The sequence below is a fragment of the Lygodium microphyllum genome, chromosome 13 (genome assembly GCF_053477565.2).
Source record: "Lygodium microphyllum isolate KBCC chromosome 13, Lygodium_microphyllum_v1.1.10, whole genome shotgun sequence".
NCBI lineage: Eukaryota > Viridiplantae > Streptophyta > Polypodiopsida > Schizaeales > Lygodiaceae > Lygodium > Lygodium microphyllum.
Genome location: NC_141147.1, coordinates 94,553,957 through 94,626,045, shown reverse-complemented (window position 1 = coordinate 94,626,045; position 72,089 = coordinate 94,553,957).

The following is a 72,089-nucleotide window of genomic DNA, read 5'->3' as shown; positions in this document are numbered from 1 at the left end:
TGGATGGAGCCATGGAGGAGAAATTGAATCTTTTTTGTATAATTCACCATGCATCCATGGAGAAGTGGCTAGGTAGGTATGAGTATGCTACAAGGAAAGTGAAATAATATGATCAAAATCTTGGTGTAGTACATGCCAATGGCTAGTTCAATATCCCAAGGGCATGGAGAAGCTACCATGGTTTATATCTACAATGTGGTTGCATGATACCTAAAAATAGCATCATGCCCAAGGAGAGGAAGTCTTTAGGGAGGAGTGGGAGTTCTCGAGGGGATGCAGTCTAAAGGTAAATGCATGCTTTCTTTATTGTTGTACTTAGCAATTGCATGAGGCAACCAACCTAGGTATTTTAATGTATAGTATAGATTCTACAACATGGTGTAGTCACATGAGTGACATTTTTTAATTGAGTGTATTGACATATTGCACTCCATAATAGATTGTTGTATCATGGCAAAGCTTGAGGAAGAGAGTCGACAATGGGCCATAGACTCAAACATTATAGTGGATGAGATAGAGTATTTTGGCAACCTACAAAGTGTTATTTCAGTAGACTATTGTAGCTTCTCCATGATCATATTTGATGTGTAATGGTTCAAATTGGTGTTGGAAGGAGTAGGACAACTATTTTGACAAGGACTGTCTAGATTCTTGTAAGTACACTTTGAGATAAGATTGAACAATTTACGTGACACATTTGTCTCGCTAGGTCACTGTGTGCAGGGCATGACCTTTTTTTTTAAAATCACATCACAAAAATATCATAAATACTTTTTGTTCATTGTGACATACTCTTAATTGATTTTAAACAAGTAATATTTTACCCAAATCCACAAAACCTCATTGGTGGTATGTTGTGCTTACAACACCTAAAAAAACTTTAGTGTATAATGAAAGCAATGGCCCTAGCATGGATGCAAAGATTATGTAGGTAGAGGAGTTGCTATTGCAAGGGATGGAGAATAAGTAGGGCTTGCAATGTGTCAAGGAGACAAGCACAAGTAATCCAGGGGAAGAGAAAAGAGTACAAGAATTCTTTGAGACTAAAGTAGACTCTTCTTTCTGTGGGGACCTATGCATAAACCTGCTAGTGTATGCTAAGCTATAGCAAGAGCATGTCATGGAACCATAGGATTAGTGGTATTTTCATCCAATTGTTGTCAAATTTGTTGACTATTTGTTTATGCTGGTACTTTATTATATGTTTTTTAACTTACGTCTTTACAAATATATTTCTCATGCTTCACTTTCACCCTTATATTGATTGTGCTAACATCATTTCCCTAGATGTATAGATCACTATATATGATCTAGAGAGCAAGATAAGCCAAGGATACATAGATGAGGAGCTGTAGGAGATCTTTATGTGTACGTCTCTAGATTAGATGGTGTGTTTTAGGGACATGGAAGATAGGGAGTTGTCTCAATCATCATTTGAGCATTCTATGTATTCTGTCTCGGCATGCTCCAATGCATTAGTCTCCAATAGGTAGAGTCGACACTCTAGGATAGCCATAGAGGGAGGCTCAAGGATTCCTGAGTTGACTAGTGGAGGTGGTGGCTATGGTGGATGCCTTGGGAAGCCACAAACTTCCTCTCATCCTCATTCTAGGGGTGGTTATGGGGGGTATTATAGAGATACAAATGTTGTGACTCCATAGCTAGTTGCTACTCCTCATTCCCATACCAATTCTAGAGAGGGTGGCTTTGGTGCAGTTACAGAGGCACCAATGCAGTGTTTCCATCTCATCAATCAAGTGGACACTTATCATCTCTAAGATTTTCTACACCTATAGGCACATCTGCTCCCCACACTCTAGGTTTTGCTCAACCATCCTCCATATACTCCATATAGGAGGTACTCCTATAGGTGCTACTTTGAGAGATACCACCCCTATAGGTACACTAGATATATAGGGGTCTCTTGGTTATGCCTGTAAGCATGGTTGTAGGTGGGAGAGAGTATACCTTAGATATGTTCCACTAGGGTATGGGTACTTAGTGGATAAGAAAATCAGTGTTATGATCATGAACAATAAGGGGAGAAGGATGACTGCATGGATGAGGGAGTTGTGCCAATAAGAATTCATACATCATATTCTAGGTCATTGGTAAAATGCACCAGAGGGGAGTAAGGACTACATCATAGCAACCTTACATGTGGAGTTTTTAATGTCTACATCGACTACTCGATTCTCCATTGGATAGATGGTGGATTGTACACTTGTATGTATGTCATATATATAGTTAGTTGTATGCAAGAAAATCAAGATTGGCAAGCCAAAGCTAGAGTGGTTGGATGCAAAGGATTGGAGGAGACTCAAATAGGAGGCTGTAGACTCTTTAGAGTAATGATGGCATAGTAGTAGAAGGTAGCAAGGGCATGGGAATTATGCACCATCTTGGGAGTGGTGTTCATCAAACTTATTTGGAGGACTTCGTAACTTCTCTATTAGTGATGTTCACTTTCTTATTTTATAATTTTCTTGTGATAATGACCTTATTTCTAACAATGCTACTTTGTTTGTCTTGTAGCACTTGATCACAAACTGCAATCTCACAAGATTGGAGACTTGGTATGCAGAGAGACATAGTTTCACTACACTAATCAACAAAGTATAATATGCACATGGTGGTCCAATAAGTTATGCCTCTTTCATGTTTCTAGTTTCTAGTTTTTGTGATGCATTGTGTGCTCTAGATTAATCTTTGGTTAATTATATCACATAGTCCCTTCAACAATCCATTGCATATCGGGACAAGCTCTTGAATGGTGAGAAGCTATACCAATTGCTTGGATTTGTGGATTGCATATCCCTTTCATTATTGGCCTTATGCTCCATGCAAACACTTTCTATATATCTTTCTTTAGATACATTTCTTATCCTTTGTATGGACTTGCATTTTGCAATATTTATGAATACATTTCTCTATTTTGGTTTCTCCTCCTTATCAATCCATGTAGTGCTTATCATTGATATTGTACTTATTTGAAAATTGAATCAATGGACTTCTTCTTCCTAACGTCTCATGATGTATGTATTTGGATAACAATTGTATATTCAATCTATAAATGATTTATGGAATATTGTTCAAAACATGTGGTTGGAAGGGTAGTAGGGCTATATGACCTGCGAGCCAATTTTTTTTCCTTTCTAATTGTTGTTATTTGTGTTTCAAATAAAACTTGCATGTGTCGCTATTTGTGTTGAAAATATCTTGCAACCATCGCTATATTTGTCTTACAAATCATCACTATATGAGTCATTATGTGCATTTCAAACCATCATTATTTTACAATAACAACATGGATATGTAAAGGATGAAAATATCAACATTTTTGTGATGATGGGGGCATTTTTTTAGATGAATAATTCTGTCACTTTAAATGTCAGTATGTAGCCTATATATTGTAGTGTGAGATCTTACAAGAATTAGAACTTGAGATCAAACATAGACCAAGAAAGGAAATTTTCATTGTAGATTCCCTAAGCCACAAGTGTAAGAGAGGGGGATATAATAATGGGGAAATACTAGCTACACTGGCTAGTATATAAGGTGTTAGTGACTTGATTTTTTACCATCAGATTATAGTACAAGTCTCCTTTCATCTTCATCTCCTTCTCCAAGCTCTCATGGCTTCTTTCTCTCTCTTTTTCTAGTCTTTCTCTCTCCTCATCACTCTCTTTCTCTCTCTTCCTACAGTCTTTCTGTCTCTTTTGCACCTTCTTTCTCTCCTCTCCTTCTCTCTCTCCTGCCTCCTTCATGACAAGTGGTATCAGAGCTCTAGTTCTGATCCATTCAGTTACCTTGCATGCTCAGTTACCATCCTTTTCAGTTTAAAAATCCAAGAACTTCATGTACACAGGTATAGACATGACAGGCAGCACTGAAGTGACTAGTGGACATTTCCAAGAAAAATACTGACAACATTGAAAACTGGGAGGGACAGATATGGTGGTGGATGGTCTAAATACCAGGTATCACTCAATTCTAGGCATTTTGTCAGCCACTTTGGTTAAAGAGGACTTAGTTGGAGCAGAAGAGAGAGACTAGTCCTGTTTGCTTTTGAAAACAAGCTTCTTCTTTCTTCTTCCTTCAAGATTTCATGGTGGATTCATCAACATCTCTCTTCCAGGGAATCCATGGCCGAAATACATGCTCTATTTTGATTCTTCTCATCATTTCAAGCAAGATCATAACTATTCTTGAAGACAAAAGCATCATATCTGATAAAGCTCTTCATGCTGGAAGTGAGCTTGATAGGAAGCGGATGGCCTTTCCATGATGCAAACGAGACCTTAAGGGATAGTGATGGCATGATGGAAGCGAGACCTTAAGGGACAGTGATCTCCTCAATCTTGACATCACTCACACTGGCAAGATCACTGCTGAATACATCTGGATCAGTGGATCAGGTCTTGACATGTGTAGCAAAGCAAGGCAGTCAAAAGCCCAAAGGACCTTCCCAAGTGGAGCTATGATGGATCTAGCACAGGCCAAGCTCTTGGAGAGACAACGATGCCGAGCATGCCAGCACCAGGGGAGATCACAATTTGTGAGCTCCATCACTCCTTCCTTGTTACCACTGGCACCGGCAGAGACACTAAAGCTCAAGATGCCTACAACAAAGTCCTGAAGCTGAAGATGCAAGGGAGGGCGCTCCTTTTACTACCAATGGGATTACAAGCACAAGCGAACGTAGTGAGACATTTGAAGAGAGTGGTTGGAGGGCGCTCCTTTGACTACCAATGGGATTACAAGCACAAGCGAACGCAGTGCGACATTTGAAGAGAGTGACTAGAGGGCGCTCCTTTGACTACCAATGGGATTACAAGCACAAGCGAACACAGTGAGACATTTGAAGAGAGTGGCTGGAGGCTCTTCAAGCATATTTTGGCATTATGGGAGTCATTGTCTCATTATAAGACCAGCCACAATGTGGAAGTCCTCAAGAAGACTTCAGAGATCCTGTGATTTTATCTAGTGAATCTCAAAGATCAGTGTCAGCTATAGCATGGAGGCCAAATGCAGGAATGATGCTTTCGATAGCTTGTAGAGGAGGAGTGTGCTTATGGACAGTGTCATATCCTGGAAACGTAGCTCCTGTAAGGTCAGGCATTGTTTCATTCCTTGGATCTCCCAGTGGGAGCACTGGTGCCCGCTAGGCATTGGTAGATGTGCTTTAGTGTCCTGATCAACAAGTGACTTCCTTGACATGGAACCCTTCTGGAAGATATCCTTACAAAAAGTCATGAAGGTTTCCTAAGCAAGGATAACGAGTTTGAAATGCATTTGGTTGGACATCAGTCTTATATTACTACGTAAATATGGTTGGCCTTGATGGCAATGTAATGTGCTACAAGTGTCTTTTATATTACTGAAGGTTGATTCTTGAAATCCCTATGAGAAGCAGTACACGTGGCTGGATATCAATAGCAGATGCTTCTGATTGATTGTAATCAAAGATGCATATAATCTCATTATAGTATTGAAAATCTAGGATCTTGGAATCCTTAAGAAAGTTACATTGTTAGCATCGGCATCATGGTTTGATTCAGCGTTTACAATCTGGGATGTGGCACAAGGAGCTCCTTTTATTGTCATGATGCATGTGGGAAGTTCATAGAGGGAGGTTTTCGGTAGTTATTCACATGGCAGATTGAGGACTATGCAAACCTTCTAGTCTCCAAGGTTTTACAGAGATTGAGGACTTCTTTGTTGGTCTCTTCATATGAAAAGATAAGGATTACGATCAAGCTAGCAAAACTTCAGCTTCCCTTATTGTACAATGGGGTGCTTAAAACAAGGATTCTTTGAAGGTTAGTTTCATACATTACTTTTGGGCATTGTCCATGTAATGTACCGGGATGGATCATACATAGACCACTTGACATGCTACAAAATCCAGCATTAAATCAATGAGTGCATGCTCAGTACAAGGCAATGCTGAGATCCCCAAATGTGTGGCACAGGTAAACTCTAGTATAAGGACTTAAAACAAGGTTGGTGCGATTGCACTAGTTTGTATAAGAACGCATTCCCAGAAATGTTTGGGCTAAATACTTCATAAATGCTGAAAGATGAGTTATTGACTACTTCAAGATTGTTCTTTGGAAGGATTGTTAGGGTCTGAGCTTTGGCATTGTAATTAGACCACTAATGGCAACAAAGATGAGGCAGCAAGTGTTTGATCATTACTACTAAACTCATATGCTGCATCATGATGCACATGTTGTAACAGCTGAAGAGACTTTCCTGCTGAAAGGATTGAGTTGGCCATTTCAAATGTTCTTCTTTGGGTATCATCAACCAACTTTGGAGATTTGAAATAACGCAGATGAAAACCTTGCTGCTAGAATGTGGAGTACTCAATCTTCTTGGAGTTGGGCATCTCTAGGACACCAATGCATTGTGTGCCTTTTTATTAAGCTATCAAAGTGAGTTTGGTGGTGGTTTAGCAATTATTCGAGGGAAGTACCAGATTTTCTGCATGCTTATTATGGCCTTTATGGGTTCAGCTTTCTTGGAGAACCAGGCTTGAAAAGTTTATGTTGGAGCTAGGTATCTAAATTACAGCACCCCCTCCAGAAATTGTTGTACTTCCATATCTATTTGGATAGCATCAGAGACAAGGATCTCAAGCTGCTCAGATAGTATTGCATGCATTTTAGACTCTGACTGAAAAGATTATCATGTTTAGAGAAAAGACATGCTAATGGCTTCAATGATTCCAAGGAAGAGATGGACTAGCTGCTACTAGAGGCATCAATGCTGATCTTAGCAGTTGACATAGCTTATTGATGCAATTCACCTTGTGGAAGACAAGAACAGAAATAGGGAAGTTATGCAGCCTTGTTGATGCTCATAAAAAAAAGAAGATTTTGAAAGCAACTTGACTACAATGGTAGATGAGATCAATAGCTCCAACTCTAGTGAACAAGGTTGGCTTCAAACACGGGCTAATATTGACAAACTTGGAGCTTTAATTGATCGGTATATTTCTCTTATGAAGGCGGACAGAGAAAAAAGAGAAAGACTTGAATCAAACGCTTATGCTTATGGCCAACATGATATGATGATGGTACACACTATGATCTGCATGCATCTTATGAATATGGACAGTGGGAACATGCAAATGAACATGTGCAGTATGCAAGTACAGCTGGACAACATGTTAATGCTTATAGATATGATGTACCATGTCATAATGTTGAGTATCATTCCGTTGAACCTTGGCAGTAGAATGGCTATTATGGGCAACATGCTTATGCTTATGAGCATCCACCTTCTCAGCAACATAGTCATGATTATACATGGGAACCTTTCTTAATTGAGCAGCCCAATTCTTATGGACATGACAGTAATGGTCATGCTTATCAGTACTCTTCTAGCTTTGATCAGTAGCAAGTCCATAACTACCATGGTACCCCATATCCCAATCAGTTCATACCTCATGATTACCCAAATGTAATGATGAGTTCTTTTCCAAGTATTGATCATGAAGAAGAGAGCAATGAGCAAGCTGAACAGCAAGACTGGGATAATGAGCAACATGATCAACAAGAAGATGAGCAAGAAGACCAAGAAGATGTACAAGAAGGGAACAATGAAGAGCAAGATGTACAAGCTGATGGCATCTTCGTTGATGAATCACATGAGGCACTCACAGATGTAGATGGTTATGCTGAAGGTTTTAAACTCTTGGAGAAACCTCATGATGATATTCTTGAGCATCAGTTTACACTTAATCAAGGTTTACAATAGCCATTGAACATATTTGATAATGAGTACCTTGATCATGGTTATGATGACTAGCACATATCCGATGATGATATAATACATGATTTGGACATACATGAATATGAATATGGCATTGTGCTTCCCTATGATTATGGATGTGATCATGGACTTTATTATAATGGGGATACTTCATTGTATCCATTTGATCCGGGTGGATTGGAGTATGTGGTTGATGGACATTCTCTTCTCTTGGACAATCATTATGATGGAATACCTTTTTGATCCAGGAGGTTAATGGATTGCTTGGGATCTCATTTAGACCAGCATCCATCTTTTTGGTAGACTCTTTTGGCCGAAGATTGGTTATCTCTGGCCATATTTTAGTGCAGGGAAGATTGCAGACAGCTCATTATTTTACACCAGATTTTTCTTTGAACTTTGAACAGCCAAACCCAACCTACATGGGCTGAAATCACTTACCAAGAGCTCCATTTTTATGTGTAGCATGCCTTGATCAGAGTCTCCTATAGAAAGTTATGACAGATTTACTTTAGCAGGGCCCTATAGTAAACAACTTGTTGTCCACTGTCTGCAACTCACATTTACTCAAGATACTTGGGTCAAAATTTATTTTTATAATTTCTCAATAAGGCCCATGTAACGTACATACCCCAATGACCCATCATACGCAATAATACCTCTTCATTCATTTGTATACCCCTGTAATAATGCAGTAGAGTAGTACTCTGATCTACTCCTGCCCAATTATCATAAGTGCCCAAATTGTTTTTGAGGGCAAAAACCTTCGGGTGGGTATGGAATGTAAGAGAGGGGGATTTAATAATGGGAAAATACTAGCTGTACTAGCTAGTATATAAGGTGTTAGGGACTTGATTTTTGACCATTAGATTATAATATAAGTCTCCTTTCATCTTCATCTCCTTCTCCAAGCTCTCATGGCTTCTTTCTCTCTCTTTCTGTCTTTCTCTTTCTTTTCTAGTCTTTCTCTCTCCTTGTCACTCTCTTTCTCTCTCTTCCTGCAATATTTCTCTCTCTTCTGCACCCTCCTCTCCTTCTCTCTCTCTTGCCTCCTTCATGACAACAAGTCATTCCTCAATGCCCTTATCCTAGAGGAACCATCTATGACAAAGTCTCTAGTAGCCATGATGTCAATGCCTAGCAATCTAATCATTGAGATAGTTGTAAAAGAGGAAAGCAAAGATTCAAAATACCAAGAGATACTAAGGGAAACACAAAGTCCAAGTACTTAATCTTGGAATCTAATTCACTTATGTGACAGCCATTGTTTTTTACTATGTCTTCATAAGTTTAGTATTTGTGTTTCAACCTCCATAGCCATGCTCTAGATCCATGTTTTTCAATATGGTATTAGAGCCATGGTGAGCATGGCTCAGCTCTGGAATCTCTTCTCTCAGCTTCTCTTCACCAATGCCTAGCTCAAATCTAGCTCATGATCTCATTCATCTCATTGCTCACTCCATCTCCACTATATGCTTCATGTCTACCATATCCTACACCCTACTTCCTTTGAGCTCCTAGATCTCCTCATACAAGCCATATCTTAGCCAAATCACTTCTAGAGATTTGTTCTCTGACTCAAGACAATTCCCTGTATTATATAACATCACGACATTGATCTCCCAATAGCTTAGCATTGCATATTTTCGCACTCGTTGCCAAAATCTGTGCATGTTTAGTTCGTACAACAGTCTGATCTCTCTCCACGCAACGTGATTGAGACTGTGAGCATAGGGCAATGAAAGGTTGGTCCATGAGCTCTCTACCCATGAAAGGATTCATCAAACAACACCTTGGTAGAAAAGTGATGACAAGGCTCAAGCCATCATAAAGCTTGAGTTGGATGATAGCAATATCCACCATGTGGATACCTATGACACATCCCATGACACTTGGAAAAGTTTGGACACTCTATTTGGTGCACAATCAAAGTCTTCAAAGTATTAATTGAATTTTTTAGACTAAACATGAAACCTAACACATCTCTTGCAACACATCTGAACTACATGGAAAGTCTCTTAACCTAGCTTGCAAGGATTGACATTAAAATGGATGAAGATGCATGTATTGGTGTTTTGTTAAAAAGCTTGCCTCCAGACTATGATAATGTCACCACTACTTTAATAAACATGCCAAATCCTAAACTTTTTGACATTCAAGCCTCTCTATTAAAAGAAGAAAAGAAGATAAAAAATAAAGAAGAGTCAAGTACTTCTAAGGATGAACAAGTGTTGTATGTCACTAACAAGTATAAAGGAAAAAAGGACCAACTAGTTTGTGACTTCTACAAAAGGATCAGATATGTTGAAAAGTTATGTCATGCCAAGAAGAGATCTTAGACACAGACTACCTTGCAGCTATGAAGGAAAAAGAAGATCACAAAGACGAAGTAAAAGAAGAAGAAGAAAACCATTAGGAGTAGAAGGACAAGCCTCACCAGTCCTATTCCCATTATTCTAATCGACTCTCTTAATCCTTGTATGAACTTTCCTTAGTGCTCCTTTCATAAGCATTGTAAAAATTCTCATGTAACTTTTGGCACTACATCCTCTGTACACTTTTTGAAGCCCCTATTATATCCTCTACATGTGCACCATGTTTTTGGGCACAACATTACTTGCAACAACCTCTAGTTGATCACCATGTTTGTAGTGTGCCCACACTTTGTAGGTGGTTATTCACTAAAGACTCTACACACTTTGTGCCCTCTTGGTTGTGATTGAGGAGGGGTACTGAGAGTTTGGCAATCACATCCTTTTTTATGCTTCTTTACATGGAGTAGTGGGCAAGGGAACTGTAAGCATTCTAGGAAGAGGTGCATGAATCCCATAAGCATAGTGAGGAAGAGTGCAACTATCTTGCAACTATAAAGCATTGTACTTAACTATCATTTTCAATTCATGGATGCTATTTTTCTATGTCCTTTCTATCAAGTTTCAATGTCATTGTCCATATACACAATATTGTGTTTATGAGTTTGAGTACTTAATCTTGGAACCTAATTCACTTGTGTGGGAGTCATTGTTCTTGTTTATGTCTTCCTGAGTTTAATTTTTGTGTTTCAACCTCCATAGCCATGCTCTAGATCCATGTTTCTCAATAGAGTAATGTGCTTAAATATGTTATTGGATACCTTAGTTGCTAGTGAGTAAAGGTTGAGCATGTCAAGTTGCTAGGCAAGCTCCAATGACTTGACATTCCTCAAATGAAATGGGAATTTATCAGCATGGATTTTGGGTTGCCTCTTATTCAAGGTAGGTACAATTTAGTCATGGTGATTGTGAATATGATAACTAAGGTCACTCACCTTATTCCACTCAAGACCAACTACATGGCTTGAAATGTTGCAAGACTCTTTGTTAAATAGATCTTCAAGCTTCATGGATTACCCACTAACTACATGGCCCAATAGTAATCTTCATGGCACTCTAAAAGCCCATTTTCTCAAACTTAGAGCAATACAAAACTACTTGCAATGCTCAAATTATTTTCTCAAAATTATTAACTGTCTATCCCCTAGTGGTATGGCTACCTCCAAATCATCATTGAAATCTTTTAGCTCTCCTGGGGAAATGTCATCAAACTTTTTATCAATTGTACATTGCAAAGTACTTGATGCATTACATAATCTAAAGGCCATGACATGATATAGGGTAAGCATCAATTATAACTCATCTAGTATCTTTATAGAGAGGGAAAGAGGCAAACTAGAATGGGAGCCATGAATAAAGAGTATTGTACTCTCTTTTCTTCCATTATCCATTCATTGTGTAACACACAAAAGATACTAAGTCTAAGACACACATATAGTGTATGAAAATAGGTCACTAACAATAACCAAACACCTCTAGCCTGAATTAAGTCTGAGTGACTCATTATTACAACACACAAGACAGCAACAGCTAGCTACAAATGTACAACTAAGTCAATGTAAGTAGTGAGCTTGAATCTCAACACTCCCACTCAAGCTCAAGTTAATTGATGTACTCCAAGTAGCTCCCTGAAGTGAACAAACCTCTCTCTACCAAGTGATTTGGTAAAGATGTCAACTACCCAGTCTTTAATCTTCACATGAAGCATATCTATCTTTCCTAGGTGTAAGTACCATTTCCTTGATGAAATGATAACAAACTTTGATGTGCTTTGATCTAATATGATAGTCTTGGTTGCTAGCCAAAAGCATACTACTCATGTTGTCACAATGCAATGTGACCTTCCTATCCAACTGTATATCCAAATCAATGTAGCAGTTTCACAAGCCAAACTACTTCACATGCACCTAAAGCTACACCTCTATACTCAATCTCTGTGCTAGAGAAGCAACTATAGGCTACTTTTTACTACTCCGGCTAACCATACTATTTCCAAGACTGAAAGCATAACCACTATTTGATTGTCTACTATCATATACACAACCAGCCCAATCAGCATCTGTATAACAACATGTCAACTCAAGTGGCTTTCCAAACTCATAAAATATCCCATAATCAGCATTACCCTTCACATATTGCATAATCATCTTGACTACATCCAAGTGAGGTTTGTGTAGCTTATGCATAAACTAACTAATCATCCCCACTAAATAACTAAGGTGATGATGGGGGATAGTAAGATAATTCACGTTACCTACTATCTGCCTATACATAGTGACATTCTCTATCTCACTTCCAATATCAACTATAAGCTTGACATTCTAATCCAGTGGTGTTTTCATGGACTTATAGTCCATCATCCCATATTTCAGCAACATATCCTCATCATACTATTTTTGTAGTAGCTAGATTTCTTAAGGTGTAGACACAACTCATAATCAAAGTGTATCCTTATCATAAGTGATTGCTAGACAATTGTGTCGCTTAGGCCAATATAACTTGCTAAGATGTTGTGTCTATGAAGTCTTGGCTAAAGTGCATGCACAAATTGAAAGAGGCCATTTTGATGGAGACTCCATAGCTCAAAAGCTCTTACAATCCCAATTGTAGTAGCCAACCCTATTTCGTGATGTTGCAAAGTTTGTGAACCATTGTGATGAATGCCAGCATACAAAAGTTTCCATCAAAAAGAACAAAATGGATCTAACATTGGTGATATCATGATAGCCCTTTCAGAAGTGGGGTATAGATTTTGTTGAGTTAATAAGCCATGCAACTCAATACCATAAGTAAAATACATTATTTTTATTGTTGAATACTTGAGCAAGTGGGCTAAGGCTAGAGCCACAAAAAACAGTGATGCATGAACAACAAAATACTTATGGGAGCAAGTGATCTCATGATTCAGTTGCCAATGTCCAAGGCATGCAATTCATTAATGAGGTGATTGCACACCTATTGTCCACATTCATGATCATGTATAGAAAGTCTTCCCCCTACCAGTTGCAAAAAAATGGACAAGAAAAAGCCACCAATAAAATCTTGATTAATGTGCTAACCAAAATAGTCATGGCTTCTCAAAGCAACTAGGATAATAGGGTCATGGCAGCATTGTCAACATTTAAAATAGCCCATAAGATTAGAACTGGTAAAACTCCCTTCAAAGTGATGTGATTATGCCATTTGAATTCTTTTCCTCTAAGCTTGTGCATAGCCCTACAAAAAAGGTGGGAAGATTAGAAATCTTGGACTAATCAAGTGTGCTTGAATTAGAATGACTATTTGAAACTTGATTATTGGAAATGCACGCTTTGATTTGTGAGAAAGCAAAAACAAGGCCTAGTTTAACAAACATGTCAAACAAAGAAATTTTGAAAAAGGTATCCTTATGTTGCTTTGCTCCATCAAAGGCCATAAGAAGAAGGTCTAATTTAGAGGCCTAGGACCTTTCCAAATGCAATTACTTCTAGTGGTATATATATGCTAGGTTCAGTATGGCTTGGTTTGAAATTTTGCTTGCAAAGGTCATGCCCTAGGATGAAATTCTATGCTAACCCCAACATAGTCTTAGCTCCAAGGATTCTTACTAGATGCTAGATAGGTTTCTTAATAATGTAGTAAGGATTAAATTAGAGGTGTCCCTAGAGCTCTACTTATAGAGTGGTCAATGGTACACGGAAACCAAGCTGATGCAAGGGTCTTTAAGTCATGCAATTTCTTGTGCAAGAAGTACTTTGTGGAACTAGGAACTAGTAATATCAAACAAAAAACACTTGATAGTGAATGCATAGGCTTTTTCAATGGTAGCTATACTAGCATATTTGGTGGGTATGTATGGGAACTAGTTCTAAGACAATGGATAGATATATGGTGTCATGTGCCTACCTAACAATTCTGTGGTAGCACGTTTTAGTGGTCCATCGTGGAACTATCCTAGATGGCTTTGCCCTACTCTCGCGAGAATGCATGGGGTCTATCGTCTAGGTTTCCCAGAGTCCACCCTATAACCGAAGGTATCGGCCATCCCCATGAGGATCAACCTATAAACTCAGGGTCCTAATTTGACAACTGAGGTCTTGATGCATCAGCTAGCTCCATCGGAGGTGTCCCAGAACGGCTTCTCGTCCTATTGGAGTGATTGTAGTTACCCTTGGTTCATGGAGTGCAACACTTTTTTCAAGCAGCTAGTTAGGATTCAGGGAACCTGTAAGAAGCTAAGAATAAGGATTTAGTGTAAATAACATTGACATTATGCCATGTCACACTGACATTGGTATAAAAGGAGAGGACATGTAATTTTACACATCTTTTTGACACATTAATACAATTATAGTCTTTCTCTCCCATCTTGCTCACAGCTTCTATGGCTTCTCCCTCTTCCCTGTCTTTCTCTCTCTAAATCTAGTCTTTCTCTCTCCTTGTCACTCTTCTTCTCTCTCTTCCTACAGTATTTCTCTCTCTTCTGTAGTCTTCTCTCTCCTCTTTCTCTCTCCCTAGTTTTCTCTCTGACAATTGGTATTAGAGCATTGGTCTTTGATCCATTCTTTTCTTCTATTTTCAATCCTATTTTCCTCTATCAAAATCAATTTCAGACAAAAATTGTACAAGGCAGTGACTAGTGGAGTGCTGCAGATCATCTACAATTAGTAAGAGGCTACATCTAGAGATATCCAAGGTCAGATATGGTGGAGAATGGTTTAAATGACAGATCGTCATCAAATTTTATGCAAAATTGGAGGGTTATAGATTTGGAGCACATGTTCATAGTGGTAGCATAACTGAAGAAGAAAGCAACTCAGCATAACTAAAGAAGACATAGAAACAGTTCTTCCACACTTGATGATGATGCCCTCATACTTGCAAGCTATGTCTTGAAATCTGTAGCTAAACCTTTCAGACTTCAAAAGGTCTTATAAAATGCAAGCTTGATACAATTGCAAATCAATCAGTGGATAGAGGTCCTAAAATTCACCAACACAGGCAAGGACAGGAACAACATATCTCTTGTTAGTAAAGTTTGGTAAAGAACCATGAGATATCTCTGCATTCTTGAGGATTTATGATTCATGATATGGCTGTAGCTGACTTCTGTCATGATTTGGAATATTTTCAAAGCAACTTGACTACAATGGCAGTTGAGATCAATAGCTCCAGCTCTAGTGAACAAGGTTGGCTTCAAAAATTGGCTAATATTGACAAACTTGGAGTTTTAGCCGATCGGTGTATTGCTCTTATGAAGGAGGTTATAGAAAAAAGAGCAAGACGTGAATCAAATGCTTATGCTTATGGCCAACATGTATATGCTGATGGTACACTTGAATCAAATGCTTATGCTTATGGACAACATGTATATGCTGATGGTACACACTATGATCTACATGCATCTTATGAATATGAACAACAACATGCAAATGAATATTAGTATGCAAGTACATCTGGACAGCATGTCAATGCTTATAAATATGATGTACCATATCATAATGCAGAGTATCATTCCATTGAACCTTGGCAGCAGAATGGCTATTATGGACAACATGCTTATGCTTATGAGCATCCACCTCTTCAGCAACATAGTTATGATTATACTTGTGAAGCTCTCTTAGTTGAGTAGCCCAGTTCTTATGGATGTGACAGTAATGGTTATGCTTATCAGTACTCTTCTAGCTTTGATCAGCAACAAGTTCATAACTACCATGGTACCCCATATCCCAATCAGTTCATATCTCATGATTACCCAAATGTAATGATGAGTTCTTTTCTAAGTGCTGATGATGAAGAAGAGAACAATGAGCAAGCTGAACAACAAGATTTGGATAATGAACAACATGATCAACAAGAGGATGAGCAAGAAGACCAAGAAGATGTACAAGCCCAAGAAGATGTACAAGAAGGGAACAATGAAGAGCAAGATGTACAAGCTGATGGCATCTTCGTTGATGAATCACATGAGGCACTTGCAGATGAGCAAGATGTACAAGTTGATGGCATCTTCGTTGATGAATCACATGAAGCACTTGCAGATATAGATGGTTATGCTGAAGGTTTTAGACTCTTAAAGAAACCTCATGATGATATTCTTGAGCATCAGTTTATACTTAATCAAGGTTTACAACAGCCATTGAACGCATTTGATAATGAGTACCTTGATCATGGTTATGATGACTGGCATGTGTCTGATGATGATATAATACGTGATTTGGGCATACATGAATATGAAGATGGCATTGTGCTTCCCTATGATTTGGGAGATTATGGATGTGATCATGGACTTGATTATGGGGATACTTCATCGTATCCATTTGATTCGGGTGGATTGGAGTATGTGGTTGATGGGCATTCTATTCTCTTGGACAATCATTATGATGGAATACCTTTTGATCCAGGAGGTTTTGAGTAGGATTTTGCACCTTCATTAGGCCAAGTCCATATTGGGGTTCATAATTTTCATCTTTGAGAGGCTTATTTGGCTGAAAATTAGTCCATTTATCTCTGGTTCTACTACAGACAGTTTCTGGACAGCTTACTGTTTTGGTTTAGCTTCAATTCTAGTTTGATTACAAAAGAAGGATATCTATATGGGTTGCAAGTATGTCTAATGAGTTTTCTTTTGACTCATAGCACACTTGATTTGGATATGCCCATCACAAGATATCTCCATTTTACTACACCAGGTTCTGTAGTAGACAGCAAGCTGTCTATCTCTTGCAGGTGTCCTTTCTTGGAGTTATGATGGTTCAGTTTTCAGCTTTATCATTTCAAAATGGATGTTCACATGGCCTATTCACCTTTTCCACTTATGATCCTCTCCATTACTTAGTACAAACTAGTGATTTTCCTATTTTTGTAGCCCTTGTATCAGAGTAGTACTATGTTTCATCTATCCTTTTCTAGTCTTTCAAGTTTGTTTTTTAGGACAAAAAATTTTGGGAAGGGATGGATTGGAAGAAGTTGAGAATAAGGATTTAGTGTAAATAACATTGACATTATGCCATGTCACAGTGACATTGGTATAAAAGGAGAGGATATGTAATTTTACACATCTTTTTGACACATTAATACAATTACAGTCTTTCTCTCCCATCTTGCTCACAGCTTCTATGGCTTCTCCCTCTTTCCTGTCTTTCTCTCTCTAAATCTAGTCTTTCTCTCTCCTCTTCACTCTTCTTCTCTCTCTTCTTGCAGTCTTTCTCTCTCTTTTGTAGTCTTCTCTCTCCTCTTTCTCTCTCCCTAGTTCTCTCTCTGACAAAACCTTAACAGAGTTCTTGCACCGATGTCTCACCTTTCCCCTTAGATAATTTTTGATCAAGGTTTTAAGACCACCCTAGGTAAATCAATGCTCAGCTCTACCTAATTTTTCCTATTTAACATTTTGTTCAATCTCTTGAGAGAAGCTCCCAACTTACTAGGACCACCCATCCATAGGACACATTCGTCACGGATCTCGCCCACCCGCTTCCAACAAATGGTTTTCTTTAGTTTTCTAATTACCTATCACATTAAGTTATGACATATGAAAGCAGCTTCGTTAATTAACCGGTTATCAAAGATTCCTTTGCGTAATTTTACAGCACAACACAAAGATAAAGAAAATAGTCTTTTGGCAAAACATATTTATTTATTATTTTACAAAGTTATTTACAATGATTTTCCCCTTCTGCCTACACAGAAGATAAAACTCCATTGACCGAAAAATCCCTTCTGTCTGTGCAGAAGAAAAGAAACCCTCTAAGATTTCTATCCCTTCACTAGTACCAAGGACTCCAGGATCCCATCCTGATTCGTGTGAGGTTTAGGCAGTTCTTAGGAGTGATTGAGAGGTTTACGGCCAAAGCCCCCTTGGCACTCCCACCTCTCCTGCCTAATGGATTCCTCACTGAGTGACATCATGCCTTCGGGGTTGGTTTAAAGCTCCTCACAGCAGTACAAAACAATCCCCCTTGGAGCAAGGTTCCATGTCTAACCGTGGGGAAGACATAGTGTGATCTTTCTTCTTATTATCCTATTTCTATATTTACAATTAGATCTAACCACTGCAAGCACAATCAATATTTCCTGTGTAGTCATCAATGCATGCACAAATCAATTCTATTTTAAGATCCCACCTTATTCTTAAGGTTTCACTCGGCCACCAAAATCGAATGGTTGCAACAGTGTTCGATTCCCAAAATCGGATGTTCGATTCTGAGAATCCGACACTCACTACATAGGTATATATTATATTACTTAGGATATTTTCCTAAGCAATGGTTCATATGCATTTTCTTTAGAATGCATTTGTAATCGTTTAAAGCCAAATATAGCAATAAGCTTATAAAACTTTTTTTTTTCCCCAAACTAATGAGATGTTACCTCTCTTAAGTTTCAAACCGATGAGATGTTATTTCTCACAGCTTTGCTATAACGGGAGTTTTGCCAATTCCTATAGCTTCATTTTCTCTATCGACCATGTTCTTTGCTTTCCTTGCTTCAAATTGGCTTTTTGAATTTCTATGACCTCGCGGAGCCACGGATGTCAGGAAAAATTGATGTGATAGTTCAGAGAGAGTTGATGGTTGGCTAGAAAAATTTTGCCACTGTTTTGCTTGGCGATATGGCTGTATGGAATAAAGGCGTAACAGGGGGTAGAGGGAATAGAAATGAGGTAGAGGGGGGTATTTTACTCCTTCAAGGCTCAAGCTACAATGGAAAAGAGAATTAGATAAAATTTTCCATTATTAGGAGGTCTTCCTTCTTGCTTTCTTTGTGAAGGAGAGGGGGTGTATTTATAGGCATGAGGGGGAGTATGCAGTCGACTCATTCTTTTGGCTACTTGTCAAGAGCCAAGTAAGCTTTATAAAAAATGAATTTTGATTGCCTACCTATTGGATGGTGGCATGGGGATGATTTTAAAATGCTTTCTCTCCCTCCAAGCATCAAAAAGTCATGAATTTTGGCCTATTTTTTCAAAAACACCTTTTGCCCTTCAAAAGGACTTCATCTAGTGGTTTTTGGCTAAGTTACCTCATGACATATCTAGTTTATAAAGTTATGTCATACTCTTTGATACTTAACTTACTCAATATCATGCTCATTCTTGTGTGTTCATCTACCGATTAAGGCTTTTGAAATTTGTCTTGTGGTTACAAAATCAATACGATCTTTGAAGCATTTAAATGGAATCGGGAACGCTAAATCAAATATAATGCGGAAAAATTTATGGTCAAATGAGTCGTCATAATATTATTTACAAGGCGTCTTTGCATTTTGTTGGTTGAGATCATTGAGGCATCTTCTTGTGTTGGATTGCAGAATTGCTTTAATGCAAGACTCAATATTAAGAAAATTACGTGCAGTCACTTATGTGATAGATAGACGAGTAAATTTTAAAACATTTGAAGCCCAAATTATTTCTTGATATGAAGTGTTATCGTGGGAATATTACATATGGAGAGATGAAGATGATGAGTTGGAAGGAAAAGAATCTAAGGTGCAAGTCAAACTGGACCTAGTGAAATGTATCCAATGTACACATGTACCTATGTAAAGAGGAAAGCTACTGCCATGAGGAGTATGTGATTTCCCTTGCTTTTCCAAATTCATGTCTATCTTTATCTATAAACCCCTTGAATCTCTTTATCTTTATAGTTGGTATCAGAGGCATTCATACTCTCCTTTCTGTTTTACATTCTGTCCACACTTCAAATATTGGTACACACTGATACACAAGGTTCATATGTCTCATCTGCACACTCACAAATCTCATCATTCAAGCTTTCAATAGTAAATATTTTTAATCCATCTTTGCATCATACTATATCTGCATATTATATCTGACTTGAAGTATCTCTCATCTTCTAAAGAAATGCCACGCAGATTAAAAGCACAAGTTGCAAACTGCATTAGTAAAGCATTGTAAGCTTATCAATGGCAGTGTAATGAGGGGCACGAAAAGGCCAACTTCATTAGATGGATTATAGTGTGATAGAAACATTTGTTCCATTAGTCAGCTGATTATTGTCAATTAGGCTACGTGAATTATATAGAGAAGAATACCTAGTAAGACTCGTCACCATCAAAGTTGCATTCTCAACTTGTGGAAACCTCTCAATTACTCCATGTGTCCCAAAATGATCCAAGTAATGTTCCATCAAGTCATGTATGACATGAAGTGTGTATCAAGCCAAGGCAATGTATATATCCATCTCAAACTCATCAAGCAAAAAATTATGTATATTGTCAATAATGAAGAAAAAGAGTAACTAGCAAAGACAAAGACCAATGAACATAAAAAGAACAAGACAACCAAAATCTAACAAAAAACCAAGTTGACAGTAAAGTCCATGAAGGAAAAAATGTCTAAGAAGACAAATCAAATGAAGTAGAGAAAGGAAATTAAGGAAGCTAGAAGAGTAAAAGACTAGAGACAAAGCCAAGGAGAACTAGATTGACTAAGAGTAAGAGTAAAAGAATGATAAGCACCAAAGATGAAAAACAAAGTTGTAAAGTCCACCATTGGCACCAATGATGTACCCAAGGGAACAAACCTCCCATTCAATCCAATGTCATTTTCGTACATCTTATTTTAGTCACACCGCATACTTATGAGTATGATAAGAGACCCAAAGGGGCAATCTTATTTTGTAATCACATACCTGATGCCAATGGCAAGGGTAATGGCCGACCACACATCAAAGGGGGGATTTTCTAGCATATTTGATGCGTATCTATGGAAACTAGTTCTAAGAGAATGGATAGATATGTGGAGAGATGAGGATGATGAGTTGTAAGGATAAGGATTTGAGGTGGCAAGTCTATTTGGACCTAATGCAATGTATCCAATCTACATATGTGCATATTTAAATAGGCAAGCTAATGCAATGAGGACTATGTGGTTTTCCTTGCTTTTTCAAATTCATGGCTATCTTTATCTATGAACCCCCCTTGAATCTCTTTATATTTTCAAGTCAACTCAAAAAATATTATCCACTTGCATATCATTAGGGGTTACCTAAATCACCCCAACCCAAACACACAAAGCCACAACTCCTTCAAACCCAAACATTCCACACACAATGCTTGTCTTCTAAGCCACAACGATACTCTAGAAAACAAAATACATGGGCTCTAGTATAGCCTAAAAGGTCCCAATCGGTCTACAAGGAAAAAGCAAAATCTTTGACCTCCAACTACAAACAAAAGCCAACACTTAGCAATGAAATTCAAACAATATTGAATATAGACCCTCTCTTTTGCATCAAATCTAGGTAGAATGTTATGGATAGGATTAGCACACTCAAATATAGGAACAACCTTGTCTCACACCATCACTAAAATTCGATGAACAAGAGATAAGTCCCCCTAATGCTATTATTCCTTTGGGTGCTACTCTTCAAGAGGCCTAGGCTCCTCTTGTAAAATGAAACTCAACCCTAATCCCATCCCTATAGTCAATTAGCCAATCACCTCAATGCAATTAGCTAGCCATATGAAAAAAAATCACCCTCATCAAACCAAATCCACCTCTTTCCTTAAGATCCCCTTATAGAAGAACATTTATTTTTTAGTTAGCTATTAATGTGGCCTTGAAAAAAAATGAAGATATCATCATAAGTATTCAAAATCTGGACAACACCTTCACCTTGTTTCCTTGTAGCTATGTGAGGCTAGACCTCGATCTTTTAGATGAAACCACTATGGAAGAGGTAACATCTCTACCATGCTCATGGGAAGAATCCAAATTTATCTTTACAAAAACCTCTTTTATTGCTCAAAGAGCTTATCACAACTCAAATGTCACAAGAGAAATCCCTGCAAAAATGGCTAATCACCTCCTTTAAATGAAGTTGCATAGAAACTACACCTAAGGATCTCATAGAATTGGATAGACTTGCAAAATTTGAATCTCGGTTCTTGCAACAATGGATTGCTCTATATGCATAGTGGGAGCACATTCGTTGTTAGATCATGACCAGTTGAAAACAATGTCATGCGGTTAAATCCTATGAGTATGATCCAACTTATGTCACCCATACATCATTTCAGGTCCTCACATTGATCCATAACATGCCAATTGAGGACAATATTATATCCATCCTAGATAGACTTACTAGTGAGGAAGATCTATAGGTTGTGAGCTGAATAGGTTATGGAAATGTCTTGACAAATATTTTGGCCTATATAATGCATGTTGGCATTCAACTGCATGACATAAATCATTACGCAACTGTTTGTTTATAATCCTTAATTTTATGACTAGCTTCTACAACCCTTATCGTGTGACACATGTTCTTGTCTATAAATAAATTTTTGACCATGCTTGAATTATTATTTGTAAACTATTTAGTTCAAAAAAAAGAAAAGGAGCACACACACACATCATGCATGATTTGTGATTAAATGCACTCATTTAGAGTCTTTTTTTAAGGGCTAATTTGAAAGTATTAAAGCTAGCTCCCTTTTTCAATTTCTTAAGTTCCACTTAACCATAATATCTTCACACTAAGTGGGTTCCCTATGTAGATGGTATCTCACACACCATAACAAGGAGTCGAGGCAGTGGGGGATGCCAAATATGATGAAAAGAATAGTGTCTTCACCTTGGAGTAGCAATAACCATTTGTGTCACTCGCAACAATGGAGAGTAGGGAAGCTAAATTTTCAAATTTTGTGAAATTAAAATAAAGTGATTGAAAGTAGCAACAAGGCTAAGAAACTCATATGAGATTGTGGGCTTGCCTCTTATGTCAAAGCAATGTGTGGACCACCACAATTATTGGGATGCTTTACCTTCATGCAAGCCTTCACACTAGTAGCCAAGATAGGAATGATTAGTATTGGAGAAGAATATGGAAGTAAAATTTGTCCCATAGCCCTTATGCCAAAATTGGTAGAGCTTTCTCTAGGCCTAAAGAAGAGAGAAGAAAAGTATGAGCCATCATATAAAGCAACCTTGGTGACCGGTAGGTGGAATGAATATAGATGGTTGAATAATGATGGATTCTCGTTTAGTGTTATTTAGGATAAAGATTTAAGAGTCACATCCCAAGTATTCCATTCTGTGTTCACTTATTACAAAACCAATGCATCAGCTACTAATAGAATTCCAAATAGACCCATGGAAGACATATTGTCTAGGAGCATCATAAGAAAGAAAAAAGGCCCCATAGAAGACATACTATAGGAGCATCATAAGCAAAATTTGAATCTTTTTTGGCTTGATAATGTGATGGAATCACTTACAAGGGCTAGGATAGCATTGCAAAAGATCCAAGGAACAGTAACAAGTGTAGAGATTAGGTTTTGCAAAATAAACTATTGGTCTACACTCACTTGACTTGTGTGTGCCACCTTGGAAGCTCTTTTTGTATAGATCTTCACAATGGGTCTAGTGGTGAGTGAAAAATTTAGTCCCCCTCAAGGAACTACAACCATCATAACCACAACAACCACTACCACTCAATGTTGATATGACAATAGAAGTCACGATAGAAGAGGCAATGAAAGAGAAAAGGATAAAAGCATGGTAGTCAAGGCAAGAAAAATTTGATCTCACTCCAAGTGTGATTGAAACTTTGATGAATTTCTAAATGAGAGAAAGCAACATACTCAAAGGAACATGAACATTTCCTCACATGCACTCATTTATCTTGTTAAGAAGATCTATGTAGGAGAGAAGAAGAGCTACACAAAAAGGAGGATGATCTACACAAGAGGGAAGAGGAGCTAGCAAGGAAGACTGATGTGGAACTACCAATAGGGAAAAGGAGAAAGTCAGTGAAGGATAGCCAAAGCTACTATTAACGTTGGACTACCCTTCAAACAACGTAAACAGAGTCTTGTAACTAAAGAGAGGGCAATTGGTGGAGGAGGCTACCTCTGAAAAGGATGGGTAGCAACCAAATGACTCCATAGCTGGCTCTCGTGAGCAAGTTGGTCAATTGGTAAATGCAAGAAAAAGCTAGCTAGTGTTAGAGTAACAGTGTGATGAGTTGAAGAATGAGAAGGCTTGAGTACTTAGAGACAACTCTGAATTAGAAGCAAGCCAGGCTAGGCAAAGTACTAGAAACATGCCAAGAGCATTTGAAGCAAACAACAATGCAGCAACAAGACCTTTACACTCAACTAGAGGGTAGAAGAAAAAATTTTGAAGAGCTAAAGCTATAATTCCAATAAATGGAAGAAGTGCAAAAGCAAGATGAGGAGGCTAGAAAAAAATGTGTAGAAACTATAGTGCAAATGGAACAAGAAAGGAACAAGGTAGCAAGACTTACTAGAGAACTTGCAAGTATTCAACAACTCCATACCCAACTATAAATCAAATCTACATGCTTTCAAACCATATTGAAGACCACTCTCACAAAGGCAATAGAAAAAATGATTGAGGATGAAAATCAAGCTTGCTTGGAGACATTGCAGCACTTGGCTTATCTAGGTAGTGCCCTCTTATGAGAAGGTCAATACAAAGAGCAAGTAGTTTTGTGCAAGTATGTCATCTCTACCTAGTTAAAAATTTATTATAGGACAATAATAGCAACTATGAAATTCTAGACAAATAATGCTAAGGATCTTAAGGCCTAGTTGGGAATGGCCACTACAGCATTGGAAAAGTATGACTTTGGAGCAAAATTCAGGTTGTTGACCTACGAGCCTAGAAAGGAAAGATTGATAGCATGTCTTCACATGCAAGGTATAATGAGCATCGATAAGGAAATGGGGTTCTAGGTACCTACCTCTTCATCATCAAGTGAAGGCCATTAACTGTCAATAGAGGAAACATGGGAGCCACCCTCAATAATGACCCCTTCTGAGGATTGGGCAGAATTGTTAGATTACAATACACCACTAGAAGGAACTAGTGATGATGTTCCAAATCCACAACAATCCATATATGCCACCATGGAGTAGAGGGACGCCTATGAAAGGATCATAAAGATATAGAAAGCTTACCATAGAAAGTGATGGATGCCCCTTTAAACATTCAAGTGACAGAAGATAAAGGGGAAGCCCAAAAGAACATGTGCATAGGTATAGTGAGAGGCACAAATAAAGTGCCATAGTTATATTTGATTTTAAAGTGCATAAGTATTCTAAATTTAGGAGACCCCTTCCCTTGAATACAATGCATCTACTTATTAAGACTATGGAAAGATTGGCCCTAGGACTAGTAGGATATGGAAGGCCTCTACAAAAGTTGCAAATTTATAGCCACTCAAAGGAGTAGACGTTGTTGCATTGAACAATAGCATAGATAAGCATTCCTAGGGCAACTAGATGGAGCTACCCTACCATAAAAAATGAGAGCATTTCTTGAAATGCCTATTGCGACACACATGAAGCACAATAAGTTGATCCTATGTATTGTATATACCCTCATAGGCATAGCAGGTATAGTGAGAAAAAGCATGGTGGACACAATTTCTCTAAGATTCTTAATATTTACGCCATGAGTATGAGAAGATGTATCTTTTTTAGCTCTCAGGGACTAGGGTAAAAAGTAGGGGCGAAGCTTAGTCCAAAGGCTATTTTTTGAAGGTCTTCTTAGCCACCGGGATAAATTTTTAGGCTTGAAAACTCAAACAATGTCCCATATATATATATAATTTTCATATTTTGGCCTAAATTTTTCCCCAAAGAACTAAAAATAAGGTTTTCTCTTAATATTTGCCAAATTTTCTAAACTCTTCACCATCTATTAATCAAACATTTGCTCACCTATCTACAAAGCAAAAAACTTGGGGTCCCTTATTTTTTACATTGTTAGGGACCTGATTCCCTCCAATGACATCATTTTAGGAGATTCAATAACTACCTTAATGTGTCATTCATCACTACTTGTAATTACCTTTGGCTACTCATCACACTATTACAACACCCACACATTCCCTATGAGGATGGACTTCCACGCCTTTTCTTTCATGTAAATGTAGGAATTGACGGTGGCCATGCTATGCCTATATCTTCATGCATTGCTTTTGCCTTCTTATTGTATAAGAATTTTGGAAGACATGGTGGATAGCTAGTTCAGAAAATTTACTCATCCATTCTACTTGGAGTCTCGGCTTAGCTTGAGGCTCTTAGTGAAGGCCTAGCTACTTGGCAAGGTTTGCTTAAGGGAGAGCACCTAGGGGTTCTCAAGCTAGATCACTTGGCAGGTTCAGTGTCCCTAGCTCTATCCCTACAACACACACTCAAGGCTCATAAAGGGAAAGACATCTCAGGTCATCCATCAGACCTGTCTCCTTGAGCATTACACTCCACCTTCCTTTGCACCAACTAGACCCTCAAGTGTAAGACAATATTCTAAGTTGACTAGACTTCAACCTAACTCCTAGTTGTGCAAGCATGAGCATTAACCACAATACTTGTAAGGTGCACATACCCCTTAGAAGAAAGCACTAGTATATTTAGAGATACATCAAACATCAAGAAGGATCCCTTAACATTAGTGGCCCTATGTTCTCCACTATCGATGACCTCATCCCACAACCTTCCAATCCTCGTAACGACAAATCAACATTGATATCATCCCTAGCAACCAACATACAACCTTACATCCTAAAGCAAGGAACAACGAGAAAGATTAAATCTTTTTATCTACATTGACAAATGTAAGTTGAATAACGTGATTTATAAAAGTTGAGAGCCACGTTCATTCCCATGTAAATTATAATATTTTTATGAGTAGAGTGCCATATAGCTCCTAATGACACATCCCCAAGGGACCAAAAAGGGTGGAAACCCTCAAAATGATATATAAAAGAAAGGAAAGATAATAGAACAAGTCATTTAATTGTGTGCCAGCTTTGTGTGAGCTTTCTTTTTTCAAGTTTTTGCTTCTACTACTTTGTTAAGAGAGTATGTGTGAAAGAGAGGAAGAGTGAGGGAGAGAGTACAACTTTGAGAACACAAGGGACGTGGCATAAAGAACTTAGTAGGTCTCATCTCTTCTCTTGTCCTTGCATTCTTCCTACATTCTTCTTACAATGATAAACTAAGGCTCATGGTAGTAACTGCACTTGGCCTAAGAGCTTGTAGGACAATATGGTTGCACAAGGATCATATGACACCCTTCATCTTGTGAGAGTCTATAACGATAAGAGATCTTGAGGTGTGTCTACTACAATCTTAGTAGTGTTGGTTATTTTATTACTTGTGAGCGTAGCCAGTGGTTTTGAGAGAGAAGTGAGAGACTAGGTGGTTTTGAGAGAGAAGTGAGAGACTAGGTGAGAGATGGTCTATATCGAATGGTCAAACTCTTGAAACAATAGGATCTCTCTATAGCACTTATCCCATTGTTGAGCAAAGCTATGACCTAATACTAGTGACAAACATTGAAGAAGAATATGATGACTAAAAGGACCAAGAAAGAAGTGTCATGAGTGTGGTGGGATAGGGTACATCCAAAAGAGATGCCCCCCTTGTCGATGATTCCTTTACAAACAATGAGTTGGGACATATCCAAATTGATTGCCTTGAATTGGATCAAGAAGAGGAGGAATAAAAAATAAAGAAAAGCCACATAAGTTCAGGATTTAGCTTTCCTCTATAATCAGATAATGATGAAGGCCTAGAGCCCATTGCAACCTTTGAAGATGATTAGAAATTCTAGAGAGCTCTTCATGAGATGTAATAAGCCCTATACTTGTAACGATCCCCTACTATTGCAATAACAGTTGAACTATAATACTTTTTGAGCGAGTTTTTCTAGGTGACCTCCATTTCTTGTTCCACATAGTCCACTTATTCCACCCCTTGATTTTTTTGACCTCCACCACCACTACCACAACAACTTCCTCCACCACCATTGCCACTGCCATTGTCGCCACTACCACCACCACCATGACAGCTACCACCATCTTTGCCACTGCCAATACTGTTTTCACCTCCACCACCACTGCCATTATCCCCACCACCTCTACGATTTCCACCACTACCTTCACTCACTCACACACACACACACACTCTCTCTCTCTCTCTCTCTCTCTCTCTCTCTCTCTCTCTCTCTCTCAGTTTCTCCCTCTACATGTATACTTTCTTTTTCTCTTTCAAGCACACTCCATCAAATAGCACTCCATCTCTTGTAAATGGTTTCTCTCTCTCTAGCACCCTAGAAGAATGGAACACCAAGGCCCACACATCTCTCTCTCTCTCTCTCTCTCTCTCTCTCTCTCTCTCTCTCTCTCTCTCTCTCTCTCTCTCTCTCTCTCTCTCTCTCTCTCTCTCTCTCTCTCTCTCTCTCTCTCTCTCTCTCTCTCTCTCTCTCTCTCTCTCTCTCTCTCTCTCTCTCTCTCTCTCTCTCTCATAATTTGAATGCTTGGGTAGCCACTCAATGTTTTTATAACTTTAGTTTCAATGCATTGATAGCTCCCTCCCCTCCCCCTCTCTCTCCCTTCCCCCCCTCTCCCCAAAAAATATGATACAAGAAAATTCATACAAGCAATCCAAATGTACATTTATATTGTGTTAACTCTAGAAAACATGCTTTTGCTTGTCAAATTAAAAGAGACAAGGTCACCAAAGGGTTGCCATCCAAATGGATTGTATAACGGTGACTTTGTCAACAAAATAAAATGTGGTTGTGCTAAGAGGTAGTGTTGGCATTGCATTAATAGTCGCTATATAAGTGGTGTTGGAAAAGTTCTTTTACTTCCAAATATACAATGTGCAAGTTTTCTTCTGTGAGTGTTGGTTGGTGTATAAACATGTTGGCATTTGTATCCATCCCGAACACTTGGAGGTACACATAGTATAGGTGCTTGCATGCCAAATGCATTTTTCCTTGTGCGGCATGGTCCATGAAATCCCGGCAATTACATGTTGGATTCTTTTGCAATGTGCACATCATAATACTCATGGATGACACTTGAGCTAGCTATCTCTAGTTTGAAAACCTCATGCTTCAAGGGCTTCACCATTGTGTGGCCCTTCACAGTTGCATCTAGAGCCAACACTGAGTCTATCCTTTTCCCTACAGCATGTGAAACACCTCTTTAATATCTACATGAGCCTTTGTTAGCATTAGCCTCTTGTTTTTCCTTTTGCAAAACAAACCCACCACTCTCCAACATATGGATTTCTTCTACGGTCAAATTAGTGCCTTGTGCCACTGGCCATACTTATGGAACCTTGGGTGGTGCATAATGAATGGAAGAATAAATGTTTATAAAACCACATGAACTAGAGCCACATTCCATGTTGGTTGCTAGCTTCTCCTCTTGAGCTAAACCACTCCACGATGCCCCAAAATGAAGGTGCAGGCACCCCATGTGACGTATTTTTTATAGGTTTTTTGCATTTTCCTCTCTAGCTCCCAATCATCCTTGACATTGTACATGGTTGCAAGCTGGAATCCTTCTTAGAGCCCAAATGGTGTCATGAAGGACCGTCTCCACCACCATTTCCTCTGAACAATTTGGTGATACTGCCCTTGATTGGTCAAAAGGCAAAGGATCCTCAAAGTTTAGTTTTCTTGGACCCTTTCTTCTAGGTATGTTTTCGGTCACATACTAAGGCCTGTGAGAGGCATTGGCTTCTCGAACCCCACTTTCCCATCAACCTTGCATTTTCTTGCTACAGTCACATTGTCCTCTTGAAAATCAAGACGTTTATGCAATTCAGTTCCTCTTGCCACATCCTCAACCATCCTTACAATTGCTCGAGGTGTGGGCCTAAATCCTTGTTGTAGTTGACTCAAAATCTTCTCTACATTGGGTCCTACACTATGGGACTTTCCACCAATGAATGCATGTTGTTTTGTGCTCTGTAGTAGAGCATTGGCCAAATCACTGACACATGCATCATACAAGCTTATAGATCCCTTGAATCCCTCCCCTACCAACAACCAACTTGCATGCATTGTCTCTACCAAGTTCATGGTTGGCATATGAGCAATGTCCTCCACCACCTAGACAAAAATACAGCACAAGAAGGTATGGAGCATGAGAAAAAAAATGCACCACACGTCACATCCTACTATTATGAACTAGTCTTACTCCGACAAAGTGCCACCTCCAACGTGGATATCTGATATGCCACCAACTAAGCCAGCAATCCATTGCTGGTATATTTCTGCAACTTTCCTTGAGGCCCACCAAGCCTGAATGAATAGATATTTCATTGTTACATCATTTTCTTTGATTGCACACCTCCACATGTGGCACAATCACTTATGCTCATCTTGAAAACTCTTGTGCACATACTGTGATGTGTGTATTTGGAGACTTTGTTCCCAATGAAATAAGCAATATCTCTCCCTTCCTTGCATTACGTTGTTTGAACCACCATTGAACAATGTGCGGATGGCCCTCCAATTAGCAGCTGCCTCGTCTGCCATGAGTCCTGAAAAATCAGCCCTTGGGTGTCCACACTTCTCCATCACCTCATTCATCTTTGTCCAAAAAAAATCTTGTGTATTTGTATCCTTTTCCTTCATCTCACATATTTCTAGAGTCATCAACTCTTGTACACTATAGAAAAATAAGAAAGGAATGGGAGAGTAACGAGAATTATGTTACTTAAGTTTGTGTTGTGACAGTAGAATCAGGTAAGAGAAACTACATTGGGTCTTACACATGTGCAACCATGGTGATCCAATCATTAATGCGATGCATGTGGTCAAAGCATACCCAACTATTGCATAGGTCCCCAATTCCATTCCTTTGCGTATGATTCACTAAGTCAACCCCTAAGGCTGACCCATTTGTTGATAGTTTGAATATAAAGCACCTACTATCATTGTTAACGGCTTGCCCAAGAAATAGGTCCTCATATATGTATCGTCTCTCTTTGTCAAACCTATTATGCACTACACAAGTATTCGGTTCCTGATGTTGAAGAAGGAAGACATTTGCAATGGAAATGGCTACTGTGTTCTTGCTATCCCCCATGCAAATGGCCGAATACAAAGCACTCCAATCAATTGTAACAATGACCATGAGGCTGTCTAGGTATATGTTCCTTATACCTTGGTCTTGAAAGACTATCTTGTTGAACAAGGAAATGGGCCTACATTGCAACCTTCACCCACCATAGACCTCACCCAGAGCCTTGTAGCGTTGAGAAAACAACAATCACCGTAGAAGCCTCACCACCCCCCTTGGACATTGAGAAAAACAAAATCATCCCTATCATGCTTGATGTGGAAGAGGAGGGGATGCGACAATCCTCTTATGCTGTAAGTGTGGTTGAGTACATAATGTCTTGGGAGAACTGACACCAAGCCTTATAATATTTGCCTCAGAATACAAACGCTATAGAGAGAGTGGAGGAGATCCCTTTTTTCTATGATGGCAATGTGGCGTATGAGCTTCCACTGCCGGTAGGAGACAATATGCATCCAAAGGAGGGTATGGAGCAAAAGTACATTGGCCATTGCTGGACAAAGCCCATGTCAACATCTATGGCATTCCTCGGTACTGTTCACTGAAAAAAATGTATTGGACAGCTAGAGTGTCCCAATAGAGATTGTACTGGTAGGTCAATTTTTAGCTTCCCAAACAAGGTGGCATGGACAAGTGCAAGATTCTTCATTCGCTCCACTATCATTAAAGTGATTGCAGTAGAGTCACATGGCATGATTCTAGTACCCTATTGCAAGTAAATCGCATTAATCAAGTCCAAATACATGCCATGCAGGTTAACTCAGTACCACCATACCGATTGTTGGAATGTCAACTGTTGGTCTCGAAAGCCATTCTTCTATTGTAAGAACCCCCCCATCCTACTCTCTAAGTGTGAGTGTATAGTGTATTATGTGATGTCTGCAAGGCCAATGTCAAGACTATTTATTCATCAAGGCACACATAATCATGAGGTGCAAAGAGGCACATGTAGAGTGTGATGTAGAGCTAATGTCAAAGAGATGCGAAAGACGGTAGAGGAAATGGTAAGAGGCTTTAGTGCAGCTGGACCTTGACACCTACAAATGACTATGGTTAGAAGGCTAGTGATGGGTGCCTTGGTTCGTGAGCAAGGTGTCCCCATGTCCGACACTGAACTCTTGATAATTCTCAAGGAACTCCAACCACTCATTTAGAGGAACATGTAACATATTATTCCATTCACAACACATTTCAAACTATCTTTAAAAAGCCATGCATATGAAGATCAATATTTTGTGCATGTAGGTTCAAACACATGGTCCGTGTAGCATGCGTTGAGAGTGACCATGGAATGGAATCTCGTCTTCTAAAGTTAAGAAAAAATACATTTTATGTTCATGAACGTATAACAAGGCTAGAGCATGAGGATCAAGCCTTGTTTCTATGTTAGAGTATGTTTTATTGATTTTTCATGAAAAATTACATAAAAATGAACATTACACCTACCTAACCAATGCAAAACCTAAAGGTAAGAGGGAAGAGGGTTTGTGAAAGTGTTTACTTGCTAAAAATGATTCAAACTCTAATCTATTTTTCTATGCATAACATATAGGACAAACTATCGTTTGAGTTGAGGGGACTAGTAGCACGAAGAAATTTGGTGCTACTCTCTGTCAATGTTGCACGTAGTACGATTAGTTGGAAAATCATTGAAAGGTTGTTTTGGAACTTCACCTAGCTAGTTTCTAATGATAAAATTCTTGAGCACAATGGTCATCCACACTTGCATTGAGCATAACATGGTATCAAAACTGGACGCATTGCAATTGTTTTCCAAACATTGACCTACGTGGAGTGTGTAAGGAAACCCGAGTTGTAGGGTAGATGAATGGTTTTTTGGGGCAAGCTTAGTAAGGAAATATCAAATCTCCTAGATCGTTTAAAATATATAAAGAGTGGAGGATTTTCGTATGTTCTTTATGTTAGAGCAGCGCATCTTGGGGCCAATCCTCGAGGTGTAGGAGAGCTACATGGGGCCACGACATTTAGTTGGAGGGGTGCCTCCTTTATGTTTATATCACATTGATCTACTATACAAAGATGTGTGGGATCTCCCTCTGAGGAGCAAGGAAGGGCAATCATTGGACTATGTTCCACTAAAAATGAAATATCTACATTAGCAATTAGGGCAGTGTGTCCCTTAGGCACTCCTGACTGCAAGGCCGTGTGGGGTGTCTTGAGAGTGTTAGAGGTCCAGCTAGTGCCTATAGCTAGCATCGAGTCCATTTTAGGTCCCATTAGCTAGAGCATTTTTTGGGAGCTGCCTAGAAGTGGTGATTTCATACCTTGGTCGATTGGGACCTATTCTTTAGTGTATGTAAAAATTTAGTGAGCTAGACTCACAAGACCGTCAAGTGGAGCTCCAAAAGCAAGAAAGGACTAAACGAGCTAGACGACAGGCCGAGATAAATAAAAGATATTCTTTGTAAAGGAGTGGCCCAATATCATTGCAAGGGTAGGGTCTTAAAAACCTTAGCTCAGTGCATAGTCCATTAGGGGGGGAAGCTCTAGTACTTTCCCCCTCCAGTTAGTCCCTCCACTTCAAGTGGAGCTATAGTTCCAATTTCTTGAACCCTTATAGCGAATATGGTTGTTACCATGGCGGAACAACCTATTGCTATACCTACTAGAATGGCGGATTTGCCAGCTTCAGGATTCCCTCTACCCATCTTTAATAGATTAGCAAAAGAAGACACGTGACTGCACATTAATGAAGTCTAAAAGTTAATGTTCAACTGTCTGATTCAAGATGAAGGACACTTAATGATATTCTTCAATATGACTTTGAAAGGACGCGCCCCAGTGTGGTATCACAGCCTAGATGTTGGAACCATAACCACAATCGATTTATTATTTGCAGCCTTTCAAAGGGATATTGCCCCTGAAAGGGGTAGTCAATATTGGCTACATGTGCTAAATGTGACACGTCAAGAGCCACGTGAGGATATCCAAGCATATGCCAAGAAGTTAAAAGAGGTCTTTTGCAAATTCCAAGCCTCTATCCCTATCCCAGCAATTTCCCAACTGAAATATGTTTTGCATGATTTGGATTTCAACATTCAGGTGCAATTGAGTAGTGTCACTTTTTCGGATGTAGACACTGCCATTAGACAAACACAAGAAGTAGAATCCTAACTACAAGTAGCCTATGTCTCTCAAACCAATCTTAATATGGGTCTAGTTTTGGGAAATAATTTAGCATTGATCAATGGCAATGTAAGTCAAGGGATAGCTATGACTAACCCGAATGTGAGAGAAGTAATGGTCCAAAATATGTCTTTATTTCCAACTCCTCCCAATGTGGCTATGCCTATGGTTAGTCAAATGGCTCCACCAGATGTTGGAGGCCAAGCATCGAACCCTAACGTTGTTCTTGTGAGCCAGCAACCAATGCCCAATCAAATTGTTAGGCCAATGGAACGACGGATAGATGATCACGGCTATGAGTCAAGTGCATCTAATGTCCTTGGCAAAGATAAGGATATGATGAAGCACTACACTAACATGATTTTTGAATAATATCAAAAAATAGTTGTTGATGTCTATTTTCTTTAAAAACAACACAATTTGATAGGAAGTAGATACCCTAAAGAGGGTGCACCCTCAAGATCTAGTTGTAAATGGTGTGGTGGCCAACCCTAGAAATTGTCCAAATGTTGAATGTGATATTTGTGGGAAGTCCATCCATTTGGCTGCCACCTGTTGGAGTAAGATTAGCTCTCTCTAGCAAGGTAGTAGACATCCATGTCATGTTAACCATCATGCGCAAGGGAACAATCTTCAGCAAGATGATGGGCCAAAAAAAAAACTTCAAAGAGGTAAGGCTACTATAGAGGAGCTGCCTAGTGGCAGTGGAGTTAGCCTTATTGAGGCTATACTGGTCCATGGCACTGAAGCTTCTAATCAGTGGGCCATTACAAGAGGTCAAAAGGATAGAGAAGGCGACAAAGATAATGTGAAACCTATTGATGAAAACCCTAAACAGGATGACAAAGGGATGCAAGTCCTTAACCCTAACATGGCCTCTATAACCCATCGAGAGTAAAGCTGACACCAAGAAGGATAAGGAATTGCTAAGGAGAAAGGAAAAAGCTAAGAAGGAAGCACCAAAGATAGTTCAACAACCAAAAGAGAGAATGGTGTGGCAAGAGAAGAGAGCTCTAGCGAATTATCACGAAATAGATTTGGCAAGCTCTCTTTGCGATGTTAAACCAGACGTAAATCTCTCGCAGTTGATTAAGTTGTCTCCAAGAGTGCCCAAGGAATATAAAAAGATCATGTGTACCAGCTATATCATGGAACCTTTGCACATAGCGCAAGAAGTAGGAGGTGATTGGTGGGAGCATGCTAAAAAACATTGCCCAAGGGTTGCAACCTACATTGATGGAATACTAGTGGATCATGCTATTGTAGATACAGGATCATCATGGAAAAATGTAGAACTCATAATAATTTATGGTCATAACTAATTGCTTAAAACTTGAAAAACACGCATTTTACAAAGAAAATTGGATTTTTTGTCATCTCGAGTTTGATAAAAATGATGCATGAGGGATGAAATGTGGAAAACGAGTGATTTTCAGTTGTCATAATTAGAGAAACTAGTAAATGCTCTATTTTCTTGATAAATAAATAGAGAAAAATAGCCAAAAATGGAAAAAATAAGTCTTTTGCTATAAATAAATAAGAAAATTTATGATTAATGTCCATGCATGTTTGGCAAGGTTGAGGCATGAGGTATAGCCTCAACTCACCCTTTTTTGTATGTTTTAGTGCGTTTTTATTGCTTTATACATCGAAAATGACAAAAAATAAAACCCTACACCTATGCAATGATGCAACACATAAACGGTAGGGGGAAAGAAGGGTTGTGGAAGCATTTGAGTGTGGAAAATGAAGTAAAGTTTGATATTTTGTTTGTGCACCTCATATAGGATGATAAAAATTTAAGGTTAAGAGGCTAGTAGCACGAGGTAACTCGGTGCTAGTCTCTAGCAACGCAACAACAATGCATAGATTGAAAGCAATTGAAGGACTGATTTTACACTCTAGTTTGCTTATTTGTTTTAAAATCAAATGGTTGTGCATAATAGGCATACACTTTTGTATTTTGCATGCCATATGGTATAATCTCCTAGATGCATAGCACTTGTATGGCTGAACGACACTGACCAATGCTAAGAGTGTAAGGAGGTCCTTTGCTGTAGGTTAGACGAGCAGTTCTATGGGGTAAGTTCAATGAGGAAATATAAATTCCTGGATCATTTGATAAATCAAAGAGTGGACTATGTATCGTGTGTCTTATATGTTGAGGCAGCACATCTTGGGGCCAATCCCCTTGATGTAGGAGAGCTGCAGTGAGGCCGTGATGTTTCTCGCCTCATGTGTATATGATACGAGGTGTTATACATGTATGTTATGGGATCTCCCTCTAAGGATAAGGGAAGGCAAACATTGGATTGTGTTCTATTACAAACGGAAGATCGATATTAGAGTTTATTGTAGTGTGAGCCTTAGACGCTCCTGGCCACGAGGCTGTGTGGGGTGTATTTTGTGTCTTAAAGGTCTGGTAGTGCTAGAGAGCCAGTGTCGGGCCTATTTTAGGTCCCGAAAAGTGGTGCATTTTCCAAGATCCACCAATAAGTGGTGGTTCCAAATCTAGGGTCTCTAGGGACCAAATAGTCAATTTATGTACTCTGACAAGAACCGTCAATCCGAAATACAAAAAGAGAAACGTGCTGAGAGGGCTAGATGACGGACTGAGATTCTAAGGCATTATTCTCCTCAAAGGAGTAGCCCAATATGCATAAGCGGTAGTGGTTTTAATAACCCAAGTGTCACAAGCAGCCCTTTGAGTTGCAAGAGGAATTCCTAATACTTCCCCTCTTCCAATCAATCAACCCACTTCAAGTGGGGGTGTAGTTTTACCTACACAAACTCCTATTGTCAATCTGATTGTAGCCATGGTACAACCCATCGCAATTCTAGCAAGGACACTGGATTTACCGGCATTAGGAGTACCTTTGCCCATCTTCCATGGTTAGCAAAAGAAGATGGAGAACTCCATATTAATGAGTTTCAAAAACTCATGTTCAATTATTGAATCTAAGACGAAGGACACTTAATGATGTTCTTCAACATGACAATAAAAGGAAGGGCAACAGTATGGTATCACAGTCTACAGGCCAAAACCATAACTAGCATTGACAAATTCTTTACGGCCTTCCGTAGAGAGTTTGCCCCTGAGAGGGGTGGATAGTATTGGTTGCATGTCTTGAATGTAACATGCGAGGAGCCAAATGAGAATTTCCAAGCCTATGCCAAGAAACTAAAGCAAGTTCTTCGCAAACTTGATACTTATATTCCCATTCCTTCGACTGCGCAATTGCAATATTTCCTACATGGAGTAGATTTCAACATCCAGGTGCAGCTTAGTAGTGTTACTTTGGCCAAAATTGACACTGCTATTACCCAAGCAGAAGGAGTAGAGTCATGCTTGCAAGCAACTTATGCAGCAAGGGTGTTGAGATGACAAGCTCAACACATGCGGACATTGATGATAGACCGCCTGGTTAGATGGGTCCACACGTCTACACTTAGCACGTCGGTGGTCATTATGCATCTCACATGGCCACTGACTCATTACTTATTATATTCAGGTCGTTACACCTATTTACAGCTGGCATAGTTATAGCGCCAGTCGACTAGTGTAGTCGGTTATGCATTGTTTGACTTCGTAGGCCACTTTCCTTTTATGTTGTATCTTATCTATACTTTGTGTACATTGTAAAGTGTGTGGAAGAAGAAGAAGAAATCAGCAAGAAAACGTTTTGGCCTCCATCTATCTTCTTGTCTCTTGAGTGAGCTTCTCCTTGTGCATTCTGTGTGTGTTCGGCACAGCATCTTGAGCAACCCCCTCCACCACGCGATTCTTGACATGGTATCAGAGCCGCGCCATTGAGAGAGGCTAATTTCGAAGGTTGAAGCAAAGGAGAAGAAGCAAGGTTCGAGCAAGCAAGCCACGGGTAAGAAGCTCTCCCATCCTTCAACTCTTTCTCTTCGATAGTGCCTGTGGAGGCACTGGAAGCAGGGCAGACCAAAAATCTCATATTGCAGTGAGATTTGGTGTGCGCGAAGAGCACTGTGTATTCTACAGATAGGCCCTTTAGGGCTTTCCCGCAGTTATTTTGGGCATCTGAGGCCATTTCAGGGCCCGTTTTAGAGTCGCAAGGTTGCGGACAGCAGTTTCAGGGTACGCTGTGACTTCGGCTGTATTGACCGAAAGTGGGTGCACAAGTTACAGATTTCAGATCTGTAAGTTCAAAGGTGTTTACCAGTGAGTAAGCACAAGGTTTATCTGCAAACTGGTTGCAGATTGCATGTATTGTTGAGCAGACAATTAAAAAGGCTGTCTCGTGTATTGCTGTGCACTACAGGTCCAGGGTTCCAGAGGATTTACTTGCTGTTGGTATTAATTTTGTGATAATGGCAGAGAACAGTGGAAGCCCTATCATTGAGAAGCTCGACAAGAACAACTACCCTTCATGGAAGTTCCGTGTCACGAACTTCCTTATTGGAAAAGGCCTCTACGAGTTTGTTTCACGTGAAGAAAAGGAACCGGAGATGAGTGATCCTCCAACTGCAGAAGAGACAAAGGCACGAAAGGAATGGAATGCAAAGGATAAAAAGGTCATGTATTGGTTGTCTGCAGTAATTGACAATAATATGTTGGGACACATTAGAAATGCAGAGAATTCATATGCAGCTTGGACCATACTTGAAAGTATGTTTTCTGTAAATACAAAGGCACGAAAGATTCAACTCAAGCAATAGTTGAATACATTAAAGAAAGGGAAGATGTCTATCAATGAGTATGCACTGAAGGTAAGAAGCATTGCAGATGCATTGGCAGCGATTGATGCAATGCCCGATGATGATGATTTGGTGTCGTCTACCTTGGGTGGACTTAACAATGAAAAGGCTTGGAAGTCTTTTGTAACTTCTGTATATGTTAGAAAGCCATTTCCAGATTTCGATGAGTTAGTCTCTCTAATGATCACTGAAGAAATCAACATGCAGAGTGAGACATCTGAAAGAAGTGGTGAACAGGTCCAGGCTTTCTACTCCAGTTCAGGAAGGGGACGTGGCAGGTTCTCTTCAAGAGGCCGTGGTACAGGACGTGGTAGTGACAACCAGCAAAACAGATTGAATCAGCAATTTGGCGATATCCAGGTTTCAGGAGGTCGTGGTAACTTTAGAGGCAGGGGGAGCTTTAGAGGAAGAGGTGGATGGCAGAACAGAGGTTCTAACAACTCTGGTATTGTGTGCCACTACTGTGGCAAAATAGGTCATATTGCAGCCCAATGTTATGCTAAGAGAGATGATATCCGCAGTGGTAAGTTGCAGCAAGGAAACTATGCATCGTCTTCACGACAGAATGAAGACAAAAATGAACGTTTGTTCGTTATGCAGCATATGCTGAATGCTGTTACAGGAAAGGGAACACATGAAGATGTTTGGTATGTTGATTCAGGTGCATCCAATCATATGACCAGCCATGCAGAATGGTTTGGAGAGATGCAGGATTTGCAGAATGCAGGTTATGTGCAGACGGGTGATGACTCATGCCACCCAATTTCACACATTGGAAAAGTTCCCTTGTCCTTGCATGATGGTAAGACAAAGAGTCTTTCAGATGTATTACATGTGCCATCTATTACAAAGAACTTGGTGTCAGTCGGTCAAATGGTAGAGCAAGGGTTGCAAGTCAGATTTAATGCAAAGGGCTGCTTTGTAGAAGACTTCAATGACAAGTGCAGGTTGGTAGCAAAGGGAAGTAGAGTTGGACGTATGTTCACTCTAGATGCTGGAATTCCTAGTATGAATGCGGCTATGTATGCCAAAGGAAAAGGTGTTGTTGCAGACATTGAAATTTGGCACAAACGCATTGGACATGCAAATGTACAAAGGCTGAAATTAATGCAGTCCAAAGGGTTGGTTACAGGTTTGCCTACTTTTAAAGTTGCAGAATTTCAGAAGGTATGTGAAGCATGTCAGTTTGGTAAGCAGGCAAGATAACCCTTTTCACATGACAGAGATGTAAGCAGAAATATCCTTGATGTTGTGCATACAGACATTTGGGGGCCTACACAAAATGTATCTCTTGGAGGTAGTTCATACTTCGTCACATTCATTGATGATTGTTCTAGAAAGCTGTGGGTATATTTTATGAAGGAAAAGAGTGAAGCATTTGAGCACTTTAGAACTTTCAAGGCTGCAGTTGAAAGAGAAACAGGCTTGAAAGTAAAGTGCCTGAGGTCAGATGGAGGGGGAGAGTACCTCTCAAATGAGTTCAATGATTTTCTGAGGTCTCATGGGATAAAGAGACAGTTCACATGCAGGTATACCCCACAGCAAAATGGGGTTGCAGAAAGGAAAAACAGGCATATTGCAGAAGTTGCACGCGCCTTGATGGCTGAAAAGAATATGCCTAAGTATTTTTGGTCTGAGGCTGTTCATACTGCTGTTTATATTATGAACATAACTCCCACAGCTGCAGTTCATGGTATGACCCCCGAAGAATGTTTTACAGGTAAGAAGCCTGATGTTTCACACTTGAAAGTATTTGGCTGCATAGCGTATGTTCATGTGCCAGATGAGTTGCGGAAGAAACTGGATCCAAAGGCTGAAAAGTGTGTCTTTATTGGATACTCTTTAGAGCAGAAAGGGTATCGCTGTTACAACCCTGTCACATGTAAGTTCAGAGTGAGCAGGGATGTCATCTTTGATGAAATGAGCAATTGGTATGCATCTACTGGTGATGCATTGGATGTTGATGATGATCATGACACTCATGTGCAGGCTGAAAAGCAAGAATCACGAACTCTTAGTGGACCAGAGACATCATCTGGTAGTCCTTAGTCTAGGAGACTAAGGAGTATCTCTACATCTTCAGGTGCATCTAGTAGCACTACAGGTAAAGACAAAGGAAAGAATAAAGTGTCAGAAGGCATTGATGCAGTTCTTGATGGAGACTCCAGTGGCTCAGAGAGCTTGGATGATGAGCTTGGCATTCCTTCAGTGAGGACTCCAGGTGTGCAGAGAGCACGCATTAATGCAAAGACTCCATTGAGTGATCCAGTGGTACGCAGGTCTAGCAGGGTGAGATACCCTGTTAAAAGATTTGGTTTTGAGGGTTATGCAGCTCACCATTATGCTTATATGGTGAAACTAGTTGAGGATGTTGAGCCCACATGTTTTGAGGAGGCTGTTGGTCATGCTCATTGGGATACAGCAATGGATGAGGAGATGGCTGCATTAGAGGCCAATAAGACTTGGGATCTAGTATCATTGCCGAAGGGAAAGAAAGCTATTGGATGTAAGTGGGTTTATAAGATTAAGCACAATGCAGATGGTTCTATTAGCAGGTACAAAGCTAGGCTGGTTGCAAAAGGCTATGCCCAGACATATGGCATAGATTATGATGAAACCTTCAGTCCAGTTGCTAGGATGGCAACTGTCAGATGTGTGATTGCTTTGGCAGCAGCCAAAGGTTGGAGGTTGCAGCAAATGGATGTAAAGAATGCCTTCTTGCATGGTGATTTGCAGGAAGAAGTGTATATGGATCAGCCAGCAGGTTATGAATATTTAGAGCATCCCACGTATGTGTGCAGGTTGAAGAAGGCACTCTATGGGCTCAAGCAAGCACCTAGAGCATGGTCTGACAAGATCAGAGAGTATCTTGTCAATATTGGCTTTTATGTTTCTGATGCTGATCACTCACTTTACGTGAGAAAGGGAGATGCAGGTTTGGTCATCATAGTCATCTATGTGGATGACTTGATTATTACAGGTGATAGTGATAGTGGAATTGCTGAAGTCAAGGGTTGTTTGAAGATGAAGTTTGAGATGAAGGATTTAGGTGAGCTAAGGTACTTCCTGTTAGAATATCAAGCTCATTTAGTGTGTGTTGACCGACATGAGCTGGACACAGCTAGTCTAGCCATAGTAGTTAGATACATTAAATAAGTCGGTGCCTTTGGTGTGAATGGTCTTATGACCGTAGGTTGTATCTTTCACTATTAAGTGTGGTATAAATAATAGAGTGTGAGAGAGGAAGCGGGTTGCTTCACTCTGTCTGTCATCTATCTGCCTCTTTGAATCTGAACATGGTATCAGAGCTTCATCCATGAGGCTGTGGGAGAATGGGCATGACAACTTGCAGTGCAAAGGAGATGGAAGTAAGGAATCAGGAAAAATCGTGGACTGCCTCCTGAAACCTGTGTTTGAAAATCGTGGACTGCCTCCTGAAATCTGTGTCCTGAAATCATGGACTGCAACCTGTGTCTGAAAATCGTTGACTGCCTCCTGAATGGACAGCAACCTGTATCTAAAAATCTGCGCCTGCTGATCTGAATGGATAGCAACCTGTATCTGAAAATCTGAGCTTGCTGATCTGAGCGAATAGCAACCTGTCAATCTTCAGTGGGGCACCTGGACAAGGTTCATAGAGCATGTATGCTCACTATTGAAGGTATTTGAAGTGTGCAAGGAGTAAATGCTTGTGTGGGAGCTCTGTTATGAGCTGGAGTGACAGACACAGACCTATAATCATTTCTGAACTGCTATAAACATGAATGGACAGCATGCATTCAGTCATTACTGACACACAGGAGCCTTGTACTACACTCAGAAAGCATCTTTGGAGCACAAGAATGTGTCAAAGCATGTATACATTGGATCAAATGTCTTGGAGCTGAGATCTCTTGCTCAGAATACTCAGATCTGAAAATCTGAAAACTGTCATACACAGTCAATGACAGAATACTCAGATCTAAAAATCTGAAAACTGTCATACACAGTCAATGACAGAATACTCAGATCTGAAAATCTGAAAACTGTCATACACAGTCAATGACAGAATACTCAGATCTGAAAATCAATGATAGGCTGAAAACTGTCATACACAGCCAATGACAGAATACTCAGATCTGAAAATCAATGACAAGCTGAAAACTATCATACACAGTCAATGACAAGTACTGTGCATTACTGAAGCAATACAGGTCATCTTGGGGGTTCCATCATCTATATGAACTGGCCTATACATGCTAATGCATGGAGAATTGAAGCAAGCAATGAGCATCATTGAAAACTGAATTTTGAAGCTGAAGTAAATGCAGTTACACTGTCCTGGCTAATTACAATTTTGGAGCTGCTTGGAGCTTGGTATGCTGAATTCTGGTTGACTGCAACCTGAAACTGAATTTGTTGACACACTCAGTTTTGGACTTGAAATTGCTGCTGGTTACTCACAGTTTACAGTTTTCAGACTGCATGTATGTACCCTGGCAGTGAGGTTACATAAGCTTAAGCTGAAGCAAACACATAGCTTATGTATTGACAGTTATATCTACAGTTGAGACCACTTGTTTGTGGGTTGTTTTGGGGTGTCAGTGGGCTGAAATACTCTGGTTTTTTTTTTACTGCAATTAATTGCAGAAAACTGTCATAAACAGTTTCGGGCTGAAGTTGAACTGTTAAGAAAATCTTGGTTTGCAGGTAGTCAGGCAAGGTCTGCAACATGGCAAATGCTGATAGAACTGATAATGTAACCCAGATTGTGGGAGAAAAGCTTGATAGCAACAACTATGCAATATGGAAGTTCCGCATGGAGAACTTTCTGATAGGCAAAGGATACTGGGACTTAGTGACAGGTGTTGAGGCTGAACCTGAAGTTCCAGATAGGAATCCTACAGCTGATCAAAGACGAGCACATCGAGCTTGGACGGAAAGAGCTCGCAGAGTTTTACATTGGCTGTCATTATGTATATCGGATGCTATGGTGATGCAGATCATGAACTGTAAATCCCCAGCAGATGCATGGAACATATTGGTCAAGTACTATGGCACAACTACAAGTGCCAGGAAGATACAACTGAAGCAAAAATTCAACAACATAGAGAGGAAGAACAGATCCATACAGGACTATGTCACGGAGATTAAAACCTTAGCAGATCAGCTCGCATCTGTTGGCTCACAGGTAGAAGATGAGGATATGGTTGCAGTGACCTTAAATGGCTTGGGTCCGGAGTATAAGTCTTTTGACACTTCAGTATCTGTGCGGGCTGAGATGCCTGATTTTAATGAGCTGGTTGCATTATTGATTCATGAAGAGGTGAAGCTTGGCTTAGCTACAGGGTCAAGCAGCTCTAAGAATAAGGATGCAGTTTTTTATTCGAATCAGCGTGGTCGTGGTAGCCGTGGTAGAGGCTATGGATCTGGCAGAGGAGGCCAGCAGAATGCATCCTATAGTAATAGCAATCAGCAGTCATCAAATGCAAGAGGTAGTGGCAGCTTTCGAGGTAGGGGGAGATCGAACTCCCGTGGCAGAGGCTCATGGCAGCAGCAGTGTCAGTCAGACAATCCAAATAAGGACAAGGATTGTCACTACTGCGGAAAGTATGGGCATATTGCAAAGGATTGCTGGAAGAAGCAGGGAAATCAGAAGGGCAAGCAGCATGGACATTATGCTACGTCCAGTCAGGCAGATGACTCTGGTGATAGACTGTTTGCCATGCAATATGTCAAAGATAAGGCTGCTCAAAAATCATCTGATGATGTAGTGTGGTACATTGACTCGGGGGCGTCGAATCACATGACCCCTCATGGTGATTGGTTCACGGATATGGTGGCTGAAAAGCATGGCTATGTATGCACAGGTGATGACACGCAACATAGCATTGAGCATAAAGGCAAAGTGCCTCTGGTTGTACATGATGGCAGGAAGAAGAATCTTCATGATGTTTTGCATGTTCCTTCGATTACGAAGAACCTATTGTCTGTGGGTCAAATGACAGAGCAGAACTTGCAGGTTCGCTTCAATAAGCATGGCTGCTTTATTGAAGAGTTTGGCAATGGATGCAAGTTGATCGCGAAAGGCCACAGAAATGGAAGAATGTTCACTCTTGATGCTACACTGCCAGAGCTGAATTCCGCTATGTTTGCTCAGGGTTCTGGCACTATCAGGGACTTAGAGATTTGGCACAAGAGAGTGGGGCATGTCAATTTGCAGAGGCTGCAGACCATGCAGAAGAAGCAGCTGGTAACAGGGCTACCTAGATTCCAATATTCAGATATTGGTCATGTCTGCGAGGCTTGCCAGTTTGGTAAGCAGTCACGATTGCCGTTTGTCAGGCATGTAAGACAGAGTACACGACCACTGCAGTTAGTGCACTCTGATGTTTGGGGACCAGCTCATAATGCATCTATGGGGGGTTCCAGATACTATGTATCCTTCATTGATGACTACAGTCGATATACCTGGCTTTACATATTGAAAACAAAAGATGAGGTCTTTGCTGTTTTTCAGAAATTTAAGGCACAGGTTGAGAAGGAATTTGAGTGTTACATCTCTTGCTTGAGATCTGATAGCGGTGGGGAGTATGTCTCCAATGAATTTGCTGATTTTTTGGCTGAAAATGGCATTCGTAGGCAGCTAACCTGCAGCTACACTCCGCAGCAAAACGGAGTAGCTGAAAGGAAGAACAGGGTTCTAATGGAAGCTGCCAGGGCCATGATGAATGAGAAGCATATGCCGCTTTACTATTGGGCAGAGGCTGTTGTGACAGCCGCATATATTCTGAACAGGACTCCCACTGCAGGCATTCATGACATGACACCGTTTGAGAGGCTCTATGGCTATAAGTCGGATGTAAGACACATGAAGGTCTTTGGCTGTCTTGCTTATGTGCACATTCCAGATGAGAAGAGGAAAAAGCTGGATCCCAAAGCGCATAAGAGTGTGTTCATTGGATACTCGCAGGAGAAGAAGGTATACAAATGTTATGATCCCTCTACCAGGGAGACTTTGGTAAGCAGGGATGTCATCTTTGATGAGCTGGGCTCTTGGTATGTCTCACCAGTTGCAGTGCTATCCGATCTGTCTTCCACTCATGTCTCTACAGTTGATATGCAGCAGAGCACTGCTATGACAGGCCCTATCAGTCAGACAGTATCCCCATGGACAGGGAGATTGAGGAGCTCACCGTCCACTGACACGGGTATGTCAGTGAGGGGGAGACATGATGTCTTGGACAGCAAAGGAAAAGAGAAAGTTAGTCAGGATGGTATGATGACACCTGGCAGAATGACTTCGGGCTATGAGTCTAGTGATACTTTAGACAGCGAACTTGGTATTCCGACTGTCTATACGCCTGGCACGAGGCAGAACAGGTACATTCCGCCTCATGAGAGAGGTGAATCGAGTAGTGCACCACAGCCTAGACGATCGCAGAGGGTCAGATACCCTGTTGACAGGTTGACATACTCTGGTTATTCTGCAAAGCATTATGCATACATGACAAAAGTGATGGAGATCAAAGAACCAGGTACTTATGCTGAAGCTGCAAAGGATGAAAACTGGTGCATGGCTATGGACGAAGAGATGAAAGCCTTGGCTGAAAATCAGACTTGGGATTTGGTACCACTGCCTGAAGGGAAAAAGCCTGTTGGCTGCAAATGGGTGTATAAAATCAAATGTAAGTCTGATGGCAGTGTAGAAAGGTACAAAGCAAGGCTAGTCGCTAAAGGATATGCTCAGCAGTATGGCTTGGATTATGATGAAACATTCAGCCCGGTTGCAAAAATGGCAACCATACGAACTGTTATTGCCTTGGCTGCTGCAAAAGGCTGGAAATTGCAGCAGATGGATGTTAAGAATGCATTCCTCAATGGTGATTTAACAGAGGATGTATACATGGTTCAGCCGGAAGGGTATGAGCACCCTGATTTTCAGCATTATGTGTGCAGGCTGAAAAAGGCACTGTATGGGCTGAAGCAGGCTCCGAGAGCCTGGCATGCTAGGATCAGCAGTTACTTGCAGAGTCTTGGATTTGTTGTTGGCAGGGCTGATCACAGCCTGTTTACAAAGAAGACTGACAGTGGCTTGGTAGTGCTGGTCATATATGTTGATGACTTGATAATCACTGGAAATGATGACATGGGAATTCAGCATGCTATGAAGATGCTGAAATCTGAATTTGACATGAAAGATCTGGGAGATCTGAAGTATTTCTTGGGTATTGAGGTCGTACCAGCTGAAAATGGCTTATGGCTGATGCAGAAGCACTATGCCATGGAAATGCTTAAGAAGTATGGCATGGCTGAATGCAAACCACTGGATACACCTCTGGACCAGAATGTAAAGCTAGACATGAACACTGGGGCTGAAGTAGAAGATGTGACTATGTACAGGCAGATAGTCGGCAGTCTGATTTACTTGACCATCACTAGGCCTGACTTGAGCTATGCAGTAGGGCTTATAAGCCAGTTTATGCAAAAGCTGAGAAAGCCGCACTTGGATGCAGTTAGACGCATCATGAGGTATGTTAAGTCCACTGTAGACTATGGGCTGTTCTATGTCAGAGATAAGCCCTTGATACTGATTGGATACACAGATGCAGATTGGGCAGGATGCTCAACTGACAGACGATCTACGAGTGGCTATGCCTTTGGCTTTGGTAGCGGCATGATCAGTTGGAGCAGCAAGAAGCAGCCTACGGTTGCTTTATCTAGTACTGAGGCAGAGTACAGGGGGGCTGCATTGGCAGCATGTGAGATTGCTTGGCTGCTCAAGCTTATGGCTGACTTGGATATTCAGGTTGATGCTCCAGTGAAACTGTTATGTGATAATCTGAGTAGTGTACTCCTGGCCATGAATCCAGTTTACCATGCTAGGACAAAACACATAGAGGTACACTACCACTTTATTCGTGAGATGGTCCTTGTAGGAAAGGTTGATCTTATGCATGTGAGGACTGATGAGCAGGTAGCAGATATCTTTACCAAGTCTCTGGGTAAAGATAAGTTCTGTGGTTTTAGACAGCTACTTGGAGTACATATGCTGTCTTGAGCTTGAGGGGAAGTGTTAGAATATCAAGCTCATTTAGTGTGTGTTGACCGACATGAGCTGGACACAGCTAGTCTAGCCATAGTAGTTAGATACATTAAATAAGTCGGTGCCTTTGGTGTGAATGGTCTTATGACCGTAGGTTGTATCTTTCACTATTGAGTGTGGTATAAATAATAGAGTGTGAGAGAGGAAGCGGGTTGCTTCACTCTGTCTGTCATCTATCTGCCTCTTTGAATCTGAACACTTCCTTGGCATTGAGGTGATTAGATGTGATGATGGTATATGGCTGTCCCAAAGACAGTATGGCTTGGATATGTTGTCCAAGTATGGTATGACTGCATGCAAACCACTTTCAGTCCCGTTGGAGCAGAATGTAAAGCTGAGTGCTGATGTTGGGGATGAGATAGAAGACCCTACTATGTTCAGGAGGATAGTGGGGAGTTTGATCTACATGACCATTACAAGGCCAGACTTGAGCTACGCTGTTGGTCTTGTGAGTCAGTTTATGCAAGTACCTAGAAAGCCACATTTGGATGCAGTCAGACGCATATTGAGATATGTGAAGTTCACATTACATTATGGACTTTTCTATGAGGCAGGTACAGATGTACAGGTATTTGGATACACAGATGCAAATTGGGATGGTAGTATGTCTGATAGAAGATCTACCAACGGATACATGTTCTCTCTTGGTAGTGCAGCAGTTGCATGGAGCAGCAAAAAGCAATCTACAGTTGCTTTGTCGAGTACAGAGGCTGAGTATAGAGGTGCTGCTATTGTAGCATGTGAGGTAGTATGGCTGCAAAAGCTATTGGCTGATTTGGATGTGCAGGTGGAAGGTCCAGTTGTCATTTATTGTGACAACATGAGCAGTATACAGTTGGCTAGGAACCCTGTGTTCCATGCCAGGACAAAACATATCGAGGTACACTACCACTTTGTGAGAGAGAAGGTACTAGCAGGTGAGATTGACTTGGTGTATGTCAGCACACAGGATCAGATAGCTGACATCTTCACGAAGGCATTGGGTACAAAGAAGCTTCAAAAGTTTCGAAGCTTACTTGGAGTTGCAGAGATGCAGTTGAGCTTGAGGGGGAGTGTTGAGATGACAAGCTCAACACATGCGGACATTGATGATGGACCGCCTGGTTAGATGGGTCCACACGTCTACACTTAGCATGTCGGTGGTCATTATGCATCTCACATGGCCACTGACTCATTACTTATTATATTCAGGTCGTTACACCTATTTACAGCTGGCATAGTTATAGCGCCAGTCGACTAGTGTAGTCAGTTATGCATTGTTTGACTTCGTAGGCCACTTTCCTTTTATGTTGTATCTTATCTATACTTTGTGTACATTGTAAAGTGTGTGGAAGAAGAAGAAGAAATCAGCAAGAAAACGTTTTGGCCTCCATCTATCTTCTTGTCTCTTGAGTGAGCTTCTCCTTGTGCATTCTGTGTGTGTTCGGCACAGCATCTTGAGCAACCCCCTCCACCACACGATTCTTGACAAAGGGTAAATTGGAATGGCAATAATTTGGCACTAACCAACGGGAGTCAAGGGGACCCCATGACAAATGCGAATGGAAGAGGGAGTATCATGCCAAATTTTCCTATGTTACTAGCTCCTCCCAGTATGACTATACTTATGGCTAGTCAAACAGCCCCACTAAATGGTGGAGGCCAAACAATAAACCCAAATGTTGTCCCAATAAGTCAGTGGCGGCTGATTCCTAATCAAGTGGTCAGACTGATGGGTCGACAGATAGATGATCGCGGCTATGAATCAAGTGCATCAAATATCCTTGGTGAAGTCAAGGATATGATAAAGCACTACACTGACATGATTACCAAGCAGTATAGACAAATAGTTATGGATGTCAATTTCCTTAAGAAGAAGCAGAATTTGATAGGGAGTCAATGCCCTGAAGAGGGTTTTCCCTCTCAAGATTCAACTGTAAGTGGTGTGGTGGACAACATTTCCTTAGGAATTGTCCGAATGTCAAATGTGATATTTGCAGAAAGTCTAGCCACTTAGCTACTACTTATTAGAGTAAGATTAATTCTCTCCAACAAGGAAATAAATAGCCATGTTCATTTAATCATCGCGCACAAGGAAATAATCTCTAGCAAGATGAGGGACCAAGACAAATACTGTAAAGAGGAAAGGCTACTGTAGAGGATTTGCCTCATGAAAGTGGAGTCAGTCTTATTGAGGTTGTACGTATTAATGACGCTGAAACTTCTAATCTACGAGCCGTAACAAGAGGTCAAAAGACTAGAGAGGGTGACAAAGGAAATGTAAAACCTATCGAGGGAAACCTTAAGAAAGATACTAGGGGAAAGCAAGTTCTGAATCCTGATATGGAAGGTGGACCTCTAAGACTTGTTGATAGTAAAGTTGATCCTGAGAAGGATAAAGAATTGCTAAGAAAGAAGGCAAAAGTTAAAAAAGAGGCACCAAACCCGGTCCAAAGACCAAAGGAGAGACTAGTTTGGCGAGAGAAGATAATTTTGGCTAACTACCACGACTTTGATTTAGCAATTCCTCTTTGCAAAGTTAAACCAGACATGAATTCAAGAAAATCCTGTGTATTGGGTATATTGTAGAACCTTTGGGCATAGCACGAGTGGGAGAAGATTGGTTCGATCATGTTGAAAAGAATTGTCCCTCAGGGTTCCAGCATATGTAGATGGAATATTAGTGGAGCATGCCATTGTGGACGCTGGATCCTCAATCAATATCATGAGTTCAAAATTTATGGAGAGGCTAGGTCTAGAAATCCAAAAAGATGGCTCCACATTTCTTAAGATGGCTGATGACAGTCTAAGGCAACCAGAAGGTTGCATCACTAAAGTCCACGTTACTGTTGCAAGCGTGAAATGCTATCTGGACTTTAGGGTGATAAGGTTTGTAGGACGTCCTAGCTATCGAGTTTTGCTAGGCAAGCCATGGATTTTATGAACAGATTGTCAAGTCAATTTACCCGCTGGTCGAGTGATTCTAGGTAGAGGTGCCAATTGTGTAATAGTAGATGCTTACCCTGAGTCTCCTCAAAGTGAGAGAGCTTCTTTATCCTCTACTAACTAGAAACAATAAATGATCCATCTGGTAGTGAGACCTCATCGAGTGATGGATATAAAGAAGAATCCACTATAAAGGACATTTATCAAATAACATTGAATGAGCCAATAGAGCCTCAAGATCGAATAAGAGATGCAGACGTTATTGAGTTGGACCTTGGTATGCCAAACAATTCACGGCCAATCAAATTTGGATCCATGCTCAGTTCGAAAGAAAGAGAGGACTATGTGTCCTTAATTCAAGAGTTCCGCGATAACTTCGCTTGGAGCTATGATGAACTTAGAGGCATTCCTCCCAGCCTGGCTATGCATACCATTCCTCTAAAGGAAGAAAGTTGGCCCGTATGTGAGAAAGTAAGGTGCATGCCTTTTGAACTAAGGGACGGGCTGTTTGAGGAGCCATAGAAGTTGCAGAAAGCGGGTTTGATCTTCCATGTTCACCATACTGAATGATGTTCACCAGTTGTGATTAGGAAGAAGAAAAATAATCAAATCTGACTTTGTGTAGACTTTAGAGAGATGAATAAGCAGATTGTTAAAGACTACTACCCGTTGCTATTTATTGACCAAATTTTGGATCAGTTAGCGGGTAGGGAAATATTCTCGTTCATGGATTGCTTTATAGGGTATAACCAAATGGCGATTGTTGACCAAGACAAGTTGAATGTGACATTTATTACTATCTTCGATACCTTTGCGTACCATGTGATGGCATTTGGTTTATGTAATGCACCTAGTTTGTGGCAGAGAACAGCTGATAAGACCTTTGGTGACATCTCCCTAGAGGATTTGAAAGTATTCATTGACGATCTGGGGGCAACCACCATAAGAGAAAGGCAGTTGATCATTTTGTGGAAGTGTTTTGAGCGTTGCAAACAATTTTTCATAGCTCTTAACCCACGGAAGTGCAATCTTTAGAGTGCCTTATGGGCTATTGTTAGGTCATGTAGTCAGTTCAATAGGGATTGCGATTGACCCTGAAAAGATCAAGGTCATAGTTGCCATGAGTTTGCCACGTACTCCAAAGGAGGTACATAGCTTTCTGTCATATTGATAGGGTATTATCGGAGGTTTATAAATGTGCTAGCAAAAAGAACGTTTCCATTAACGAATTTGTTGTCCTTTAACTGTCTGTTTGCATGGAGTGATTCTTGCAATGTATCTTTTGACTATGTGAACCAAGAGCTTGCCAAAGCACCTAAAAGGGGGAAAATATTTTACATATTTTCAGCAATCACTATGTATAGTATAAGTTGCTATTTGGCCCAAATTTGGGAGAAAAAATGGTACCATCCAATAGCCTTTGCTAGTTTGAAGTTGGGCATATTGGAAATTAACTACACTTATATGGACAAGTTGTGCCTTTTACGATGGTATTTGCGACCAAAAAACTCAGGCATTACATTCTTTATGAGAAGATAGTTTTTTATATGAAGGCAGAAGGGCTTCAATTGTTGCTGAACAAGTTATAGCCATATGATCGTTTAGCAAAGTGGTTAATCACTTTTTTGAGATGAAGAGCAAGCCACAGAAGCTATAGGGCATTGTGGAGTGTCTTGTGGATTTCGAAAAGTCAAAAGAGGTCTTAGCTAAAGGAAGTGACATGGAAATAGTGTTTAAGATTGATACAGCTTCTATTCCCTCTCTATACTAGAGGGTAGTCCTTATGGCCCTGACCTTCCTACTTGCTAGGCAATTGTCTTAGGAGTCCATGCTAGTGTGAGGCAATTAAAGAAGCCTGCCAAAATAGCAAAGAAGAGAAAAGTGCCGAATATATCTAAATATTAAAATTACAGAGGTGTGTAAAAAGGGGTTCTAACCCCTCAATAAGAAAAGGAAAAGAAAAAGGAAGAAAATTCCCACAAGCAGTTGATTATCACCTTGTGGAGGCTTGGTAAGTTCCTAGGGACAAGTCAATTGATGCCTTGTCTTCCTAGGGGTAGCAACTAGTCGAAAAAAAAGAAATAAGGAAGGTTGGAGTGAAAATAAAAGTGAGCATTAAAAAAGGATTAAGTGTCACCTCGCGAGAGCTTGGTAGGTTCTTGAGTACCGAGTAAAAACTTGAGGTTGATGCCCCCCTGTTCTCCTTGGGTCACTCTACGCTCGGCTCCCTCCTTTTTACACACTCAAGTATAGAAACCTTGGGAGGAAAATGTGCACTTTATGGGTCTTTAAATGTTGCTCTAATTGGTGACCATAAGATAGGGCGACTCGGCCCATCGAACCCCACAAACTGATTTGCACAAATAACAACCAAAGAAAGCATCAAGCTGACACAAAAAATCTACTCAACAAAGCAGAAGAACAGCTCTCACCCTACCCCTTGATAGAATCAAGGTATGGGAATCCACAAGGGATAGGCCTAGCATAATCTGATAGAAATCCAAAGCGAGTCACTAACCAATTACTCTAACATAGAAGACTATCTTTAAAAAACCTATCAAAGAGGTCATCTTCGTGGTGGTCTAAACTACCTACTTAGGACAACTGGACCAAGACCTCCTACTAGGCAAGGACTCCTATAGCCTGGTCATTATATTTTTCTTATATCAATTTATGTTTGATACTAGAACCCAACAATAATTATTTCAAGCAATATATTTTTAATTATTATACATATAGGTCTTCTTCATGGGTGCCAAACAAAGAAAATGAATCTCAAGTTAATATAAGATCTTCTCACCTACTACTACGAACAAGTTATGGGTTGCCTCTCCCAACTCTCTCGGCCAAGAGATGACTTTGCAACAAAGGAAGTGGTGGGTGCCATAAAGAATTGCGTCACAATTTTTCTTTGTAGATCTATGGAGGTGCTTGGTTGGTTCATAAGCCCTTTTCCTCTCTTCTCAACAATGCTAGCAAGAGGTGTAGTAATGGCTCCAATGGTAGCTTGAGTAGCCTGCACATTATCATGAGTACCTTGGGTGGCTTGTGTAGTGTCCTTGTGAGCTTCAATGGCTTGAGTACTTCCTTCTGTGCCCTTAATACTTGTAGTTGCTTGCTCATCTTCTGTAGTAGCAGTGGGCATGGCAAGTGAATCATGAGCAAGAACCTCCTCCATGAACCCTACAAGCATGATTCAACCTTTAAACCCTCATGCATGAGCACAAAAAGTAATTTAACAAAAGCAACAAGATGCTTTACATGGGTTGAATTACTTACTCTTATGCAAATCTTTCTCTTGCTTGGGAATAACTCCCATAGGGTAATCAAGCCACCAAGGACAAACATTTGCCTCCCATGTCGTCAATTTCCTCCCACATAATGTTGGAGAATACATGGTATTCTCATCATGGATATCAATCCACTCTCTTGTGAATTTCGAAGGTGCCCAATGTCTTCTCTTCTATACACACTGTAGTATCCATCTGCAACATTCTTGATCCAAATGACTCCATAATGATCAAAGCACTTATCATAAGAGAAGAAATGATCACTCCTCATGCACAACAATCAAAATAAACCTATAAATCATGTATTTGGATGAATGCACAAGCTCTAGCAACTTCTCCAAAGTGTTTTAAGACTTCACTCCATCCAAGAGACATACAAAAGTCTACAAACATTTTACAAAAACTTAACATTGGCACATACATTAAGAAATATGCATGACATGATTTTTGAAGTCAATGAGAGCGGATTTTAGAAGCCATTTTTTTAAGTGAAAAAGAGCCCGGGTGACCATAAAAGACAAGATTTTCATCCAAAATGAAACAATTGCAGATCGATGAGCTAGAGTTTTTCTAGATGGAGTTTAATGCCAAGAACCCAATGCAAGTCTTAGTTCGTCAATCGGAGTCTGTTTGACCCCCCATTTAATCCCTGCAAGGTTTCGTGTGTTATGAAGTAGCCATGTGATCCAAGAGCCAGAAAGTGCGTGACGATGGCCAACTCTATACATTTCGACATCATGAAGTTAGTTGTCTAGACAGATCTCGAATTCGAGCTTGTTTGCCTCATCAAAATTGAAAAAACCACTTCATTTGTAGTGTGAATAGGAAATGCTCAACTAGTTTTTTTAAAGCCAAAGCTTAAGCTTAAATTAAGCTTTAGATGGGAGATGGCAATCATTTTTTCAGCGCCCCAAATTTAGCAAATTTTTATCATTTTTCTACTTTTGATTATCTTGGGAATCCTCTAGGCAACAAGAATAAGAATTTTCTCGCCCTCAATTACCACACAAATGATCAAAAATGATGCATTGAATGGAAAGATTTGATTCTAGTATTTCTCTCTCCTCTCTCCTCTCTCCTCTCTCCTCTCTCCTCTCTCCTCTTGTGGTTTGTTCTCATGGATCAATATAAAAGAGAGGGGGATGGACTGAGATAGACGTTTTTTATTGTGTAATGATGCAGGAGCATAAAGAGATGCAAATCAAGGTTGGACGGATCGTTAATAGCTATGGAAGAACGTTAGCAGGCCTCCAATGTCGAAAAACATACGTCATATTTGTCTGTCATGTTGAAGAAATGGCAAAAAATGAGTGATATAATAATTTTATGCTAAACATATAAAACTTGAAACTCTGCGGTTTTTGGATTTTTTGTGTGCATTTCTTGTTCCTACGGGTTGAAACATGCTAAGAAAATCATTTTCCATGAGATTAATCAATCAAAAAAATATATAAGTAATTATCTATAAATAAATAGTAAAAATATTTTTTTTTAAAATAGATTTTTTGCATCAAAAAATAGGAAAAAATAAGATTCATGTTTGTGAACGTATGATATAGCTGAAGCATGAGGTGGTTTAGCCTCATTTCAGCCCTATCTCTATGTTAAAGTGGATTTTTATTACTTTAAAAAAAGGAAAATATATGAAAAATACACCTTAAATCTACCAACGAATGCAAAATGTTAAAGGTAAGGAGTAGGGGGTTGTTGAGTGGTTAAAGTACGCTAAATTCTAATGTTTCATAATGCATATCATATAGGGTTCATTGTCGTCTAAAATTAAAAGCGTCTAGTAGCACGAGAAAGCTCGGTATTAGCCCTAAGCAACAAAGCACTATCGTAGTAGAAGAAAAGCATGAAAAGAATTATCTTCACACTTTCCCAATGTTGTTTGCTAATGAATAAACTTGTTTGAGCATGATGGTCATACACAATTGTATTGACACACCATGTGGTATCATATCTTGGATGCATAGCACCTGTTTGTATGAGTGATAACCTAAGTTGAGAGTGTGAGGTATCCTAAGCCATAGGGCTAGATATTTAGTTCCTTGGGGGTTATTCGGTGAGGTTTATCTATTATCTCCTAGATTGATGCATCAAAAGAGTTGATTTTGTTTTGAATGTATTCTATGTTCACATACCTTGGGGCCGATTCCCAAGGTATAGGAGAGTCATAGTCGAGCTGCGGTGATTAGCCGAGGGGTGCTCCCTTTGTGTGTTCCTATGTGGTGAAAAATACCAACATATTTAGGGACTCCTTGTGAGGAGTGTGGGGAAGAATATTCATTGGACTACAAAATCGTACAAACACAAAGTTCTAGATACTCTTGGCTAGAGGCTGTATGGGGTGGTTTTAGGTGAGTTAGTAGAGATCTGTCTAGTGTCTTAGAGCTAGTGTCGGTCCTATTTTAGGTCTTGCCAAGTGGTGCATTTTCCAAGAGCTCCTAATGTAGCGGTTTCTGAATTTCAGTCAATAGGGAGGACCGGTTTATTAGTGTATGCCAAAAGGAAGTGAGATAGATATGAAAGATCATCAAGCCAAGCTTCAGAAGCAAGAAAGAGCTGAACGAGCTAGACAACGAGTTGAAATTATTAGAAGATATTCTCCACAAAGGAGTGGTCCAAATATCCCCACAAGGGCAGGGTCTTAGTAACCCAGCCCCACGCATAGTCCATTAGGAGGAGTAAGTTTTAGTACTTTCCCCTTTCCAATTAGTCAGTCCACTTTGAGTGGAATAATAATTCTGATCATTCAAAACCCTTCAACAAATCTGGTTGTTACCATGGCACAACTCATTGCAATCCCAGTAGGAATGTCAAACTTGCTAGCCTTAGGGTTTCCTAGACTACCCATTTTTAATGGGTTAGTAGAGAAAGATTTGGAACTTTATATCAATGAATTCCAAAAGTTAATGTTTAACTGTCAAATTCAAGATGAAGGACACTTGATGATGCTCTTGAATATGACTTTGAAAGGACAAGTTGCAGTATGGTATCACAACCTAGAAGTTGGAACCATAACTATGATTGACTTCTTCTTTGCAGCCTTTGGAAGAGAGGGGAGGTTAATATTGGCTACATATTTTTAATGTCACATGCCAAGAAGCTCATGAGAATGTTCAAGCATATGCTAAGAAATTGAAGGAAATATTTCATAAGTTGCAAACCTATATTCCCATTCCAGCTACTGCTCAGTTACAATACTTTTTGAATGGACTAGACTTTAACATTCAAGTGTAGTTGAGTAGTGTTGCTCTTATTGACATTGATACGGCTATTACAAGAGCAGAGGAGATGGAATTGCGATTATAAGTAGTCTATACCTCTAGGATAAACTGGAATCCAAGTCTAGGCATTGGAAATACTTTCTCATTGACGAATGGTGGTCAAGGGATACCCATGAGTCCTCCTAATGGGAGAGGAAGTGTGATTTTGAATTTGCCTATGTTGTCAGCTCCTCCCACAGTGACTATTCTTATGGCTAGTCAGATGGATCCACCAAATGTTGGAAGCCAAACGATAAATCCTACTATTGTTCCATGAAATCAATAGCCAATCCCCAACCAAGTGGTTAGGCCAATGAAATGACAGGTAGATGATCATGGCTATGAGTCAAGTGCCTTGAATGTCCTTGGCAAAGTTAAGGATATGATGAATCACTATAGTGACATGATAACTAAACAATATAGGCAAATAGTTTTTGATGTAGATTTCCTTAAGAAGCAATAGAATTTGATAGGGATTTAATGCCTTGAAGAGGGTGCCCCCTCAAGATTCAGCTGTAAGTGGTGTGGCGGTCAACATTTCCCTAGGAATTGTCTAAATGTTAAATGTGACATATGCAGAAAGTTTGGCCACTTAGCTAGTACTTGTTGGAGCAAGATTAGTTCTCTTTAGCAAGTAAATATCCAGGTCCGGTTAATCATCGAGTGCAAGGAAAAAATATCCGGCAATATGAGGGTCCAAAAAAAATACTACAAAGAGGGAAAGCTATGGTAGAGGAGATGCCTAATGGCAGTGGAGTTAGCCTTAAAGAAGTTGTTTGTGTCAATGGCATTGAATCTTGTAATCTATGGGTCATTACGAGAGGTCAAAAGGATAAAGAAGATGACAAAGACAAGTAAAGCCGATCGAGGGTAACCTTAAGCAAGATGACAAGGGGATGAAGTTTTTAATCCTAATATGGAAGGCTGACCTTCAAAGGCCATAGATAGTAAATTCGACCTCAAGAAGGATAAGGAGTTCAAACCAATCGTCTCCTACTCGCGCTACTCCTTATCCTTCTTGAGGTTGAATTTACTGAAAAGCATTGTCCAAGGGTAGCATCATATGTTGATGGAATATTAGTGGGCCATGCTATTGTGGACACAAGATCCTCTATCAACATTAGCGCAAGTAGGAGACGATTGGTTTGAACATGCTGAAAAGCATTATCCAAGGGTAGCATCATATGTTGATGAAATATTAGTGGGCCATGCTATTGTGGACACAAGATCCTCTGTCAACATTATGAGTTCGAAATTGATAGAGAGGTTGGGATTAGAAATTAAAAAATATGTCTCCACAATTCTCCAAATGACTAATGACAATTTAAGACAACCTAAAGGTTGCATTACTAAATTCCATGTAAGTGGATTATGTCTTCTCTCTTTGTTTTTATTTTTTGTTATCTTCTCTGCTTATTTTTGTTTATGGAGAGATGCATGTGTGTGTGTGTGTGTGTGTGTGTGTGTGTGTGTGTGTGTGTGTGTGTGTGTGTGTGTGTGTGTGTGTGTGTGTGTGTGTGTGTGTGTGTGTGTGTGTGTGTGTGTGTGTGTGTGTGTGTGTGTGAAAGAGAGTGAGGAGGATATAGAGGGGAAAAGAAATAGAGAGAGGGAGAGAGAGAGAAATCAAAATAAAGAAAGTGAGGGAAAATAGAGAGAGTGTGAAATGGAGAGAGGGAGAGGAAGAGGAGGAAGGATAGAGATAGAGAGAGATAGAGATAGGGAGGATAGAAATAGGGAATAGAGAGAGGGATAGAGAGAGAGAGAGAGAGAGAGATAAAGATAAAGATAGAGAGAGAGAGAGAGAGAGAGAAATAGAGAGGAAGGAAAAATTAATGCTCTACACATGAATGGTAAGGGGAATAGGTTAATTACATGCATTCATGAGTTGTGCCAACAAGTTTTTAGACATAACACATTGGATCACTGGAAGAATATACTAGAGGCTAGCAAGGAGTACATGATAGCATCCATACATTATGAGTTTGTAGTGCCCACACCAGAATATTAAACATATCAATCTAAGCCAAACTATTCAAATGAAGCTCTCAACAATCACTAGGAAGATGAGGAAACAAGTGTACTTAATGGCCAAAATATTCAATACGGGAATGAGGATATTCATGCTTCTCAAGGTTAAAATGGTTACCTTCAACAATTATCAAAGGAGTTGAATCACATGAATGCAAGGATTCTTGGTGGTATTCATCAGCTCAATAAGTTAATGGAAAGTACGTTTTTTTAATTAATTGCAATCGCCAAGTGTTTGGCCAACAAGATGCATGATTCTCAGCCTATCCATAATCATATCCCATCCTCGCATAACTCCATTCTAGCCCCACATGTTAATTCCATTGGAAGACAACCTAATCAAGCCAATGTGTTTATTTTTAAAAGGAAGAGACATCAAGATTGAAGGATACATTTTATCCATCTCAAATGCAAAGCAAGAATAAGGAAAGGCCACAATTTAAACCAAGGAATGATTCTACGCAAGAATAAGATCTTAGGATTGATGTAACATGTCTGCCTATCGACTGTCCAAACATTTTTTTAGTGGTCCATCGACACTACAAGATATAGGCTTTATACCGACGTTTAAAGCGATGAAAATACAAACAACAAAATTTTCCCCCGTCGTCGTAAAAAGCGTCGTTATTAATGACGCCATAGAAACATCGGTATTGGCATCGCTATCAGCGTCGCTATTGGCATCGCTATGCATGTCGCAAACCGTCGCTATCAGCGTCGGTATTAGCGTCGCTATCAGCCCTTCGCGACGACCTTGTTTTTTTTATTTGAGGCCATTTCGGGGCCTGTTTTGGAGGCGGAAGTTTTCTGCACGCACTCAGGAAAAGGCCCAGTTTTATGCTATGCAGCCACTGTTCTACAGGTCGGTGAAAAGTTACTGTAGAAATTGCATCGTATGCTTGTGCACAGAGACATTGGGAGTTACAGAATCATCCCTGTTGCCTGTTGATGCAAAATCGTCACTAGGAAGTGACTGTGTGGTCAAATACCACTTTCGTCAGTTTTGCAGATTTGCCTTTGTGAGGCTGAAGCTGTGTTCTTTGCAGTGACAGAATTTTTTGCAGTGTTCTGTAATGGCGTCTGATTCTCTCTCACAGATTGTCACTGAAAAGCTTGACAAGAATAACTTCCAAGCATGGAAGTTTAGAATGACGAATTTCCTTATGGGAAAAGGATATTGGGAATTTGTTGCAGGAAATGAAGAAGAACCAGTTCTTCCTGATGTTCCCAATCAACAGCAAATGCAGGCATTTAAAGCATGGCATGAGAGAACCAGGAAAGTTATGTACTGGCTGTCTATCAGCATTTCAGACTCTATGATTGTGCATATTCAAGATGCAAGTACACCAAAGGAGGCATTGGATACTTTGTCAAAAATATATAGCACAAATACACAAGCCAAGAAAATGTAGCTCAAGCAAGAGTTGCATAATGTGCAAAGAGAAAATATGAGCATCAATGACTACCACATGAAGGTGAAGAAGATTGCAGATGCACTTGCTTCCATTGGGTCGCCAGTGGAAGATGATGATTTAGTTTCTGTGACCTTGAATGGTCTAGGAAAGGATTATGCACAGTTCCGAACATCCATTTCCATCCGTGAAAGATTTCCTGATTTTGAGGAGTTGATTGCTCTTCTAATTTCTGAGGAGCAGAGAAATGGTGGTGCATCTTCTTCAGGAGGAACTTCAAAAGAAGCTGTCTTCTACTCAAATGCTGGAAGAGGTAGAGGCAGAGGTAGAGGAGTCCGATATGGAGGCCATGGTAGAAATCAGAATATGCAGCAAACTCAAGAAAACCAGTCCTATGGAGGAGGACATGGTAACTCTAGAGGCAGGGGGAGCCAAAGAGGTCGTGGTGGATGGCAAAGAGGCCAAAATGCAAACAGTAATGTTGAATGCTACTATTGTGGTAAAATGGGTCATATGGCTAAAGACTGCTATAAAAAGCAGAATGACATCATGAATGGAAAACTGCAACAAGGAAATTATGCATCTTCTAGTAGACAGGGTGATGACAGAAATGAGCACTTGTTTATGGTGCAGCACATGAACAATTCTGTGACAAGTGCAGAAGAAAGCAATGATGTATGGTATGTTGACTCAGGTGCATCAAACCACATGACAGGCCATGCAGAATGGATGGAGGATGCAAGAAAAATGGAAAAACCAGGATTTGTGGAGACTGGTGATGATACTGCACATCCTATTGTGCAGATTGGAAAAATTCCTTTGTCTATGCAGGATGGGAAAAAGAAATACCTGTTCGATGTATTTCATGTCCCAAATATCACCAAGAATCTGGTTTCTGTTGGTCAAATGGTTGAGCAGGGCTTGCAGGTCAGATTTAATCCTCATGGATGCTTTGTTGAGGATATGAAAAATAAAGGTCGCTTGATAGCAAAAGGAAAGAAGAAGGGCAGAATGTTTACATTGGATGCAGACATGTCTGAATTGAGTGCAGCAATGTTTGCACATGGGACCGGGGTAGTTGCAGATATTGATATCTGGCATAAACGCATTGGTCATGTTAATGTACAGCGACTTAAATCAATGCAGGCCCAAAATATTGTTGCAGGTTTGCCTAATTTCAAGGTTGCAGAAATGCATAAGGTATGTGAAGCCTGTCAGTTTGGAAAACAGGCAAGGAAACCATTTCCTAGACATGTTCAAGAGAGTGAGAAGCCATTGGAATTAATCCACTCTGATGTGTGGACTACTAAAGCTGCATCTCTTGGAGGCTGTCATTATTTTGTCACTTTTATTGATGACTATAGCAGAAAAGTTTGGGTGTATTTTATGAAAAAGAAAAGTGAAGTTTTTGGGCATTTCAAAACCCTTAAAGCTATGGTTGAAAAAGAAACAGGCCTGCAAATAAAATGCCTAAGGTCAGATGGAGGGGGAGAGTACCTCTCAAATGATTTTGCAAGGTTCCTGCAGGAGCATGGCATAACGCAGCAATATTCATGCAGTCATACCCCACAACAAAATGGAATTGCAGAAAGGAAAAACAGGCATATTGGAGAGGTATCTCGTGCCATGCTCAATGAAAAAGACTTGCCAGATTTTTATTGGGCTGAAGCAGTTGCTACAGCAGTCTACATAATGAACAGGACTCCCACTGCAGCAATACATGGAATGACTCCAGAGGAGAGGTATACTGGTAGGAAACCAGATATTTCTCATTTGAAAATTTTTTGTTGCATTGCCTATGTACATGTGCCAGATGAGTTGAGATCCAAGTTGGATCCAAAAGCTGAGAAGTGCATCTTTATTGGTTACTCTCTGCAGCAAAAAGGGTATAGATGCTATAACCCTTCTACTCGTAAGTTTACAGTGAGCAGAGATGTTGTTTTTTATGAGATGAGTAGCTGGTATAAACCAGTAAATGTGATTGATGATGTAGATGCACAAAATGGTAATGCTGCACAGAATTCACAGCAGCAGTCACAAAATATTAGTGGACCTGGAGCGTCCTCTAGCAGTGGTTCACATTCTTCGCCATGGACAGGCAGATTGAGATCAGGAGAATCTTCTCAAAGTAATGCAGATAGTGGTATGCAGGTATCACGAAAAGGAAAAGAGAAGGTTGATCAGCCCATGTTTGATGTGAATGCAGGTCACTCTTATGTGGATGGTGAATCCAGTGGCTCAGAACAGAGCATTGATGATGAGTTGGGTATTCCTTCTATTGTTACACCTGGACTAAGGAAGACCAGGGATGTTTTGAGAGCACCTGGGAGTGAACCTACTTTGCGCAGGTCTACCAGAGCTAGGTATCCTGTGGATAGGCTGAAATATGATGGATTTATAGCCATTCACTATGCATATATGGTCAAAGTGATACAGGAACCAGAACCCACTTCTTTTGAGCAAGCCATGGGAAAAGAAAAATGGGAGAAAGCCATGGATGAAGAAATGGATGCCTTGGAAGCAAATGCTACATGGGAATTGGTACCTTTGCCTAAAGGTAAAAATGCAATTGGATGTGAGTGGGTTTATAAGGTGAAGCACAATGCAGATGGTTCTGTGAACAGATACAAGGCAAGATTAGTAGTCAAGGGGTATGCACAAACATATGGCATTGACTATGAAGAAACATTCAGTCCGGTTGCAAGGATGGCAACCGTAAGAGCAGTCATTGCTATGGCTGCATCAAAGGGATGGTCTTTACATCAGATGGATGTAAAGAATGCCTTCTTGCATGGTGATTTGCAAGAAGAGGTCTATATGGAGCAGCCACCAGGTTATGTGCATGTTGTTCATCCTGAGTTTGTTTGCAGGTTGAAGAAAGCCTTGTATGGCTTGAAGCAAGCACCTAGAGCATGGTCTGACAAGATAGGATAGTATCTTATCACTATTGGCTTTTAGATTTCCAAGGCAGATTTCTCACTTTATGTGAGAAAAACAGAGAAAGGTATTATGCTACTTGTCATTTATGTTGATGATTTGATTGTGACAGGTGACAGTGATGACGATATCCTTCATGTGAAAATGCTATTGAAGCAGAAGTTTGAAATGAAGGATTTGGGAGAGCTGCGTTATTTCTTGGGTATTGAGGTGATTAGATCACCAAGTGGGATACAGCTCTTGCAGAGGCAGTATGGATTGGACATGCTGTCCAAATATGGGATGACAGGCTGTAAGCCTATTTCAGTTCCTTTGGAGCAGAATGTGAAGCTGAGCGCAGATGCAGGTGAGCTTCTGGAAGACCCTACTATGTACAGACGCATAGTAGGAAGCTTGATTTATATGACTATTACCAGGCCAGATTTGAGCTATGCTGTTGGATTGGTAAGTCAGTTTATGCAGGCTCCAAGGAAACCGCATTTGGATGCGGCTAGACACATACTCAGGTATGTGAAGTCCACATTGCAGTATGGACTATTTTATGAGACTGGGGTTCAGATACAGTTGCATGGATACACTGATGCTGATTGGGCTGGTAGCATTTCTGATAGATGATCTACCAGTGGATATGTGTTCTCTTTTGGGAGTGCTGCAGCCACTTGGAGCAGCAAGAAACAGCCTACAGTTGCCTTATCCAGCACAGAGGCTGAGTACAGGGGCGCAACAATGGCTGCATGTGAGGTAGCTTGGTTGCATAAGCTACTTTATGATATGCATCAGCCTACAGATGGGCCTGTTGTCATTTATTGTGACAACATGAGTAGTATACACTTGGCAAATAACCCAGTCTATCATGCTAGAACAAAGCACATTGAGGTGCATTATCACTATGTGCGGGAGAGGGTTTTACTAGGTCTTATTGATCTAGTTTATGTCAGCACAGAGGATCAGGTAGCTGACATATTCATGAAGGCATTGGGCGCAGAGAAGCTGCGCAAGTTCAGAGACCTGCTTGGTGTGCAGGAATTGGGATTGAGCTCGAGGGGGAGTGTTGAGATATCGAGCTCCACTCGTGATACGCCAGGGTGACCGTTGTGTATTTATGTCACCGACTTGTCAGTTGCAGACGCGGTTGGTACACTGTCCATGAATAATAGCTACATGACAGCTATCCTTATCTACTCTAGTTCGTGGCTCGGTTAGTATGCCACCTTAGTTAGTTGAGTTTGGTTTGAGACCCATATATAGGGTTCTTCTATTTCTTTGTAAGAGAGTTCTTTTTGGCTTACACAACTAAGAAGAGAAAAACTGTTTTCAGCCTCCACCCTTGTGTGTATTCCCCCATTGTGCAAGCAAGAAAGCTTCAAGTGAGACTCCTTCCTTCTCTCCCACAATCTTGACATACACTATACCGGTGACTTTGCCCTTTAAGAGGGAGCTCCTAGGGGTCCTTAACTACATTGCCTTGACCTTGCCTAGCCCTTCCACATACCCTAAATCAATTTGTGCCATTACGTGACCTACAAGATTATCTTCCTCATCTTGACATTGATCTTCTCCAGCTACTCCAACCATTGGGCACTTGGATAGGTCTCCTTTGATGCTTAAAAGCATACTTGGAGCCTGACATTGAAGCATTAAGCATTTGCATTAATTTGGGTCTGCTTTTGCACTATTTTGGGACTGTCATAACAGTCCACATGCTATTATAAATAGTGTTACATCGGCATTTGATGCTACAACTTGGTTGGCATTGACATTTGATGCCCGGTTGGTCTCGAATGGACCCCGAATGTTAGGGGAATGTATGCCTATTGATCGGCCATCATTTGGAGCTGATTTAGTGGCCTAAAATACTCAGTTTTAGGCAAGAAGCATTGGGATGATATGAAGGATATCATGAGGTACCTAAAGGACACTGCAAATATGTGTATATGCTATCACAGCTAGGATATAGGAGTTGTGGGGTACACTGACTCTAATTATGCAGGACATGCAGATAGTAGGAAGTCCACTTCTAGCTATGTGTTCACCTATGCTAGAAGTGTTGTCTCTTGGATGTCCACGATGCAAAAGTGTATGGCTCTTTTCACCATTGCTGAGGCTTGCAAGGAGGCCATTTGGTTCACGACCTTGGTATTGATGCTATCCCTACACTGCATTTGGATTCTATGAGTGCTATTCAATTAGCCAAGAATCTAGTCTTCCATGTGAAGACGAAACACATTGAGGTGAGGTATCACTTCATACGTGGGATAGTCGAGGACAAGTCTGTTGCCCTTGTCAAGATCTCGACTAAAAAAAATCCTACAGATCTACTCATCAAAAGCCTCTCTACAAATAGCTTTGCCTTCCTCAAGAGATTGATGGGCATGGGATGAGATGACGTCTTTCCTCATCCTGTTGTACATATGTACATGTTGTACTGTCGTTTCTTTTTCTTTTTCACTCTTCACTGGGGCAGATTTTCCTTTAAGTGGGAGGTTGTTGGGGGTAAAGGTTCCTCGACCTAGTCGCTCATGTATTACTACACTGACAGTACCCATGCCTGCAGACTACAGGCGGCGGTGGGCGGCCGTCATTGTCACTTTATTCTTGATTCTTTTAGTGACAGATGAATAAAGGGAAGGCTGCGGTCACACATTGTGACTGTTGGAGTTCCCACATTGTGCATCTTTCTCTCTGTTGGTCTTGCTCTCCTACCATAGCTCTCCATACAAGCTTTGATCCTTCTTACCTTTCAGGATGTAAGAGTTTTATGATTGAATCCATTTGACTCAGGTGGTTCTTTGATGTTATGTGCACTATTTATCATGATACATGGATTGAATGTAAAGATGAAAATGCTCTTTGACTCAAGGGTTTTCTAAATGATAAAGTTTCCCACATTCTTGTGGATATGGGCAACACACATAGTTTTGTTAATACAAAAACTTTGGATGGGATTAAGATATTGCCTAAGCATATGGATGTGCCATTGAGGGTACAATTTTCCAATGGGACTTTTGAAGCTAGTGATGAAGTATACCGATGTAGTCCTATCAATTTGTCACCATCATGCCCTATTCAAGTTGTCAATCTTGTAGCTTTAGAAATGGGACCTAATTGTCAAGATTGTGGGAGAGAAGGAAGGAGTCTCACTTGTAGCTTTCTTGCTTGCACAATGGGGGAATACACACACAGGTGGAGGCTGAAAACAGTTTTCATCTTCTTAGTTGTGTAAGCCAAAAGAACTCTAGTACAAAGAAATAGAAGAACCCTATATATGGGTCTCAAACCAAACTCAACTAACTAAGGTGGCATACTAACTGAGCCACGAACTAGAGTAGATAAGGATAGCTGTCATCTAGCTATTATTCATGGGCGGTGTACCAACCGCATCTGCAGCTAACAAGTCGGTAACATAAATGCACAACGATCACCCTGGCATATCACGAGTGGAGCTTGATATCTCAACACTCCCTCTCAATCTCAATCCCAATTCCTGCACACCAAGCAGGTCTCTGAACTTGCGCAACTTATCTGTGTCCAATGCCTTCGTGAATATGTCAGCTACCTAATCCTCTGTGCTGACATAAACTAGATCAATAAGACCTAGTAAAACCCTTTCCCACACATAATGATAATGCACCGCAATGTGCTTTGTTCTAGCATGATAGACTGGGTTATTTGCCAAGTGTATACTTCTCATATTGTCACAATAAATGACAACTGGCCCATTTGTAGGCTGATGCATATCATAAAGTAGCTTATGCAACCAAGCTACCTCACATGCAGCTATTGTTGCACCCCTGTACTCAGCCTCTGTGCTCGACAAGGCAACTGTAGGCTGTTTCTTGCTGCTCCAAGTAACTGCAGCACTCCCAAAAGAGAACACATATCCACTGGTGGATCGTCTATCAGAAATATTACCAACCCAATCAGCATCAGTGTATCCATGCAACTGTATCGAACCCCAGTCTCATAAAATAGTCCATACTGCAATGGGGACTTCACATACCTGAGTATGCGTCTAGCCGCATCCAAATGTGGTTTCCTTGGAGCCTGCATAAATTGACTTACCAATCCAACAGCATAGCTCAAATATGGGCTGGTAATAGTTATATAAATCAAACTTCCTACTATGCATCTGTACATAGTAGGGTCTTCGAGAAGCTCACCTACATCTGGACTCAGCTTCACATTCTGCTCCAAAGGAACTGAAATAGGCTTACAGCTTGTCATCCCATATTTGGACAGCATGTCCAATCCATACTGCCTCTGCAAGAGCCGTATCCCACTTGGTGATCTAATCACCTCAATGCCCAAGAAATAACATAGCTCTCCCAAATCCTTCATCTTAAACTTCTGCTTCAATAGCATTTTCACATGAAGGATATCTTCATCACTATCACCTGTGATAATCAAATCATCAACATAAATGACAAGCAGCATAATACATTTCTCTGTTTTTCTCACATAAAGTGAGAAATCTGCCTTAGAAATCTGAAAGCCAATAATGACAAGATACTGTCCTATCTTGTCAGACCATGCTCTAGGTGCTTGCTTCAAGCCATACAAGGCTTTCTTCAACCTGCAAACAAACTCAGGATGAACAACATGCACATAACCTGGTGGCTGCTCTATATATACCTCTTCTTGTAAATCACCATGCAAGAAGGTATTCTTTACATCCATCTGATGTAAAGACCATTCCTTTGATGCAGCCATAGTAATGACTGCTCTTACGATTGCCATCCTTGCAACCGGACTGAATGTTTCTTCATAATCAATGCCATATGTTTGTGCATACCCCTTGACTACTAATCTTGCCTTGTATCTATTCACAAAACCATCTGCATTGTGCTTCACCTTATAAACCCACTTACAACCAATTGCATTCTTATCTTTAGGTAAAGGTACCAATTTCCATGTAGCATTTGCTTCCAAGGCATCCATTTCTTCATCCATGGCTTTCTCCCATTTTTCTTTTTCCATGGCTTGCTCAAAAGAAGTGTGTTCTGGTTCCTGTATCACTTTGACCATATAGGCATAGGGAATGGCTGTAAATCCATCATATTTCAGCCTATCCATAGGATACCTAGCTCTGGTAGACCTGCGCAAAGAAGGTTCACTCCCAAGTGCTCTCAAAACATCCCTGGTCTTTCTTACTCCAGGTGTAACAATAGAAGGAATACCCAACTCATCATCAATGCTCTGTTCTGAGCCACTGGATTCACCATCCACATAAGAGTGACATGCATTCACATCAAACATGGGCTGATCTACCTTCTCTTTTCCTTTTCGTGAAACTTGCATACTACTATCTGAATTGTTTTGAGGAGATTCTTCTGATCTCAATCTACCTGTCCATGGCGAAGAATGTGAACCACTCCTAGAGGACACTCTAGGTCCACTAATATTTTCTGACTGCTGCTGTGAATTCTGTGCAACATTACCATTTTGTGCATCTACATCATCAATCACATTTGCTAGTTTATACCAGCTACTCATCTCATCAAAAACAACATCTCTGCTCACTGTAAACTTACGAGTAGAAGGGTTATAGAATCTATACCCTTTTTGCTACAGAGAGTAACTAATAAAGATGCACTTCTCAGTTTTTGGATCCAACTTGGATCTCAACTCATCTAGCACATCAACATAGGCAATGCAACCAAAAATCTTCAAATGAGAAATATCTGGTTTCCTACCAGTATACCTCTCCTCTGGAGTCATCCCATGTATTGGTGCAGTGGGAGTCCTGTTCATTATGTAGACTGCTGTAGCAACTGCTTCAGCCCAGTAAAAATCTGGCAAGTCTTTTTCGTTGAGCATGGCACGAGATACCTCTTCAATATGCCTATTTTTCATTTTTGCAATTCCATTTTGTTGTGGGGTATGACTACATGAATATTGTTACTTTATGCCATGCTCCTGCAGGAACCTTGCAAACTCATTTGAGAGGTACTCTTCCCCTCCATTTGACCTTAGGCATTTTATTTGCAGGCATGTTTCTTTTTCAACCATAGCTTTAAGAGTTTTGAAATGCCCAAACACTTCACTTTTCTTTTTCATAAAATACACCCAAACTTTTCTGCTATAGTCATCAATAAAAGTGACAAAATAATGACAGCCTCCAATAGATGCAGCTTTAGTAGTCCACACATCAGAGTGGATTAATTCCAATGGCTTCTTACTCTCTTGAACATGTCTAGGAAATGGTTTCCTTGCCTGTTTTCCAAATTGACAGGCTTCACATACCTTATGCATTTCTGCAACTTTGAATTTAGGCAATCCTGCAACAATATTTTGGGCTTGCATTGATTTAAGTCGCTGTACATTAACATGACCAATGTGTTTATGCCAGATATCAATATCTGCAACTACACCGGTCCCATGTGCAAACATTGTTGCACTCAATTCAGGCATGTCTGCATCCAACGTAAACATTCTGCCCTTCTTCTTTCCTTTTGCTATCAAGCGACCTATATTTTTCATATCCTCAACAAAGTATCCATGAGAATTAAATCTGACCTGCAAGCCCTGCTCAACCATTTGACCAACAGAAACCAGGTTCTTGGTGATATTCGGGACATGAAATACATCCGAAAGGTATTTATTTTCCCTATCCTGCATAGACAAATGAATTTTTCCAATCTTCACAATAGGATGTGCAGTATCATCACCAGTCTCCACAAATCCTGGCTTTTCCATTTTCCTTGCATCCTGCATCCATTCTGCATGACCTGTCATGTGGTTTGATGCACCTGAGTCAACATACCACACATCGTTGCTTTCTTCTGCACTTGTCACAGAATTGGTCATGTGCTGCACCATAAACAAATGCTCGTTTCTGTCATCACCCTGTCTACTAGAAGATGCATAATTCCCTTGTTGCAATTTTCCATTCATGATGTCATTTTGCTTTTTATAGCAGTCTTTAGCCATATGACCCATTTTACCACAGTAGTAGCATTCAGCATTGTTGTTTGCATTTTGGCCTCTTTGCCATCCATCACGACCTCTTTGGCTCCCCCTGCCTCTAGAGTACCACGTCCTCCTCCATAGGACTGGTTTTCTTGAGTTTGTTGCATATTTTGATTTCTACCACGGCCTCCAGATCAGCCTCCTCTACCTCTGCCTCTACCTCTTCCAGTATTTGAGTAGAAGACAGCTTCTTTTGAAGTTCCTCCTGAAGAAGATGCACCACCATTTCTCTGCTCCTCAGAAATTAGAAGAGCAATCAACTCCTCAAAATCAGAAAATCTTTCACGGACAGAAATCGATGTTCAGAGCTGTGCATAATCCTTTCCTAGACTATTCAAGGTCACAAAAACTAAATCATCATCTTCCACTGGCGACCCAATGGAAGCAAGTGCATCTGCAATCTTCTTCACCTTCATGTGGTAGTCATTGATGCTCATACTTTCTCTTTGCACATTGTGCAACTCTTGCTTGAGCTGCATTTTCCTGGCTTGCGTATTTGTGCTATACATTTTTGACAAAGTATCCCAAGCCTCCTTTGGCATACTTGCATCCTGAATATGCACAATCATAGAGTCTGAAATGCTGATAGACAGCCAGTACATAACTTTCCTAGCTCTCTCATGCCATCCTTTAAATGCATGCATTTGCTGTTGATTGGGAACATCAGGAAGAACTGGTTCTTCTTCATTTCCTGCAACGAATTCCCAATATCCTTTTCCCATAAGGAAATTCGTCATTCTAAACTTCCATGCTTGGAAGTTGTTCTTGTCAAGCTTTTCAGTGACAATCTGTGAAAGAGAATCAGATGCCATTACAGAACACTGCAAAAAATTCTGTCACTGCAAAGAACACAGCTTCAGCCTCACAAAGGCAAATCTGCAAAACTGACGAAAGTGGTATTTGACCACACAGTCACTTCCTAGTGACGATTTTGCATCAACAAGAAACAAGGATGATTCTGTAACTCCCAATGTCTCTGTGCATAGGCATACGATGCAATTTCTACAGTAACTTTTCACCGACCTATAGAACAGTGGTCGCACAACAAAAAACAGGGCCTTTTCCTGAGTGCGTGCGGAAAACTTCCGCCTCCAAAACAGGCACCGAAATGGCCTCGAATCAAAAAAACAGGGCAACCATGGCCTAAAGCCCTCTCCCGCATCATATATTGCCCTCTTGCTACACCGCGAAGGGTCTCTCAATCTAAGACAATGCACTCTTGCACTTTCCGGCTGTGCTACCTGCAGAGACTTGCTCCCAAACTCAAGAAATGAAAGCAACACTGGTCCT